At 38.8% G+C, this 72089-nt stretch overlaps 1 long non-coding RNA gene across 1 annotated transcript; it reads left to right on the top strand.

The window, feature by feature from the left end:
* Positions 1-16673: 16673 nt before the first annotated feature.
* On the top strand, positions 16674-66201 carry LOC140843404 (uncharacterized). Its single transcript, XR_012121132.1, has 3 exons — positions 16674-18718; positions 21096-21339; positions 65453-66201. It is a non-coding gene; the product is annotated as an uncharacterized lncRNA (long non-coding RNA).
* The last annotated feature ends 5888 nt before the right edge of the window (positions 66202-72089 follow it).

Raw genomic sequence — 72089 nt, 5'->3', positions numbered from 1 at the left:
TTTGCCCTCTTCTCTCCAGCCATCCTGGCCTCCCTGCTCTTCCTGGAGCACACCAAGCACTGCTGCCTCAGAAACTTTGCACGCGCTATTTCCTCTTCCTGGATCACCCTCTTCTCCCATGTCCATATGATGGTGTTTTCCAATCTTTGCTGAAATGTCAGAGAAGCATACCCTGACCACTCTATTTGATACTGCAATCAACTCTTGCACTACCCATGTCTCCTTCCTTGCGTTATTATTGCCATAGCATTTATCACCATCTAATATTCTATATAATCACTTGTTTTGCTTATTGTCTCTTTTGCCGCACTGGAATGTAAGGTTCATGGAAACAGGGATTTTTATCTGTTTTCCTTGTTGTGGTATTCTCATCACACAGAACAATGTGTGACACATGTTTGGTTTTCAACAAAGATTTCTTTATTGAAATCTGAATGAATGAGTAAATATAAGAAAGAAAGAGAACAGAAAAGAACAAAAGGAAAGAAGAAAGGGAAGGAAGAAACTTGGCCGAAGCAATGCAACAATTAATATGGTGGAACCAGATCCACCTGGCCTCAAAGCCCATATCATTCTATTATGGCACCAGTAAAGAAGCTTCTAGAGAAACAAAAAGCTCAATAAGCAGTAGCATAAAAGAGACAAAAAAAAAGTAAGAGGCAAGTCAACTATCTTTCGTGAAATACAATTAGGAAAGGATTCAAGTAGAACTATTTATTTAGAATTCAACTGTAAATAATATATTTTTCAAAACTACATAAGTATGTATAATTCTTACTTTTAAAAATAACTGAAATTAAAGATAATTTTGAATCAATTGGAGACCTGCTTTCAACAAAGATGGAGTAACAGGGGCCAGATTTACCCTCCTGCCTGAAACAAACCCCTCGCCAAACAAACAAAAAGCTGACAAAAAATATATGAGACACTGAACATCAGGCAAACAAGAAGAGTGATCCCTGAGAAACAGGAAAGAAATTATGTAAAACCTAGGAATGCCCTCAACTAATGCTTGGAGAGAGTGTCTAGGCTATAATATAGGGAAGGGAAACCCAGGCAGAGCCCAGCAAATTTCTTGAGTTGAGGAGACAGAGTTGTGAATCTAGGTAGACCAAGTCCTCTGTAGGCCACAAAATAGAGAAGAGAGAGCTACGTACAGAGAGAATTCCAAAGATGCAGAGAGGTCACCTTGAGTATTTAGGAGAGTACTGATTGGCACATATGTGTGAGAAAACTATCCAGGCCAGACAAAGAGCCATCTGAGAGTACTAGAGAGAACAGTGCCTGTTCCTGCTGGCCAGGCTAAAAAAAAGAAACTCCAGAAGTCATGGGGCATAGGGAGGACTACTACAAAAGGGAAATAATTAAACCTAGATGCAGCACTGCTCCAACCGTAAAAGGAAGACCCAGTATCTCAAACTATTCTCAAGTAATAGAACTGTCAACATGAGTTACAGGAATACAAAATGGAGTGGCAACCAACAAGCTAAAACAGACAATGTCTGTCACCCAAGGGCTGCTGGGCTTGTAAAGAATCAGGAAAATATGACCAAAAGCTGAAGAGAACCATCAACCATTCAAAACTGAACCAGCACTGAAAGAGGTGCCTGACTGAGGACACTAAAAGTTACTAAAATTGTATTACAGATGTTCAAAAAGCTAACAGAAGACATGGAAGGTATAATAAATAGAAAAAAAGGCCCTAGTTAAGCTCATAGAGCAGAAAATCAGCCACAGAAATAGCAACTACATAAAATGTAAAACAGAGAGAAAAAGGTTTTTTTGTTTTTTCCAATGGAAAAGAGCAGCAGTAAGCAGAAGCTGGGAAAACTTCAAACAGCATAATAAATGTGTAATTGGAGTCTCTGAAGAAGAGAGGGCATAGGTCAGAAATATTAAGAAAATAATGGCTCAAAATTTCCTGAATTTGATGAAAATTATGCATTCACAGGTCCTAGGAGCTCAATGGACACCAAACATAAGACTTACAAAGAAAGCCACACAAAGGCACATCATAATGTACTTTGCTGAAACCAACAGTAAATAGAAAACCTGAAAAATCAGCCAGAGAAAAAAGGCAATTCACATAGAAGAATAAAGAAAAAGAAGAATGACAGATTTCTTGTCAGAAACAATGTAAATGAGAAGACAGTGGAGCAACATCATGAAAGTACTGAAATAAGTCAACCTAGAATTATATACCCAACACAAATATCTTTCAAAACAAATAAAATAAAGATTATTTTAGACATACAAACACTGAAAGATTTCATCACCAACAGACCTGCTCTATAAGAAATGTTAAAGAAAATCCTTCAGGCAGAAGAAAAATTACACCAGGTGAAAATATGTATCTACCCAAAGGAATGAATGCATATACATATAGGAATGCAGCAATGTTAACTCCACTAGTAAATATGTAATAATAAAAAACTATATTGAAATCTCTTTAAAATATAATTGACTATTTAAACAAAATAATGATACTATATTTTATGTTTTATAAAATAGGTGTAAATAAAGTATATGACAAGAACATAAAGGCCAAGAAAGGCAAAACAAAAGTATGTTATTATAAGGTTCTTATATACTCTACATGAAGTGGTGAATATTACTTGAAAGGACGCTGTATGATAAAGACTTGTACAGGAATGTTCATAGCAATTAATGTGTAATAGCCAAAAACTGAAAGTAACCCAAACTTCTATAAACCCATGAATGGTTAAGCAAATTGGAGTATATTCATACAATAGGATACTACTTACAATAAAACTACAGTTGACTCCTGAACAACATGGGGGTCGAGGGTGCCAAATCCCTGCGTAACTGAAAATTCATGTAGAACTGTTGACTCCTCCAAAATGTAACTACTAATAGCCTACTGACTGGAAGCCTTACTAATAACCTAAGTAGTCAGTTAAAGTACAGTTTGTATGTTGTATGTATTATATATTGTATTCCTGCAATAAAGTTAGCTAGAGGAAAGAAAATGTTCCTCAAATGGCTGCAAATTTCCAGAAATTTTCCAATATATTTTAACAGAAAAAATCTACATATAAGTGCACCCATGCAGTTCAAAACTGCGTTGTCCAAGGGTCAACTGTAATTACAATAAGAGGAAATGACATGTGGTATACACAAGAAAATGGATGAATCTTGACATAATTATACTGAAAGAGAGAAAGAAACCAAACCAAAAAAAGAGTACATACTCTAATGACTACATTTATATAAAGCTCTAGGAGACACAAACTAATCTATAGTGACAGCAAACAGATCAGTGGTTGTCTGGTGATGAGGTGGAGCAATACAGATTAAAAAGGGGTACAAAGAAAGTTTTGAGAGTGATGGATATTTTAATTGTGATGGTTTATTTCACAAATGTGTATGTGTCTGAAAACCTGTAAGTTGTACACATTATATAGATGCAATTTATTATATGTTAATTATTCCTCAATAAAGCTGTTTAAAAAGCAATTTTGACTTAAATTCAGGTTAAAAGTCAAAAATATTTAAGACTAGTGACAATGTTATGGCTCCATAAAGTAAAAATAAAATAGATGAATGCTAGAAATAATAAAATGTTTGTAATTTTTTAAGGGTTAGCATGGATTACAGAGGACAATCAATCAAATACTTTCTCATTAGAGATAAGGGACTGAGTCTCAGAGAGATTTAGTGATGTTCCTTAGGTCTCACAGGTGTAGGTAATAGCTTACTGAACTGTAAGAACCACAATGGCAGAGGCTGTGTTATTTAGGTCACACCTGTATCCCCTAATACAATGCCTGAGAAACAGTAGGAGTTCAGTAAATGTTTGCTGACTGATCTTTATCCTGGAAAGAAAGGTAAAACTGAAGATACAAGGAAAGAAAATCTCTCTTGAATATTACTGAAATTTTCTCCCTATCGTTTATTCTCCAATCTCTTTAACACAGATGACAGAATTAAGCAGTAGCTTTAATATCATAAACACAAGAGAATAAATTGTATTCCAAAATTTAAGCTTACTGGATATTTTCTTATATTATAATGCTTAAGAATGTCTAATCCGCATTACTGATTCTTTTTTCTATTTAGTTGTTTATTTTCTTTCCTCCACCATAAAACATCAGCAGGGACCACATCTATTGGTTTCACTGCTATATCCTCAGTGACTGGAACAGTGAGTGCATCCAAATTGAAAGAGCTTTCCCTTTCACTCTTTTCCTAGCAGTAGTCGCCATTCAAAAAGCCTGTGATCACACATTAAATTTTGTTTTAGTTGTTCCATGTATGTATGTGTATCTGTGCTTTATTTATTTTTTTAAATTTTATTTTGGTATCATTAATCTACAATTACATGAAGGACATTATGTTTACTAGGCTTCCCCCTTCACCAAGTCCCCCCCACATGCCCGTTCACAGTCACTGTCCGTCAACATAGTAAGATTCTGTAAAATCTCTACTTGTCTTCTCTGTGTTGCAGAGCCCTCCCCGTGACCCCCACACACTATACATGCTAATTGTAATGCCCCCTTTCTTTTTTTCCCACCCTTATCCCTCCCTTCCCACCCATCCTCCCCAGTCCCTTTCCCTTTGGTAACTATTAGTCCATTCTTGGGTTCTGTGCTTCTGCTGCTGTTTTGTTCCTTCAGTTTTCTTTTGTTCTTATACTCCACATATGAGTGAAATCATTTGGTACTTGTCTTTCTCTGCTTGGCTTATTTCACTGAGCATAATACTCTCTAGCCCCATCCATGTTGTTGCGAATGGTAGCATTTGTTTTCTTCTTATGGCTGAGTAATATTCCATTGTGTACATGTACCACGTCTTCTTTATCCATTCATCTACTGATGGACATTTAGGTTGCTTCCATATCTTGGCTATTGTAAATAGTGCAGCGATAAACATAGGGGTGTATCTGTCTTTTTCAAACTGGAGTGCTGCATTCTTGGGGTAAATTCCTACAAGTGGAATTCCTGGGTCAAATGGTATTTCTATTTTGAGCATTTTGAGGAACCTCCATACTGCTTTCCACAATGGGTGAACGAATTTACATTCCCACCAGCAGTGTAGGAGGGTTCCCCTTTCTCCACAACCTTGCCAACATTTGTTGTTGTTTGTCTTTTGGATGGTAGCCATCCTTACTGGTGTGAGATGATATCTCATTGTGGTTTTAATTTGCATTTCTCTGATGACAAGCGATGTGGAGCATCTTTTCATGTGTCTGTTGGCAATCTGAATTTCTTCTTTAGAGAACTGTCTATTCAGCTCCTCTGCCCATTTTTAATTGGGTTATATGCTTTTTGTTTGTTGAGGTGTGTGAGCTCTTTATATATTTTGGATGTCAACCCTTAATCGGATCTGTCATTTATGAATATATTCTCCCATACTGTAGGATACCTTTTTGTTCTATTGATGGTGTCCTTTGCTGTACAGAAGCTTTTCAGCTTGATATAGTCCCATTTGCTCATTTTTGCTTTTGTTTCCCTTGCCCGGGAAGATATGTTCAAGAAGAGGTCACTCATGTTTATGTCTAAGACATTTTTGCCTATGTATTATTCTAAGAGTTTTATGGTTTCATGACTTACATTCAAATCTTTGATCCATTTGGAGTTTACTTTTGTGTATGGTGTTAGACAGTGATCCAGTTTCATTCTCTTACATGTAGCTGTCCAGTTTTGCCAGCACCATCTGTTGAAGAGACTGTCCTTTCCCCACTGTATGTCCATAGCCCCTTTATCGAACATTAATTGACCATATATGTTTGGGTTAATATTTGGAGTCTCTATAATGTTCCATTGGTCTGTGGCTCTGTTCTTGTGCCAGTACCAAATTGTATTGATTACTGTGGCTTTGTAGTAGAGCTTGAAGTTGGGTTGTGAGATCCCCCCGCCCCCACTTTATTCTTCCTTCCCAGGATTGCTTTAGCTATTCGGGGTCTTTGGTGTTTCCATATGAATTTTTGAACTATTTGTTCCAGTTCATTGAAGAATGCTGTTGGTAGTCTGATAGGGATTGCATCGAATCTGTATATTGCTTTGGGCAGGATGGCCATTTTGACGATATTAATTCTTCCTAGCCAGGAGCATGGGATGAGTTTCCATTTGTTAGTGACCTCTTTAATTTCTCTTCAGAGTGTCTTATAGTTTTCAGGGTATAGGTCTTTCACTTTCTTGGTTAGGTTTATTCCTAGGTATTTTATTATTTTTGATGCTATTGTGAATGGAATTGTCTTCCTGATTTCTCTTTCTATTAGTTTATTGTTAGTGTATAGGAAAGCCACAGATTTCTGTGTGTTAATTTTGTATCCTGCAGCTTTACTGTATTCCGATATCAGTTCTAGTAGTTTTGGAGTGTTAACTTCTTCTTTACCAATCTGGATTCCTTGTATTTCTTTGTTTTGTCTAATTGCTGTGGCTAGGATCTCCAGTACTATGTTGAATAACAGTGGGGAGAGTGGGCACCCCTGTCTTGTTCCCGATCGCAGAGGAAAAGCTTTCAGCTTCTCCCTGTTCAGTATGATGTTGGCTGTGGGTTTATCATATATGGCCTTTATTATGTTGAGCTACTTGCCCTCTATACCCATTTTGTTGAGAGTTTTTATCATGAATGGTTGTTGAATTTTGTCAAATGCTTTTTCAGCATCTATGGAGATGATCATGTGGTTTTTGTCTTTCTTTTTGTTGATGTGGTGGATGATGTTGATGCCATTTCGAATGTTGTACCATCCTTGCATCCCTGGGATGAATCCCACTTGGTCATGGTGTACGATCCTTTTGATGTATTTTTGAATTCGGTTTGCTAATATTTTGCTGAGTATTTTTGCATCTACGTTCATCAGGGATATTGGTCTGTAGCTTTCTTTTTTGGTGGGGTCTTTGCCTGGTTTTGGTATTAGGGTGATGTTGGCTTCATAGAATGAGTTTGGGAGTATTCCCTCCTCTTCTATTTTTTGGAAAACTTTAAGGAGAATGGGAATTATGTTTTCTCTGTATGTCTGATAAAATACTGACATAAATCCATCTGGCCCGGGTGTTTTGTTCTTGGGTAGTTTTTTGATTACTGCTTCAATTTCTTTGCTCATAATTGGTCAGTTTATATTTTCTGTTTCTTTCTGGGTCAGTCTTCGAAGGCTGTATTTTTCTAGGAAGTTGTCCATTTCCCCTAGGTTTCCCAGCTTGTTGGCATATAGGTTTTCATAGTATTCTCTAAGAATTCTTTGTATATCTGTGGGGTCCGTTGTGATTTTTCCTTTCTCGTTTCTGATTCTGTTGATTTGTGTTGACTCTCTTTTCCTCTTAATAAGTCTGGCTAGAGGCTTATCTATTTTGTTTATTTTCTCAAAGAACCAGCTCTTGGTTTCATTGATTTTTTTCTTTGTTTTATTCTTCTCAATTTTGTTTATTTCTTCTCTGATCTTTATTATGTCCCTCCTTCTGCTGACTTTAGGCCTCACTTGTTCTTTTTTTTCCATTTTTGATAATTGTGACCGTAGACTATTCATTTGGCTTTGTTCCTCCTTCTTTAAATATGCCTGGATTGCTATATACTTTCCTCTTAAGACTGCTTTCTCTGTGCCCACAGAAGTTGCGGCTTTGTGTTTTTGTTGTCATTTATTTCCACATATTGCTGTATCTCCATTTTAAGTTGATCGTTGATCCATTGACTATTTAGAAGCATTTTGTTAGGCCTCCATGTGTTTGTGAGCCTTTTTGCTTTCTTGGTACAATTTATTTCTGGTTTTATACCTTTGTGGTCTGAAAAGTTGTTTGGTAGGATTTCAATCTTTTGGAACTTACTGAGGCTCTTTTTGTGGCCTAGTATGTGGTCTATTCTGGAGAATGTTCCATGTGCACTTGAGAAGAAAGTGTATCCTGTTTCTTTTGGTTGTTGAGTTCTGTAGATGTCTATTAGGTCCATCTGTCCTAGTGTGTTGTTCAGTGCCTCTGTGTCCTTACTTATTTTCTGTCTGGTGGATCTGTCCTTTGGAGTGAGTGGTGTGTTGAAGTCTCCCAGAATGAATGCATTGCAGTCTATTTCCTCCTTTAATTCTGTTTGTATTTGTTTCACATATGTTGGTGCTCCTGTATTGGGTGCATATATATTTATAATGGTTATGTCCTCTTCTTGGACTGAGCCCTTTATCATTGTGTAATGTCCTTCTTTATCTCTTGTTACTTTCTTTGTTTTGAAGTTTATTTTGTCTGATACTAGTATTGCAACAACTGCTTTTTTCTGTCTGTTGTTTGCATGAGATATCTTTTTCTATCCCTAGACCTTATGTCTGTGCATATCTTTGAGTTTGAGGTGAGTCTCTTGTAAGGAGCATATAGATGGGTCTTGTTTTTTTTATCCATTCTTTTACTCTCTGTCTTTTGATTGGAGAATTCTGTCCATTTACATTTAGGGTGATTATCGATAGGTATGTACTTATTGCCATTTCAGGCTTTAGATTCGTGGTTACCAAAGGTTCCAGATTACTTTCCTTACCTTCTAAGAGTCTAACTTAACTCACTTAGTATGCTGTTACAAACACAATGTAAAGGTTTTTTTCTATTTCTCCTCTTTTTTCTTCCTCATTCATTCTTTATATATTAGGTATCAAATTCTGTACTTTTTATCTATCCCTTGATTGACATTTTGGATAGTCAATTTTATTTTGCATTTGCCTCACAATCAGCTGCTCTATCCTCCATACCATGATTCTACTACCTCTCGTGACAGCTATCCAACCCTAGGAACACCTCCATCTATAGCAGTCCCTCCAAAATAGACTGCAAAGATTGTTTGTGGGAGGTAAACTCTCTCAGCTTTTGCTTATCTGGAAATTGTTCAATCCCTCCTTCAAATTTAAGTGATAATCTCACCGGATAAAGTAATCTTGGTTCCAGGCCATTCTGCTTCATGGCATTTAATACATCATGCCACTCCTTTCTGGCCTGTAAGGTTTCTGCTGAGAAGTGTGATGTTAGTCTGATGGGCTTTCCTTTGTGTGTTATCTTATTTCTGCCTCTGGCTGCTCTTAACAGTCTGTCCTTATCCTTGATCTTTCCCATTTTAATTACTATGTGTCTTGCTGTTGTCTTCCTTGGGTTCCTTATGTTGGGGATCTGTGCATCTCTATGGCCTGTCACTCTATGTCCTTCCCCAGATTGGGGAATTTTTCAGCAATGACCTCCTCAAAGACACTTTCTATTCCTTTCTCTCTTCTTCTTCTGGTATCCCTATAATGTGAATATTGTTCCACTTGGATTGGTTACACAGATCTCTCAATATTCTTTCATTTTTAGAGATCCTTTTTTCTCTCTGTGCCTCAGCTTCTTTGCATTCCTCTTCTCTAGTTTCTATTTCATTTACTGTCTCCTCCACCATATCAAACCTGCTTTTAATACCCTCCATCGAGTTCTTTAATGATTGGATCTCTGACCTGAATTCTTTCCTGCGTTCTTGGATATCTTTCCATACCTCCATTAGGATGTTGATGATTTTTATTTTGAACTCCCTTTCAGGAAGAGTCATGATGTCCATATCATTTAAATCTTTCTTGGGAGTTGTATTAACAATTTTACTCTGGACAAGGTTCCTTTGGTGCTTCATGTTTGTATATGGCGCCCTCTAGTGTCCAGAAGCTCTATTCTGGAGCTGCTCATCCCCTGAAGCAATGTCAGGGGTCTCAGGGGAGTGGTACTGGTGCCTGAGGGTAAGAAAGAGCTGTTCCCCGCCTCCTGGCTGCTGTTCCTGTCTCCACTGCCTGAGCCAGTGGGCCGGTCACACAGGTATAAGTTTTTGTCCCAGAGCAGCCGGATATGGATCCCTGCTTTCCACAAGCAGCTGGAATCCCAGTCTCCCCAAGAACTCTGCCTGTATTAACTTTCCAACCCGGTAGTCATGCGAGTCTCATGAAAGCACCATGAAATGTAGGTTTGTGCTCCCAGTGCAGATCTCTGGAGCTAGGTATTCAGCAGTCACAAGCCTTTCAGTCCCTCCCTGGTCTGTTTGTCTTCCTCCCGCCAGTTAGCTGGGGTGGGGGAGGGGCTGGGGTCCCGTGGAGCCACAGCTCTGGTATGTTACCCCGTTCGCTGAGGTCTGCTCTTTTCTCCAGGTGTGTGCTGTCTGATGCCGTCCTCTTTCCTGTTGCTCTCTCAGGATTAGTGGTGCCAATTAAATTTTCTAATTGTATCCAGTTTTAGGAGGAAGCCTCTGTCTCTCCTCTCACACCGCCATCTTTAATCCCATCCTGTGTGGCTACTTTTTGATTTATGTCTGTTAATTATAAATCCTGATAAGTCATTTATGCCTCAAACTTCGTTTTCTGACTATTAAAGAAATATAGTCTTACTATATTTTGTAGAAAATGTAAAGAATGGTAGAGTACACAAAAAGTACTCATGTAATTCCTCCATCAAAAGAATAAATCATTCTTAATATTATGGCTTATTTCCCTCTAGTCTTTTTTAAGAGAATTTTTTCCATAGATGAGAGCACATGGTAGGTACACATATAAATGGTGTCCTTTTTCCCAGTTATCATTATAGCATACACATTTTGCTTATTATATATAAAATTTTAAACATTTTAAATAGCTGCGTAGTGTGCCTTATAGATGAATCCTGTTTTACTTCAGTATTTCCTAATTATTGAGCCTTATATAGTTTCCAGTTTCCACTTACAGTAAATAATTTTCAGTAGGCAATTGTGTATATAACTCTTTATCTGCATTTTAAATATTTTAGGGAGAAGGAAGAAAAAGAATACCTTCTCAGTTGGTTAATTCTTAGAAGGAAATTACCAGCTGAGAAGGTATTGTTTTTACAGTAAAGAATAATGTATTTTTATCAAATCTATCATGTTTATTATGAAAAATGAAAAGTATAAAAAAATTATCCGTAGTATCAACACCCAGAGATAACCATCATTAGTTATTATCAGACCTTCTCTGTGACAGGTATTTCACAGAGGTTCTGATTTATTAAAATGACATGTAGACATTGGGCTATTGGCTTAACCTTAAGAGAATCTGGAATACAAAGCTGTTCTCAAGGACATTCTGAAAACTGCTTCTGTTCACTGAAAAGCTTTGTGTGTGCATTTTAGGACTTTTATATTTAGGTATAATTCATTAACCATTGTCTTAAGTACTTTTGAAGCTTTCCAAATAGGTAAAATATCAAAACTGCATTTTTAGAGGAAGGATAGAAACAAGAGAAGAGCATATTATACCCTGATTACAATATTCCTTGAAGAAGAGAGCTTTTTAAAAAAATACATTTGAATTTTTCATTTTGTTTTAAAATTTTAAGAGTCCTATCAATAGACTTGGTATTAATCTTATGTTGTGAAATAGTGCAGATTCAAGAAACAGCTGTACTATATGCAACAGAAGGACTTGTTACCAAATAACTTAATCACTAATATTTGTATCTACACCTATGTGTGATTTTTAATTGTGTGTTGAAATAAAAATTATATTTGCATGGACTATGTATGATTTATTAGAAATCATTCCTTAGTTTCTTGGCACCCAGATAAGTAATCCCCAGACAAGGCAATAATTTGCCTTGCTTTTCCCAGTCAAGGCAAATTATTATGCTAAATATTATTTAGAACAATCTGTTCTTTGATGGGGGGCCAGGAGGCGACAGCAAATACAAAGTAAGAGTTGTGTAAAGTTTTTATATTCTGTAGAAATTTTTAACTTTAACAGAGTTTAATGTGTTCTGATTTTAATTCCAGTGGGAACTTCTATCTCAATATAAGGCAGATTTAAAAAAAACATGTATTTAGAAATAACTGAAACTGGCCTCTTGGATTCATATGACGACATTTGGTTTATGGCCCACTGCCAATGGCAGATTCATTTCCTTTGAGTGAAAGGGATTCTAAAGATTTATTAAGATATCTTTCTTTCTGCTTTAGTGTACCTAGTACCTCTTCTACCTTCCATGTCCATATTTTGAAATGAGTTATTTATGTAAAGATTTATCTATTCAAAACATTTATGGAGAACACTTTCCCATACTTCAGAGAGAAACAGCCCATACATCCAGTCTGAGAAAGGTATGCTTTTGGGAATTTCAAAAGAAACTTTTCATTTTAAAATACATTTAAAATATACTTTAAACAGTTTAAGAACAGAATCTTGGATGAACTAAAAAATTATGCTAACATTTGTTTCACTTAATATTCTTTAAAATAAACATAGTATTTATGTGTTTTTCCCCCAGTTATAAAAGGTATGCATATTCATTATAGGCATCTTTGAAAAGCTTAAATAAGAAAATAAACATCCTTAATTCCACCAGAGATCCACTGTTAATATTTGGTTCATATCCTCCCAGTTATTCACATATATCTTGTGCATAATAAAAATTGATGTCATCTGTACATATAATGTTTTTTACTGTATAATTAACATTTCCCCAAGTTAAAAAAAAGTGTCTGAAGCATGGTTACATAGTATCCTTACATATGACTGACCCTGTTTTACTTAATCCATTTCCTGTTATTGAATGTTTAGATTATTTCTCTTTTTAAATAATGTTTCAGAGGCCATTCCTGTATATACATACATATACACACATCTCTTTGTATACCTGATAATTTCCTCAGGGTAATCCCATAGTAATAGAATTCTCAGGTGATCTAAAAATGTAACAACATCTACCTTTCCTCCAATCTGTTTGCCTTACCCACCATTTTAAAAGTATGGTTGAATCTTCATAAGGATTTATTTTATTACATAAATTATTATGTTTTAAAAGTCAAATTTTAAATTGGAAAAATGTCTATTTATTCATAAAGGGTAACTTGAGAACTCCATATCAGTTTTACTACTAACTTTTACTGATTTTGGAAACCCTTTCATCTGTGGACCACTCAATCACACTCACTTTTCAATCAAATGGTAGGCTGGTATGTTATCATTCCACCGTAACTTGATGTCTAAGTTTGAAAAGTACATTTATTTTTAATTTCAAAGATCTAATTTTATGATAAGGATAATGCTGCTTGGTACTTGAGAAGGACAGTTGGAACTAGGGCATTATAGTAAATAGCACTGAAGCAAATATTACCTGAGACAGCAAACATAAATTAATGCCTTCTAATTTGTTACTAGAAGAATAGCTCTTATTGTGTAACTTCCTTATAAAGTTCCCCAAAGCCACTTTTGTATGTGTGGTTTCTTTAAGTACATGAGATTATTATTTCTTTTATGAGAAGTCAAATAATTTTTTTAATTATCAAAAAGACAGGGTAACATTAATGTTCAATTACGATTTGAAAAATGAAACAATTCCTTTTATCCATTAACCTAGTTTCATTTCTGATCTTACATTTAATCCGTTGTATTCTTTGCAAATTTGTATTTCACACATTTGCTACTTTTTTCAAATTTAAGTTTTATTTAGCTTTTAAAAATAGATAATATATTGAGATGTTCCAGAGTTCGAAAGTTCCGGAAGCATACAGAACTGTGTGGCCAATATGGAAGCCACTCATGCACATGGCTATTGGAATGAATTAGAATTACAGAAAATTAAAGGTGCGGGTCTCAGTGGTACTAGCCACTTTTCAAGAACGCTTCCATCGTTGCAGAGAGTTTGGTCAGCACAACGGCGGAGTTAAAAAGTCTTCCAGCCCTCCTCAAAGCGAAGCTGCTGTTAGTTTTATCTGATCCCCTCTCAGGTATAATCTATGCCTCCAATCAGCAAATAGGTGTGAATATACTTTCCCCTTACCTTTTTTTTTTGGTATCATTAATCTACAATTATATGAAGAACATTATGTTTACTAGGCTCCCCCCTTCACCAAGTCCCCCCCATGTACCCCTTCACAGTCACTGTCCATCAGCATAGTAAGATGCTGTAAAATCACTACTTGTCTTCTCTGTGTTGTAGAGCCCACTCCGCCCATACTCCCCCTCACATTATACATGCTAATCGTAATGCCCCCTTTCTTTTCCCTGCCCTTATCCCTCCCTTCCCATCCATCCTTTCCAGTCCCTTTCCCTTTGATAACTGTTAGTCCATTCATGGGTTCTGTGATTCTGCTGCTGTTTTGTTCCTTCAGTTTTTCTTTGCTCTTATACTCCACATGTGAGTGAAATCATTTGGTACTTGTCTTTCTCCACCTGGCTTATTTCACTGAGCATAATACCCTCTAGCTCCATCCATGTTGTTGCAAATGGTAAGATTTGTTTTCTTCTTATGGCTGAATAATATTCCATACACAGTTGCTACTTTTATGTGTACTTTTACTTAACATTGTTGGAAACATTTACATGTATATATCCTTATTTAATACTTAAATCTTATAAAACTAATAAAACTTTAGAAAATAGAGGATTTAGAAAATAAAATGATGAAAATGACTAATATTTCACAGATGGAAAAGCTGGCATATATGATAAATACAATAACTTTCATTTTTTATTAGAAAAGTAATTCATGCTTATTGAAGAAAAATTGCACATAAAAGTGTAACGCAGGAAAATAAAGTAATTCATGAGTTTTTCACCCACTGACAATATTTTGGTTACATTTTTATCTATTTTTTCCTACTCTGAATTATATATATGTTGTATTGAGACTGCACTGATCTCCTGATTTTTTCTTTAATATAAGAATTTCTCTATATTGAAATTGATTTGAATTGAATTGAAACTTTTCATAGTTGTATAATAGTCATAAATTTACCATAATTCATGTAATTATTTCTCAATTATGATTTGTTTTTTTGTATTATAAATAGTATTCTTTGAATATATTCACACATAAATCTTTTTCATAATTTCAGATTATTTCCTTCAAATAATTTCTCTGAAGTAGAATCTTTAGAATAAATGGGATGGATGATGTTTTAAGGTTCTTGATAAAGACTGCCAAATTACCTTCCAGAGTAATTATGACCTATTTTTCATTCCTGCTAGCAATGTATAAAATTGGCTATCTCACTGAACCTCAGCTCACAAGGTTGTTTACTTTTTAATCTTTGTAAACAATATGTGAAAATGGTTTGTTTGTTTTTTGAGATAATTGCCATATAACATATCAGGTATTTCATTGTTTTGGATTTATTCCTTATTTCTGAGATTGAATATTCAGTCTTGCTACTTTACATGGGATTTAGTTTAATAGAAACCATTCCAGTTTATCCAGTATACACTCCAGAGTTGTATAGAAAACCTTCCATTGTCCCCTAGCAGAAGGAATATTAATGTTTTTTATCTCCATAGAAAGTCACTGAAGGTTTATTTCTTTAAAGATATTGCATGCATAATTAGGAATTAGAGAGCTGAATAAGTAAGATGAATAAGAACAAAAGGGATTATCCAGTTTGTTACAAAGTCCCTTGCCTGACTTTATTGTGACCATCTGGATTTTCTCCTTGGTACTGTGTTCTGAACTATATAAAGAAAGGATATAGAGAGTAAATTTCCAGAAATCTAAGTTCATCGTTATCTTTAAAATAAACTATTGGAACACAGCCCTTTTGTAAGTTGGGATTTTTGTACACACACTGGTTGGGGAAATCTCCAAATGTAGATTTCTGTTGATAAAATCTGTTTCTGAAAATGTGTTTACTTTGTTCTCACAGACCTATTAAATTACCTGAGGGTAAGAATCCGATCTTGTTCATTTTTGTATCCTGAGCATAATTCCCGGTACACAACGGTGTTCACTAAATGTGTGAATAACAGAATCTTTGAAAGAGTGAAAAGATTGAACTTGAAATTAGAAGACCTGAGGTTTTTTTCCTATTAATTCTCTTGAGCTTTAGGAGTTTTGTAGATTATGTAACATCCTTTGAACCTCAATTTCATCAACTCATGGCTGTACTGCTTGTTCCATTTACTTCACAAAGTTGAGAAATAGAATAAAATATGTTGAAGTATCTCGTTAAATAAAAAAGTGCTGTGTAGTTGTGAAACTCATCATCATTATCATTATTACACTTCTGGGAAGTACTTGGTTAAGAGCCTCACTGCTAAGAAATTACTTAAAAGAGGATGGCAGAGACTGCTTGCTAGCTGATCACAAATCCACTGTTTCCTCTTCTTCCTGGACATACAATGGCACTGTTTCTTGGCCTCCCTTGCATTTAGGTATGCTCATGTGACCGAGTTCCCATTAATGGAGTATACAGAAACAATGTGTGCCACTTCCCAGGTATGGCCCATAAAAACCTCTCATGAGGGCTCCTCCAAATTTTTTGTCTTTCTGTGTGACTGGGATGGAGACAACATTCAGGGTAGCCATGGAAGCCATCCATTACAGGTAGTACAGTCTCCTTGAACATCATATGCTTGCATGGAGGAAGTCCACCTATAAATGTCTTCATCCATCCAGTTCTGCTACTTGAGCAAGAAGTAAACTGTTTTTGAATCATTACCCATTTGGGGACTACTTGTTACAGCAGTCAGACCAGCACTAGCTGTGATATGGAGCATGTTGACACAGGCTCTAATTTTTCTTCAGTGCTTTACTTTTACATAATCCTGTTTAGCAACCTTACAACAAGGGCTAACAGTGTAAAGATACAAATATACAGGCCTGTGGTCCTATATGCATATTCTGTGACCCAAGATAAAATTGAGGAGAGAATTATATTTTGTCACTTGAGAATTTTTTGGCTGAGAAAAGTTAAATAATGAGGTTTGTAACTAGTTATTACCAAAGTTTAATTAGGTAATTTATCTGTTTTTCACTTTTTCATTGAGACCAAGTTCCCAAAAGAGTATCAAAGAGATCGTAAGTTTTGGTAATACCACTTCAACTGATACTTAGTATCTAAACTTTTTCTTTAACATTAAATACGATATTCAAGATAACACATGTAATAAAAAAGTTTTCTTAGTGACAGTAATCATGCCAAAAATTTTTTAAAACATGATTCATTTCTGTCCAATTCTTTTTCTATTTATTAAATGTTGTAACCCATTTCATTATAAAATAAGATTTTTGTTTGGGAGGGGTACTGGTATTTAAACACACTCCAGGAATTGTAGGGCAAGATATTTACTTCAAAAAATGTATGCTTGTGAAAACTTCCATGTCATACTCCTAAGGAATATTGATGGAATTAAAATATATACTTATCTTTTTATTTGGCAGCTTTTAACCAAAGTAACTAATGCTGTATTCTAGCATGCTCTTATTTGGGGAAGGAAGATTGCTTTAGTCAGTTTACTTATTTAGCAAAGTTTAGCACATTTAATTTTCTAAAATATTTTGATTATGGAAATAAATACTACCAAGCATAGTGAAAACAGCTATGACAAAACCTATACACTTTGCTGCCTAGAGAAGGGACTTCCCCCTTTCTTCTTAGGCAATACATTTGATTTTATTCATTATATTTAATTATCTGATTTCCCTGGGAATCCCAAGGTCTTCTGTGAGTTACAATTAATGAGAATCAGAGAATAAGCTGTGGACATCAAGTTAAAAATAGCGAAAGGTAAGAAATAAACCTTACAGTGAAGCATTAGGAGGTAACAGCAAAGGACAGCGCAGCAGCCATAAGGAAAGAAGGAAAAGCTAATTGTATAAACAGGAGTCTGAAGGAATTAAGTGAATTGACAAGCTGAGTGCTACTTTCTTGGGTACCTTTTAGGAGTATTGAACTACTATAGTATATACAGTAATTGATACTAAATATTACCCTGAAATAATGTAAGTCTGAATTATGTTCAGAATACTTAAGGGTGGAATGCTAAGTACATTTTATAATTCCTTCAGAACTTACTGTAAGTTTGGGTGGTTCCCAATTATCTGAAAATTTTATCTAACTCAGAATGGCTTATTTCCTAACCAAGTATCTACTAATACATAATTTTTTAAACTAAAAAATGAGGTTTTTTTGGTTGAATGAGAAAATATATGTGATTGTTGATTTCGGAGTACCTAGTTATTCAGACTACCTTCAATGCAGTTCCTTCAAGATATTAACCTTGGAGTGGTTTGGGTTTATCTAGTTATGGGAGGAAGAGGCCATATTTTTTAAATCAAATTCCTTTGTCAAAGTTAAAATATAGTGTAATTATTTAACATTTCAGTTTTTGCACTTGGATTTTCAAAACAAAACCTAATCCAATTGGTATTTCTTCATGTAGATGGATTTTAATATTTTATATTTAGCTTTTTTCTACAAAGGCATGTCTATACTCTGAAACTTACCACTTGGCTTTTCTAGAAAAATTGTATTTCAGTATAATAGGAAGTGTCTTCTCCTTGGCTGATCATTTGTTTATATATGTATACCATTTGCAGTCAAATAATAACTAGTTGTAACCTCTGAGATTTTATTTCTTCAGTTTATAAATGGAGTTAAAAGGCATTACAATTTTACTGAAAGAATTTTATTTAAAAAGTAACTCTGCAGGGTTATTCTTCATAGCACACTAAAGGAAATCTCCAATGAAATCTACAACAGTGACTTAAACGTAGTATATGTGTATAAAATATTTGTTGAATTAATAAATGAGCATTGAATTTAAGCTTAGTATCACCATTGTCATAGGAACCTACAGTGAAGTCCCAGATGTCATGTATTAAATAAATTGTAATTTGGAAATGTTAATTGTTGTATACTAATTGTTTTTATTTGTGTCTGGAATGCAGGTGGCAATAAAAATGATAAATCTCAACTGGATGCAGTGAACTTTGAGAAAATCTACTGAGTACAAATAATGAAAATGTTAGACCACCCACACATAATTAAACTTTATCAGGTATGGCTTAGCCTTATATCTCTTAATGCTTTCACATTCATTTCTGTATTTTGCATCATCATTTTTCTCTTTTATGGTAGTTTTTCTAATCTATAAAAAAGATTTATTATATACTTTTCTTAAGCTGAGTACATCCATTTTTCTACATTTAAATAAAAATTAGGAAATCAAAAACTAGTAGCTTAATTTTCAGTTCTCTCTCACACTGAAAATTATTTATTTAAGAATGTCTTAGTCATACATTTTTGATACCCTGCTTAAACCCACAGGGTTTTGGTGGTGGCCCTATTAATGAGGGTATAGCATTTTTGCTTATTCAAAAAATACACTGTTTATGTTTCATGAAATATAAAAGTTAAAATAGTATATTACTTAGTGTCTTGTTTTGTAATACCTGGCACAAAATCTTATATTTTGTTTGGGTTATTTTATCAGATTAAAGTAAGAGACATTTTTAAAGAAATCAACTTGATTAAGATATAACTTTTGTAACCTAAACTGCACCCATCTCAAGTGAAAGCCATGTTTTGTAAAAGGAAGAATTTATCAAAATTTTAAAAAGAACTCATGTCAGAATAATAATAATAATACACAATTTTTGGAATATTTCCATTCATTACTATGTAGAATTTTTGTGTTAGAAAACTATCTTTAAGTAAAATGTCACATTATGTGAACCCATGACTTCAGTCTACAAAGTGTGATGTTTGCACCCAGGGTGTGCTGTGCTAAGCCCATATGGGCTTGTGAGAGCTGACTGTTAAATTTTAAAAAGTTCTGCAAGTTGATCAATACCATGTCAGTAGCTCCACATCAGAAAAAGTAGGAGCATTTATACCACAGACATTGGTTTACAAATCAGGGTCTTTTTTCCCCCTCAGTGTGTGCACATAAATGGGTTAGCACAGGTGTCCATTGGGGTACAATAAGGAAATATTAGAAATTCTATTTATGCTTATTTTTTTGTGGTTATCTTCTTGTGAGCACTTTGTAATGTATATAATATACTTACATAGTGGCACAAGTATATAATTTGTGTCTGTATATATTTATAAATACACACATATATAGGCATGTGTGTGTATATATATATATACACATGTACATACAGGTATGTATGTTTAGCTAAAAAACTTTGTTGATAGAAATTTGCAATTGAAAATATGTGGAGACCAATGGAGATCATTAGCATTATCCTTAGTCAAGAATGAGTCTGTGGTGTTCCACTCTAAACAATTCATAAAGTTGTAAACTACAGAGGTCCACTTAGGTCAAATTTAAACCAGAGTATTTCTCCTTTTAAGCTTTTTTTTCTCTTTTAATTACTAAAGAGGATGTTTTTAAGAAGCCAATCACATCCTTAGAAGTCTGATTAATCATAAGCCAAAGTGAGATTAAAACTACCATGAAACTCATGGTAATTTATCAGTTAAATTGATTTACTATTTGACTTATTTAGACCCAAACTGTAGGTAGCTCTTAGTTTTCTGGTGTGATAGGGAATAGTCCTAAACCTATGTATTAGAGAAAAAACTACCCTTCAGCCTTTCAGTAGACAGCAACTAAATTTTCACTCATTTTGATTCTATAAATTCATTTCCTTTTGGCTCAATATAATTTTAAAAAATCAGGTTTGGCATGCTGCTTTTCTGAACCTAGAAAAACCTAGAAAGCCTAATAAAAGTGTATTACAGGGGAGTTCTGAGGAAGCTTTTAAACAGTGTTTTAAAATAACAGTACTTTGTAGGAACATTAAAGTATTGTATGAGGAATATCATATTGTGCCAGATTAGCTAGGATACTGGCCAGATAAACTGAGCTTTTTTATTATTCTTTCCTTAACTAGAGTTTACCATATCACACAGGGCTAGAAAGTCAGTAAGGAGGTGGTAAAAAGTTGATGTTCAAAATTCCTTCATTTATATTAGCATTTCTCAAGCTTGGATGTCTATAATGGTCACCTGGGTATGTTGTTGAAGTGTGAATTCTGTGTCCATAGGTCTGGAGTAGGGTATGAGGTTCTGCATTTCTAACAGAAGCTTGGGCAGTGCTGCTGCTGGTACATGGACCTCACTTGGAAAAGTAAAGATCAAAATTTTTCACAAAAGCATTAACATAAGGTTATTGTCAGTCTTGTACACTTGGATAGCTTCTGAATTTCTCATAAGTTTGATACTTTGATTAAAAGTTTTAACTTAGGTAACTCCAAAGAATGTTGAATTGCAACAGACGAGGATTGGAATACTTTTCTGTCAGACTGATATGGAATTATTTATCATTAGGTAATGGAGACCAAAAATATGTTGTACCTTGTCACAGAATATGCAAAAAGTGGAGAAATTTTTGGTAAGCACTTCTTTTTTTATTTAATTTGAAGGTGTGACTAATCTCCATGGAGTATTTTTGTTAATACCTCTGCTTGTTTAAGAATCAGTAATGACATATACATGGAGGTCCTAGAAGATGGTGGCGTGAGTAGGACAGTGGGAATCTCCTCCCCAAAACATATATATTTTTGAAAATACAACAAATACAACTAATCCTAAAAGAGAGACCAGAAGACACAGGACAACAGCCAGACTACATCCACACCTGCGAGAACCCAGCGCCTGGTGAAAGGGGTAAGATACAAGCTGCAGGCAGGCAGGACCCGGGCGCCCCTCAACCCAGCTCCTGGCGGGAGGAGAGGAGTCAGAGCAGGGAGGGAGTGGGAGCCCAGGACTGCTAAACAACCCAGCCCTAGCCATCCACACCAGAGCGCAGACACAGTGCATGCATGGGGTGCTAGAAACTAGGGAAGCAGGACAGTAGGAGCTGTGAGTGGGTCCTGAAGCTGGCACCCCTGTGACAAAGAAAAGCGAGTGCTTTTTGAAGGTCTTAAAGGGACAGGGACCCCACAGCTGGATGGAAGCATACCAGGTCACAGTCCAGCAGCTGGAAATTCCAGGGAACTCCGGGCACAAGAAACCCCTGGGCAACAGCTCTTAGACCCCTCATGGAGGTAAACAGCCAAACAGCCCCCCATCCACTACCCCTCTGGGGCCCCACCATAGCAGAGCAGCAGCCTGAGGCCGTCCACGCCCTGAGAAAGGGAGCTTCCTCGATACCGGCCAGGCAAGATACAAAGACCCAGTCTACACACAATTGCCCAACACAAGCCACTAGGGGTTGCAGTTGTCCCAGTAAACAAAGGACAGGAGCCAAGTGGAAAGAGGCTTGACTCTCCCAGCTGATAGATGTGTCAATAGCACTCCACTGCACCTATCAACATGAAAAGGCAAAAAAATTTGATCCAGACCAGACTAACCCAGACAGCTTCAACATCTTCTACATCTTCTCCTGAGAAGGAACCTGGGGAGATAGATTTAACCAGTCTTCCTGAAAAATAATTCAAAACAAAAGTCATAACCATGCTGATGGACGTCCAGAAAAATATGCAAGAACTAAGGAAGGAGAATACAGAAATAAAACTAGCTCTGGAAGGACTTCAAAACAGAATGGACGAGATGCAAGAGATCATTAATGTACTAGAAAACAGAGAACAGGAATGCAGAGAAGCTGATGCAGAGAGAGATAAAAGGATCTCCAGGAATGAAAGAAATCTAAGAGAACTGTGTGACCAATCGAAATGGAACAATATCCGCATTATAGGGGTACCAGAAGAAGAAAAGAGAGAAAAAGGGATAGAAAGTGTCTCTGAAGAAATAATTGCTGAAAACTTCCCCAAACTAGGGAAGAAAATGGCCTCTCAGACCACAGAGGTACACAAAACTCCCATGAAAAGGGATTCAAGGAGGGCAACACCAAGACACATAATAATTAAAATGGCAAAGATGAGAGACAAGGACAAAGTATTAAAGGTAGCCAGAGAGAAAAAAAAGGTTACCTACAAAGGAAAACCCATCAGGCTATCATCAGACTTCTCAACAGAAACCCAACAGGCCAGAAGAGAATGGCATGATATACTGAATGCAATGAAACAGAAGGGCCTTGAACCAAGAATACTGTATACTGCACGATTATCATTTAAATATGAAGGAGGGGTTCAACAATTCCAAGACAAGCAAAAATTGAGGGAATTTGCCTCCCACAAACCACCTCTGCTGGGCATCTTACAGGGACTGCTCTAGACTGTAGCACTCCTAAAAAAAGCACAGAACAAAACACCCAACATATGAAGAAGGGAGGAGAAGGAATAAGAAGGGAGAGAAATAAAGAATCATCAGACCGTGTTTATAATAGCTTAATAAACGAGTTAAGTTACACAATAAGATAGTAAAGAAGCTAACCTTGAACCTTTGGTAACCACAAACTTAAAGCATGCAATGGCAATAAGTACATACATTTCAATAATCACCCTAAATGTAAATGGACTGAATGCACCAATCAAAAGACACAGAGTAATAGAATGGATAAAAAAGCAAGACCCATCCATATGCTCCTTATAAGAGACTCACCTCAAACTCAAAGATATGCACAGACATAAGGTCTAGGGATAGAAAAAGATATCTCATGCAAACAACAGACAGAAAAAAGCAGTTGTTGCAATACTAGTATCAGACAAAATAAACTTCAAAACAAAGAAAGTAACAAGAGATAAAGAAGGACATTACACAATGATAAAGGGCTCAGTCCAAGAAGAGGACATAACCATTATAAATATATATGCACCCAATACAGGAGCACCAACATATGTGAAACAAATACAAACAGAATTAAAGGAGGAAATAGACTGCAATGCATTCATTCTGGGAGACTTCAACACACCACTCACTCCAAAGGACAGATCCACCAGACAGAAAATAAGTAAGGACACAGAGGCACTGAACAACACACTAGGACAGATGGACCTAATAGACATCTACAGAACTCAACAACCAAAAGAAACAGGATACACTTTCTTCTCAAGTGCACATGGAACATTCTCCAGAATAGACCACATACTAGGCCACAAAAAGAGCCTCAGTAAGTTCCAAAAGATTGAAATCCTACCAAACAACTTTTCAGACCACAAAGGTATAAAACCAGAAATAAATTGTACCAAGAAAGCAAAAAGGCTCACAAACACATGGAGGCCTAACAAAATGCTTCTAAATAGTCAATGGATCAACGATCAACTTAAAATGGAGATACAGCAATATGTGGAAATAAATGACAACAAAAACACAAAGCCGCAACTTCTGTGGGCACAGAGAAAGCAGTCTTAAGAGGAAAGTATATAGCAATCCAGGCATATTTAAAGAAGGAGGAACAAAGCCAAATGAATAGTCTACGGTCACAATTATCAAAAATGGAAAAAAAAGAACAAGTGAGGCCTAAAGTCAGCAGAAGGAGGGACATAATAAAGATCAGAGAAGAAATAAACAAAATTGAGAAGAATAAAACAAAGAAAAAAATCAATGAAACCAAGAGCTGGTTCTTTGAGAAAATAAACAAAATAGATAAGCCTCTAGCCAGACTTATTAAGAGGAAAAGAGAGTCAACACAAATCAACAGAATCAGAAACGAGAAAGGAAAAATCACAACGGACCCCACAGATATACAAAGAATTCTTAGAGAATACTATGAAAACCTATATGCCAACAAGCTGGGAAACCTAGGGGAAATGGACAACTTCCTAGAAAAATACAGCCTTCGAAGACTGACCCAGAAAGAAACAGAAAATATAAACTGACCAATTATGAGCAAAGAAATTGAAGCAGTAATCAAAAAACTACCCAAGAACAAAACACCCGGGCCAGATGGATTTATGTCAGTATTTTATCAGACATACAGAGAAAACATAATTCCCATTCTCCTTAAAGTTTTCCAAAAAATAGAAGAGGAGGGAATACTCCCAAACTCATTCTATGAAGCCAACATCACCCTAATACCAAAACCAGGCAAAGACCCCACCAAAAAAGAAAGCTACAGACCAATATCCCTGATGAACGTAGATGCAAAAATACTCAGCAAAATATTAGCAAACCGAATTCAAAAATACATCAAAAGGATCGTACACCATGACCAAGTGGGATTCATCCCAGGGATGCAAGGATGGTACAACATTCGAAATGGCGTCAACATCATCCACCACATCAACAAAAAGAAAGACAAAAACCACATGATCATCTCCATAGATGCTGAAAAAGCATTTGACAAAATTCAACAACCATTCATGATAAAAACTCTCAACAAAATGGGTATAGAGGGCAAGTAGCTCAACATAATAAAGGCCATATATGATAAACCCACAGCCAACATCATACTGAACAGGGAGAAGCTGAAAGCTTTTCCTCTGCGATCGGGAACAAGACAGGGGTGCCCACTCTCCCCACTGTTATTCAACATAGTACTGGAGATCCTAGCCACAGCAATTAGACAAAACAAAGAAATACAAGGAATCCAGATTGGTAAAGAAGAAGTTAACACTCCAAAACTACTAGAACTGATATCGGAATACAGTAAAGCTGCAGGATACAAAATTAACACACAGAAATCTGTGGCTTTCCTATACACTAACAATAAACTAATAGAAAGAGAAATCAGGAAGACAATTCCATTCACAATAGCATCAAAAATAATAAAATACCTAGGAATAAACCTAACCAAGAAAGTGAAAGACCTATACCCTGAAAACTATAAGACACTCTGAAGAGAAATTAAAGAGGTCACTAACAAATGGAAACTCATCCCATGCTCCTGGCTAGGAAGAATTAATATCGTCAAAATGGCCATCCTGCCCAAAGCAATATACAGATTCGATGCAATCCCTATCAGACTACCAACAGCATTCTTCAATGAACTGGAACAAATAGTTCAAAAATTCATATGGAAACACCAAAGACCCCGAATAGCTAAAGCAATCCTGGGAAAGAAGAATAAAGTGGGGGGGGGGATCTCACAACCCAACTTCAAGCTCTACTACAAAGCCACAGTAATCAATACAATTTGGTACTGGCACAAGAACAGAGCCACAGACCAATGGAACATTATAGAGACTCCAAATATTAACCCAAACATATATGGTCAATTAATGTTCGATAAAGGGGCCATGGACATACAGTGGGGAAAGGACAGTCTCTTCAACAGATGGTGCTGGCAAAACTGGACAGCTACATGTAAGAGAATGAAACTGGATCACTGTCTAACACCATACACAAAAGTAAACTCCAAATGGTTCAAAGATTTGAATGTAAGTCATGAAACCATAAAACTCTTAGAATAATACATAGGCAAAAATGTCTTAGACATAAACATGAGTGACCTCTTCTTGAACATATCTTCCCGGGCAAGGGAAACAAAAGCAAAAATGAGCAAATGGGACTATATCAAGCTGAGAAGCTTCTGTACAGCAAAGGACACCATCAATAGAACAAAAAGGTATCCTACAGTATGGGAGAATATATTCATAAATGACAGATCCGATTAAGGGTTGACATCCAAAATATATAAAGAGCTCACACACCTCAACAAACAAAAAGCATATAACCCAATTAAAAATGGGCAGAGGAGCTGAATAGACAGTTCTCTAAAGAAGAAATTCAGATTGCCAACAGACACATGAAAAGATGCTCCACATCGCTTGTCATCAGAGAAATGCAAATTAAAACCACAATGAGATATCATCTCACACCAGTAAGGATGGCTACCATCCAAAAGACAAACAACAACAAATGTTGGCAAGGTTGTGGAGAAAGGGGAACCCTCCTACACTGCTGGTGGGAATGTAAATTCGTTCACCCATTGTGGAAAGCAGTATGGAGGTTCCTCAAAATGCTCAAAATAGAAATACCATTTGACCCAGGAATTCCACTTGTAGGAATTTACCCCAAGAATGCAGCACTCCAGTTTGAAAAAGACAGATACACCCCTATGTTTATCGCTGCACTATTTACAATAGCCAAGATATGGAAGCAACCTAAATGTCCATCAGTAGATGAATGGATAAAGAAGACGTGGTACATGTACACAATGGAATATTACTCAGCCATAAGAAGAAAACAAATGCTACCATTCGCAACAACATGGATGGGGCTAGAGAGTATTATGCTCAGTGAAATAAGCCAAGCAGAGAAAGACAAGTACCAAATGATTTCACTCATATGTGGAGTATAAGAACAAAAGAAAACTGAAGGAACAAAACAGCAGCAGAAGCACAGAACCCAAGAATGGACTAATAGTTACCAAAGGGAAAGGGACTGGGGAGGATGGGTGGGAAGGGAGGGATAAGGGTGGGAAAAAAAGAAAGGGGGCATTACAATTAGCATGTATAGTGTGTGGGGGTCACGGGGAGGGCTCTGCAACACAGAGAAGACAAGTAGAGATTTTACAGAATCTTACTATGTTGACGGACAGTGACTGTGAACGGGCATGTGGGGGGGACTTGGTGAAGGGGGAAGCCTAGTAAACATAATGTCCTTCATGTAATTGTAGATTAATGATACCAAAATAAAATTTAAAAAAATAAATAAAGCACAGATACACATACATACATGGAACAACTAAAACAAAATTTAATGTGTGATCACAGGCTTTTTGAATGGCGACTACTGCTAGGAAAAGAGTGAAAGGGAAAGCTCTTTCAATTTGGATGCACTCACTGTTCCAGTCACTGAGGATATAGCAGTGAAACCAATAGATGTGGTCCCTGCTGATGTTTTATGGTGGAGGAAAGAAAATAAACAACTAAATAGAAAAAAGAATCAGTAATGCGGATTAGACATTCTTAAGCATTATAATATAAGAAAATATCCAGTAAGCTTAAATTTTGGAATACAATTTATTCTCTTGTGTTTATGATATTAAAGCTACTGCTTAATTCTGTCATCTGTGTTAAAGAGATTGGAGAATAAACGATAGGGAGAAAATTTCAGTAATATTCAAGAGAGATTTTCTTTCCTTGTATCTTCAGTTTTACCTTTCTTTCCAGGATAAAGATCAGTCAGCAAACATTTACTGAACTCCTACTGTTTCTCAGGCATTGTATTAGGGGATACAGGTGTGACCTAAATAACACAGCCTCTGCCATTGTGGTTCTTACAGTTCAGTAAGCTATTACCTACACCTGTGAGACCTAAGGAACATCACTAAATCTCTCTGAGACTCAGTCCCTTATCTCTAATGAGAAAGTATTTGATTGATTGTCCTCTGTAATCCATGCTAACCCTTAAAAAATTACAAACATTTTATTATTTCTAGCATTCATCTATTTTATTTTTACTTTATGGAGCCATAACATTGTCACTAGTCTTAAATATTTTTGACTTTTAACCTGAATTTAAGTCAAAATTGCTTTTTAAACAGCTTTATTGAGGAATAATTAACATATAATAAATTGCATCTATATAATGTGTACAACTTACAGGTTTTCAGACACATACACATTTGTGAAATAAACCATCACAATTAAAATATCCATCACTCTCAAAACTTTCTTTGTACCCCTTTTTAATCTGTATTGCTCCACCTCATCACCAGACAACCACTGATCTGTTTGCTGTCACTATAGATTAGTTTGTGTCTCCTAGAGCTTTATATAAATGTAGTCATTAGAGTATGTACTCTTTTTTTGGTTTGGTTTCTTTCTCTCTTTCAGTATAATTATGTCAAGATTCATCCATTTTCTTGTGTATACCACATGTCATTTCCTCTTATTGTAATTACAGTTGACCCTTGGACAACGCAGTTTTGAACTGCATGGGTGCACTTATATGTAGATTTTTTCTGTTAAAATATATTGGAAAATTTCTGGAAATTTGCAGCCATTTGAGGAACATTTTCTTTCCTCTAGCTAACTTTATTGCAGGAATACAATATATAATACATACAACATACAAACTGTACTTTAACTGACTACTTAGGTTATTAGTAAGGCTTCCAGTCAGTAGGCTATTAGTAGTTACATTTTGGAGGAGTCAACAGTTCTACATGAATTTTCAGTTACGCAGGGATTTGGCACCCTCGACCCCCATGTTGTTCAGGAGTCAACTGTAGTTTTATTGTAAGTAGTATCCTATTGTATGAATATACTCCAATTTGCTTAACCATTCATGGGTTTATAGAAGTTTGGGTTACTTTCAGTTTTTGGCTATTACACATTAATTGCTATGAACATTCCTGTACAAGTCTTTATCATACAGCGTCCTTTCAAGTAATATTCACCACTTCATGTAGAGTATATAAGAACCTTATAATAACATACTTTTGTTTTGCCTTTCTTGGCCTTTATGTTCTTGTCATATACTTTATTTACACCTATTTTATAAAACATAAAATATAGTATCATTATTTTGTTTAAATAGTCAATTATGTTTTAAAGAGATTTCAATATAGTTTTTTATTATTACATATTTACTAGTGGAGTTAACATTGCTGCATTCCTATATGTATATGCATTCATTCCTTTGGGTAGATACATATTTTCACCTGGTGTAATTTTTCTTCTGCCTGAAGGATTTTCTTTAACATTTCTTATAGAGCAGGTCTGTTGGTGATGAAATCTTTCAGTGTTTGTATGTCTAAAATAATCTTTATTTTATTTGTTTTGAAAGATATTTGTGTTGGGTATATAATTCTAGGTTGACTTATTTCAGTACTTTCATGATGTTGCTCCACTGTCTTCTCATTTACATTGTTTCTGACAAGAAATCTGTCATTCTTCTTTTTCTTTATTCTTCTATGTGAATTGCCTTTTTTCTCTGGCTGATTTTTCAGGTTTTCTATTTACTGTTGGTTTCAGCAAAGTACATTATGATGTGCCTTTGTGTGGCTTTCTTTGTAAGTCTTATGTTTGGTGTCCATTGAGCTCCTAGGACCTGTGAATGCATAATTTCCATCAAATTCAGGAAATTTTGAGCCATTATTTTCTTAATATTTCTGACCTATGTCCTCTCTTCTTCAGAGACTCCAATTACACATTTATTATGCTGTTTGAAGTTTTCCCAGCTTCTGCTTACTGCTGCTCTTTTCCATTGGAAAAAACAAAAAAACCTTTTTCTCTCTGTTTTACATTTTATGTAGTTGCTATTTCTGTGGCTGATTTTCTGTTCTATGAGCTTAACTAGGGCCTTTTTTTCTATTTATTATACCTTCCATGTCTTCTGTTAGCTTTTTGAACATCTGTAATACAATTTTAGTAACTTTTAGTGTCCTCAGTCAGGCACCTCTTTCAGTGCTGGTTCAGTTTTGAATGGTTGATGGTTCTCTTCAGCTTTTGGTCATATTTTCCTGATTCTTTACAAGCCCAGCAGCCCTTGGGTGGCAGACATTGTCTGTTTTAGCTTGTTGGTTGCCACTCCATTTTGTATTCCTGTAACTCATGTTGACAGTTCTATTACTTGAGAATAGTTTGAGATACTGGGTCTTCCTTTTACGGTTGGAGCAGTGCTGCATCTAGGTTTAATTATTTCCCTTTTGTAGTAGTCCTCCCTATGCCCCATGACTTCTGGAGTTTCTTTTTTTTAGCCTGGCCAGCAGGAACAGGCACTGTTCTCTCTAGTACTCTCAGATGGCTCTTTGTCTGGCCTGGATAGTTTTCTCACACATATGTGCCAATCAGTACTCTCCTAAATACTCAAGGTGACCTCTCTGCATCTTTGGAATTCTCTCTGTACGTAGCTCTCTCTTCTCTATTTTGTGGCCTACAGAGGACTTGGTCTACCTAGATTCACAACTCTGTCTCCTCAACTCAAGAAATTTGCTGGGCTCTGCCTGGGTTTCCCTTCCCTATATTATAGCCTAGACACTCTCTCCAAGCATTAGTTGAGGGCATTCCTAGGTTTTACATAATTTCTTTCCTGTTTCTCAGGGATCACTCTTCTTGTTTGCCTGATGTTCAGTGTCTCATATATTTTTTGTCAGCTTTTTGTTTGTTTGGCGAGGGGTTTGTTTCAGGCAGGAGGGTAAATCTGGCCCCTGTTACTCCATCTTTGTTGAAAGCAGGTCTCCAATTGATTCAAAATTATCTTTAATTTCAGTTATTTTTAAAAGTAAGAATTATACATACTTATGTAGTTTTGAAAAATATATTATTTACAGTTGAATTCTAAATAAATAGTTCTACTTGAATCCTTTCCTAATTGTATTTCACGAAAGATAGTTGACTTGCCTCTTACTTTTTTTTTGTCTCTTTTATGCTACTGCTTATTGAGCTTTTTGTTTCTCTAGAAGCTTCTTTACTGGTGCCATAATAGAATGATATGGGCTTTGAGGCCAGGTGGATCTGGTTCCACCATATTAATTGTTGCATTGCTTCGGCCAAGTTTCTTCCTTCCCTTTCTTCTTTCCTTTTGTTCTTTTCTGTTCTCTTTCTTTCTTATATTTACTCATTCATTCAGATTTCAATAAAGAAATCTTTGTTGAAAACCAAACATGTGTCACACATTGTTCTGTGTGATGAGAATACCACAACAAGGAAAACAGATAAAAATCCCTGTTTCCATGAACCTTACATTCCAGTGCGGCAAAAGAGACAATAAGCAAAACAAGTGATTATATAGAATATTAGATGGTGATAAATGCTATGGCAATAATAACGCAAGGAAGGAGACATGGGTAGTGCAAGAGTTGATTGCAGTATCAAATAGAGTGGTCAGGGTATGCTTCTCTGACATTTCAGCAAAGATTGGAAAACACCATCATATGGACATGGGAGAAGAGGGTGATCCGGGAAGAGGAAATAGCGCGTGCAAAGTTTCTGAGGCAGCAGTGCTTGGTGTGCTCCAGGAAGAGCAGGGAGGCCAGGATGGCTGGAGAGAAGAGGGCAAAAGGGAAGAACAGGAGTGAATAAGGAGGAAGAACTATAGGAAATGAGGTCAGAACAGAAATTGGGAAAATAGTGGGGCAGATATGAGGGTTTTGTAGGGCATTATAAGGAATTTGGCTCTTATGTTGAATAAAATTAGGGAACCATTAGAGAGTTTTGGGCAAAGAAGTGATTGCATCTAATCGAACATTTTAAAAGCACCATTCTGGCTGCTATGTTGAGCATAGATGGAAGTGAGTAAGAGCGGAAAGAGGGAGACCAGCTAGGAGGCTGCCACAGTCCGAGTGAGCATGGTAATGGCTCAGACTAGGGTAGCAGCGGGACCCACAGTGTTAGTGCTCAGACTGGCTGTATGTTTTGCAAGTACAGTCACCAGCACTTCTTGACAGATGGAGACCACCTATGTAGTGAGTAGGAATAGGAATGAGACCAATGTCTGATCCCTGTAAAGGGATTTGTTCCTTACGTGATCTATGGATTATCCATCAGTGTGGACAGGCAAACTACACATCATGCTCTCCACTTCAGTTAAGAATCAGTCTTTCTTTCTTTCCTCCTGTCTGTCTCTCTTGACGTGTATCTTCCTATCCCCCAAGTTCATATTTCTACAGAAGTTGAATATGTACTAGTATGAGAAGTCAAATAATCCTCCAAGGTTTGTTTAAAAAAATATCAGTTTCCCATCTTCCTCTCCACCCCCATTTCCCTTCCTCAGAGGCAACCACTTTTCACTTCTTTTAGCTGATTAGATTTACCTCCATATCCCTAGGTAATATGCTTATATTGCTGCTTCTGGGTTTTTCTCTTTTAGGCATAATTTTTGTAATTCCCTTTGAATTCCTTCCCTACTCCTGTATTAAGAGGCACATGTTAGAGAGGTTTGTAAAGACAAGTTGTCAGAGACCTTGAGTGTCTGGATAAAGAGTTAGGATTATTTGTTAGATTGGACATGTGTGAACCAAAAATGTGATGATGTGTATAAAGACTTTTTTAGGAAGATAAATCCATCAGGATGTGCAGTCTCAATTAGAGGAGGAGAAAAGATGCCATTTAAGAGACTATTTGAATTGTGTAGAGGTAACAGGCTGAAGGCCTAGAATAAGATACTAGTTGTGAGAATCATGAGAAAAGGTTTAAAGCTAAAGGTGTTTCCAGTTCTAAAAATAACAAGTAACATTTATTGAGCACTCCCTTTTTGTTGGGTACTATTTAAATACTTTACACGATTTATTTGTTTAAACCTCACAAAAACTTTGTGAGATGGTCACCGAAAGATTCAGTGATTTGTGTAAAGTCTCACAACAAATAACTGGCAGAACTTGAACCATGCAGTTCCAGAGCCTGTATGTTAATAATTATACTCTACTACCTCTCAAGAATTCATATTGACTGTCAAGAGGAAAGCATTTAGTTCAGATTTCAAGTAAATATGATTGAAGAATATTTGTGGTGTGGTTGACAGCACTAGAGAGGTCTTGTTCCCCACTAAAAAATTATAAATTAGGTTTTAAATGTGCTGTTGGAGATAACATAAGGACACTTAGTTTGATATGAGCTGTTGGCAGTTGCAGTTTCAGAAGCAAATGACATTTAAAAGAGAACTTAAATTCTACAGCAAAAAGACAAACAACCCAATTTAACAATGAGCAAGAGACTAGAACCAGACACTTCACAAAAGAAGATCTATAAATGGCCAATAAAAATGGCCAGTAAGTATATGAAAAATGACTCAACATTATTAGTCATCAGAGAAATTAAAAACCAGAGTGATTACATTATCAACTGGAATGATTAAAATTTAAAAGGTTGATAATACTAGATGTTAGTGAGGATATGAAACAACTAGTATACTCTAATACATTACAGGTGGGAGCATAACATGGTACAGTCACTTAGGAGAACTGTTTTACAGTTTCTTACAAAGTTAAACATCTACCCAGCATTCCATTCCTAGGTTTACCTAAGAAAAATGAAAACAAAATGTCCATTAAATGACTTGTACAATTGGCATAGCAACCTTTTTTCTCTAGCAGGAGGAACCCAAATGCCCATCAGTAAGATACTGTATCCAAAACAAATTGTAGTATAGTAATACAGTGGACAAGGAAGGACACAGCAACAGAGAGGAATGAGTACTTATATGTGCAACAACATGAACAAATATAGCAGACATATGCTAAGCAAAAGAAGCTAGACACACAAGAGCATATAATGTATGGTTCTGTTTGCATGGAGCTCTATTTACATGCCTAGAACAGGCAACACTAATAATAATAGGAGTTGAAAAGTGATCGGCTCTTTTCATTCTTTCTGGGGAGAAGGGACAATTGACTGGATAAAGAACTACCTTGGTGAATGTTTTATATCTGGTTTAAGTGGTAGTTATACTCAGTATACAATTATCAGATATCATAAGTAACCAGCTAAAAATTTGCATTTTATTTTATGTAAGTTATACTCGATAAATCCTTTTCTCTATAAAAAGGGGAGCTTATTATTAGCAGTATAGATGGGAGAATTATTTGCATAGAAGTTTTGAGTGAAACTATAATTAATAATGAGATCTTAAAAGAAGGCTGAGGAGTTCTGATTATGCTTTTGTTAGCAGGCAGGTGAGGAGACGAGTTGGTGAAGTAAAAGAGTCTTGGAAAGTAAGCACAGTCTCTGTCCTGATTAGCCTGAGGGGAGAGAGCTCAGAGTAAGGGTGACTCAGATATCACCAATGACTTTAAGGAGAGTACTTTTCAATCAATGGGGATATAAAGCCAGATTTCAAGAGGTTATGGACACATGGATGGTGAGGAGAGGGAGAAAGGTATTACAAAACTATTTTGAGGTAGTCAGGGTAGAAGGAAGGAGAAAAGGAAAGACCAGAGGGATAATCAGGGTTCCTTGAACTCAGTATTGTGTCACAGTTTCGTTAGTGGTGGTGATCTTAGTGTTAGAAAAGAAAAGAGTATAAGCAGGAAAAGAAGGAGTGATGAAACTAGGTCCCAGGGTAAACAAGGGATGATGAGGTCAAGGGCACAGAGGGAATGGTTAACCTAGAAGAGAGGAATTTCTCCTTTCCTGAGAAAGGCATGCATAGAAGCAGTCATGGTGCAAAGGAGAGCTCGTGCTGAGGATGTGGTGACACAGTGCTTTGGGCTGAAATAGAAGGAAGATGGGTTGGTTAATGTAGAGTAGATTTAAGTCAATCTGTAATGTAGTGGTTGAATATCAGGGAAGACCAATACATTACACTCTATAGTGTGGGAAAGGTTTGGAGCAGCTGGTGGTGCTATATGATAGTCAAGGGATGAATAGAAGCATTAATAATTAGCAGTGAGGGAGTTCATGGCAGACTCACAGTCAGCAGTGCTTCCCAACCCAGGAGGAGAAAAAGTAGACAGTATGAATGACCCAGGCTGATGATTGGAATGGTAGAAGGTAAAAGGTGTGTAGGAAGTTGCTGTGCCCAGAGGCCTCAGAGTTGAAATGGCTTGACCAGGAAGTCCAGGCTCAGAAGGGAGATAAGGGAAACATTCAAGGGGTCCCATGAGCTGAGAACACAGAACAGCGGAGCAACTGAAGGCTATGAAGAGGGTGAAGTACTTTCAGGAAAACATTTGTATACAAAAACTAAAAACTTTGAACTTGAGCCTGTGTGTAACTTAGCGGCAGTATGTCACTTTCAGGCCCCCTTCTGCTCCCAGGCAGAATCATCCGAACTGTCCTGCTACTCAGGAGGCCTCAGTCCTTTGCACTCTCCTCACCTGCTGCCCCTGTGCATAAAGAGAGGTTTCCTGGGCCATCTGATTTTCTTGCTCCATCTGACTAGGTTTACCCCAAAAGAGTGATTTTGGTGGCATGCTGTGAACGCATCTGTGGTGCGTGATTCATGCATTATGAGGCTGTGGTGCGTATGTCCTTTGTTTTTGTTTGTACCCTCATAGATCATAGCTTTAAAGAGGAATAATAGAAAAATAACTCTAAAATATAAATAAGAATAAAGAACTTCATAGATGTGAGAAGTGACTAGTGGTTATCGGGTGGTTGCGGATAAAGGGGCACAATAATTCTCAATCATGATATAAGTTGATCACTGGGACTGTTGAACCAATGTGATGTACATTGAAAACATCATAAGGTCGTATATTAACAACACTTCAATGAAAAACAATTTAATGAAGAATAAATAACTGAATCAGAAAATACCTTTAAGAGTAGGAAGCAATTATGGGAGGTAGGGGAAGGGAGCACGACTGTGCAGGCAGCAAGGGCCTGAGAGCTTCAGATTTGGCCCAAAGCTTTGTGGTTGTCAAAGTGAGAAGAAGGAATAACCATTTACAGAATTTCATCTAAGAGAGAGAAAGGTACCTACTCATCAAAAATAGCTAAACTTTTCTTGGTAGTAAATTCTAGAATACATCTTCCCTTTGTGATTTCTTAAAAGAAGTACTAAGTAAGCTATCTTTTTAAAACAAAAATCCTATTAAAACTGTGACAAAATTTTCAGGGGCTTCCATTGGAATAATGTCCAGGATCCTTAATCAGCCAACAACTTCACACAACCCAGCCTAAAATCAGTAACAATAAAGATTATCACTTCTCGAACACCTACTATGTGGTAGGCATGGTGCTAAGCCCTGTATATATGTTATGCCATTTCATCATCAAAAACCTTGTATGATAGGGACTATTAATATTTCCACTTTATAATCGAGGAAACCAAGGAACAGAGAGGTTAAACAGTTTGCTGAAGGCATAGAGTAAATAAATAAATAAGGCTTTAAGAGTTGAAGCCTTAGTCTGACTTCAGACTAAGAGCTTTTAACAACTTCACTGTACTAACTGGTTATGTGCCTTCTTAAAGTTCTTTAAAATTAACAAGCCTTCTTCTCTTTCAGTGACTTTGCAAATGAGTGTTTCTTCTGCCTGAGGGATTCTCTGTCCTCCCCTCATCCTCTTAAACATGCCACTAAATTGAATTGAATCTTGATAGATATAATTAATTTAATACTGTGTCCATTATGGTGGATACAACTAATCTTGATAGAACTTCTTATGTCACTATAGTCCTATATATCCCTAATTTTCCCTCCTTGATGGAAGTAGGAGACATTTGAGCCCTGTCTCCAGTATTTTGGGAACTGGGCATTGAACTGCTTACCAAATCTAATCTGATGCCCACAAAGCCCACAACTAGGCTGATTTCCCTGCTGAAGATGACCATCTAAATTTCTGATACCAAATCTGCTCATGTTGCGCTGGAGCCCTAGAAAGCCCCTTGCTCTCTACATATTCAGATCTTGCCTTTTTTAAAGGCGTAGCTGAAATTCCATCTCTTGCATGAAGTCCTTCTCAATTAATTCTATCCACAATGATTTCCTCATATGAAAGCATTACAGTTCTCTTGCCTGCACAGCTCATTTTACCATCTAGCTATATACTGCCTTTCATTGTTATTTAAAATCTCTGTGTCTTCTAATCTCAACTAGATTGTAAGCTTCTGCTGAAAACTTAGCACAATACACAGCATTTTATAAACGCCTGTTGAATGAATGGTGTGATAGTCTCCTTTGGCCTTTTACAGCTTATTTACCCAGTGAAGCAGGTAGAACACTGCCAGGTTAAGTAGTCTGAGGTCCTTCTTTGTTCAATGTTTGAAAGAAGTGTTTTGTTGGGTTAGTCTTTATGAGGTAAACATGAATGAGGAAATACTAACTGAAGCAAGGGAAAATTTGGCTTCCTCTAGTGTACTGCACAGTTTTTGATCACTTACTGGTAGTTACCACCCTACAGTTACATTCTTTCTTCCCACTCCTGCATCTCCCCAAAGTAACTTTTCCAGAGTAGAATGATAAATGAGAACATATAAATTTGATCTCAGAAGTTTTTGTTTTCCAGTTCTTATATAGAAATTGGTGCTCATCTCTGAAGGATATTATTTTCTTAATCTGGCAGCAGAGAATAGACAGTGAAAATGTCGAATGAATTTGCCAAAAAGAGCCTTCAGTCATTTACAAATATAAGGTTTTGACTCTTTATCATTTTCCTTTGAAATCATAGGTGTGATTAATGAAAGTTATTCAAGATTCCTACATTCTTTAGAACTATTTCTCACATTTATCCATGTGGTCACATGCAGGAAATGGCATAAAAATTGTAGGGTAGCCACCTCATAAGACAGTTCAGGCACTGCTCAAACGATTAAACCAGCAGTCAGCAGATTCCGGCCTGGTAATTAAATTACCCAGTGCTTCTGTTTTCAGATTTCTGCTTCTTTATATGTTCTGTCTCTCCTGGCCAAGCATGTGCCCGAGGTTTACTGATTCATTTCCTGTCTTTCTGTTTCAGTGGTAAAATACTAGGATGCAGGCTGTGGTTATTAAAAAGGGGCTTTGTTTCAGCCAAAATACCTTTAGGTACTTGGTTACTCAGAGAAACTATGGGACAATTTCTGTGGCCTTGGTTAACATCTTAATAGCAAGGAGGTAATGTTAGAAAATCTGTTAATTTTCCTTTTATTATGAGTTTAAATAAAATTTGAAGACTTTGCTTACTTTATAACACCAGAGTGACTCATATTTAAGTTTTATTTCTTTAGGTTTTTAAGTAGTTACTCAGGGTCCTAGTTGCAGCACTCTTAAGTCTGTCCTCACCTGTCCAGTTTCTTCCATCCTTAGTTTGGACCATCATAATTTTTCATCTCTACTTCAGCAGCCTTATGTCTCTGCCTCCAGGGACGTCCCTCTTCTAGTCGACCTTCCATTACTATCAAAATGATCTTTGTGAAATACAGATATGATTCTTTTCAGTTTCTACTTAAAATGTATCTGTGGATTGGACTAAAGATGGCGGCATGAGAGGAGAGACAGAGGCTTCCTCCTAAAACTGGATACAATTAGAAAATACACTTGGCAAAACTAATCCTGAGACAGCAACAGGAAACAGGACGGTGCCAGACTGCACACACCTGGAGAAAAGAGCAGGCCTTACCGAATGGGGCACCAGTACTGCTCCCCTGTGATCCCCTACATTGCTTCATGGGCTGAGCAGCTCCAGAGACTACAGCTTCTGGACACTAGAGGGCACCATATACAAACATGAAACACCAAAGGAACCTCATCAAGAGTAAAATTATTAATACAACTCCTGAAAAAGATTTAAATTATATGGACCTCATGACTCTTCCTGAAAGGGAGTTCAATATAAAAATCATCAACATTCTAACAGAGGTACAGAAAGACATCTAAGAACTCAGGAATGAATTCAGGTCGGAGATCCAGTCATTGAAGAGCACGATGGAGGGTATTAAAAGGAGGTTGGATACGGTGGAGACAACAATAAATGAAATAGAAACTAGAGAAGAGGAATGCAAAGAAGCTGAGGCACAGAGAGAAGAAAGGATCTCTAAGAATGAAAGAATATTGAGAGAACTGTCTGACCAATCCAAGGACAACAATGTTCACATTATAGGGATACCAGAAGAAGAGAGAGAGAAAGGGATAGAAAGTGTCTTTGAGGAGGTAGTTGCTGAAAAATTCCCCAAGCTAGGGAAGGACATAGACTCTCAGCCCACGGAGATCCATAGATCTCCCAACACAAGGGACCCAAGGAAGACAAAACCAAGACACATAGTAATTAAAATGGGAAAGATCAAGGGTAAGGACATACTGCTAAAAGCAGCCAGAGAGAGAAATAGGATCACATACAAAGGAAAGCCCATCAGGCTAACTTCAGATTTCTCAGCAGAAACCTTACAGGCCAGAAGGGAGTGGCATGTTGCATTTAATGCCATGAAGCAGAAGGGCCTGGAACCAAGATTACTTTATCCCGCAGGATTATCATTTAAATTTGAAGGAGGGATGAAACAATTTCCAGATAAGCAAAAGCCGAGATAATTTAGCCCCCACAAACCATCTCTACAGTCAATTTTGGAGGGACTGCTATAGATGGAAGTGTTTCTAAGGTTGAATAGCTGTCACCAGAGGAAATAAAACCACAGTAAAGAAAGTAGAACAGCTAATTATGAAGGAAATGCAAAATTAAATTAACGATCCTCAAAGTCAATCAAGGGATAGACAAAAAGTACAGAATTTGATACCTAATATATAAAGAATGAAGGAGGAAGAAAAAGGAGGAGAAACAGAAAAAAAACGTTAGATTGTGTTTGTAACAGCATACTAGGTGAGTTAAGTTAGACTCTTAGATAGTAAGGAAAGTAACCTGGAAACTTTGGTAACCACGAATCTAAAGCCTGAAATGGCAGTAAGTACATACCTATCGATAATCACCCTAAATGTAAATGGACTGCACCAATCAAAAGACAAGACCCATCAATATGCTGCTTACAAGGGACTCACCTTAAACCCAAAGACATGCACAGACTAAAAGTCAAGGGATGGAAAAAGATATTTCATGCAAACAATAGGGAGAGAAAAGCAGGTGTTGCAGTACTAATGTCAGACAAAATAGACTTCAAAACAAAGAAAGTAACAAGAGATAAAGAAGGACATTACATAGTGATGAAGAGCTCAGTACAACAAGAGGATATAACCATTATAAATATATATGCACCCAACACAGGAGCACCAGCATATGTGAAACAAATACTAACAGAACTAAAGGAGGAAATAGAATGCAGTGCATTAATTTTAGGACACTTCAATACACCATTTACTCCAAAGGACAGATCCACCAGACAGAAAATAAGGAAGTACACAGAGGCACTGAACAACACCATAGAACAGATGGACCTTATAGACATCTACAGAACTCTACACTCAAAAACAACAGGATGCACATTCTTCTCAAGTGCACATGGAACATCCTCCAGAATAGACCACATACTAGGCCAGAAAAAGAGCCTCGGTAAATTCAAAAAGATTGAAATTCTACCAACCAACTTCTCAAACCACAAAGGTATAAAACTAGAAATAAATTGTACAATGAAAGCAAAAAAGGCTCACAAACACATGGAGGCCTAACAACATGTTCCTAAATAGTCAGTGCATCAACGACCAAATTAAAATGGAGATACAGCAATATATATAAATGAGTGACAACAACAACAACACAAAGCCCCAACCTCTGTGGGATGCAGTGAAAGCAGTCCTAAGAGGAAAGTATATAGCAATCCAGGCATATTTAAAGAAGGAGGAACAAACCCAAATGAATAGTCTACGGTCACAATTATCAAAAATGGAAAAAGAAGAACAAATGAGGCCTGAAGTCAGCAGAAGGAGGGACATAATAAAGATCAGAGAAGAAATAAACAAAATTGAGAAGAATAACACAAAGAAAAAATCAATGAAACCAAGAGCTGGTTCTTTGAGAAAATAAACAAAATAGATAAGCCTCTAGCCAGACTTATTAAGAGGAAAAGAGAGTCAACACAAATCAACAGAATCAGAAAGGAGAAAGGAAACATCACGACGGTCCCCACAGAAATACAAAGAATTCTTAGAGAATACTATGAAAACCTATATGCCAACAAGCTGGGAAACCTAGGGGAAATGGACAACTTCCTAGAAAAATACAGCCTTCGAAGACTAACCCAGAAAGAAACAGAAAATCTAAACAGACCAATTACGAACAAAGAAATTGAAGCAGTAATCAAAAAACTACCCAAGAAAAAAACACCCGGGCCAGATGGATTTACCTCGGAATTTTATCAGACATACAGAGAAGACATAATACCCATTCTCCTTAAAGTTTTCCAAAAAATAGAAGAGGAGGGAATACTCCCAAACTCATTCTATGAAGCCAACATCACCCTAATACCAAAACCAGGCAAAGACCCCACCAAAAAAGAAAACTACAGACCAATATCCCTGATGAACGTAGATGCAAAAATACTCAGCAAAATATTAGCAAACTGAATTCAACAAAAAATCAAAAAGCTCATACACCATGACCAAGTGGGATTCATCCCAGGGATGCAAGGATGGTACAACATTCGAAAGTCCATCAACATTATCCACCACATCAACAAAAAGAAAGACAAAAACCACATGATCATGTCCATAGATGATGACAAAGCATTCAACAATATTCAACATCCATTCATGATAAAAACCCTCAGCAAAATGGGAATAGAGGGCAAGTACCTCAACATAATAAAGGCCATTTATGATAAACCCACAGACAACATCATACTGAACAGCGAGAAGCTGAAAGCTTTTCCTCTGCGATCCAGAACAAGACAGGGATGCCCAATCTCCCCACCATTATTCAACATAGTACTGGAGGTCCTACCCACAGCAATCAGTCAAAAAAATGAAATACAAGGAATCCAGATTGGTAAAGAAGTTAAACTGTCACTATTTGCAGATGACATGATATTGTACCTACAGACTCCACTCCAAAACTACTGGAACTGATATTGGAATACAGTAAAGTTGCAGGATACAAAATTAACACACAGAAATCTGTGGCTTTCCTGCACACTAACAATGAGTCAATAGAAAGAGAAATCAGGAAAACAATTCCATTCACAATTGCATCAAAAAGAATAAAATACCTAGGAATAAACCTAACCGAAGAAGTGAAAGACCTGTACCCTGAAAACTATAAGACACTCTTAAGAGAAATTAAAGAGGACACTAACAAATGGAAACTCATCCCATGCTCTTGGCTAGGAAGAATTAATATCGTCAAAATGGCCATCCTGCCCAAAGCAATATACAGATTTGATGCAATCCCTATCAAATTACCAACAACATTCTTCAATGAACTGGAACAAATAGTTCAAAAATTCATATGGAAACACCAAAGACCCCAAATAGCCAAAGCAACCCTGAGAAATAAGAATAAAGTGGCGGGGATCTCTCTCCCCAACTTCAAGCTCTACTACAAAGCCATAGTAATCCAGACAGTTTGGTACTGGCACAAGAACAGAGCCACAGACAAGTGGAACAGATTTAGAGACTACAGACATTAACCCAAACATACATGGTCAATTGATATTCGATAAAGGATCCATGGACATGCAATGGGGAAAGGATAGTCTCTTCAACAGATGGTGCTGGCAAAACTGGACAGCTACATGTAAGAGAATGAAACTGGATCACCGTCTAACCCCATACACAAAACTAAATTCAAAATGGATCAAAGACCTGAGTGTAAGTCATGAAACCATAAAACTCTTAGAAAAAAACATAGGCAAAAATCTCTTGGACATAAACATGAGTGACTTCTTCATGAATATATCTCCCCGGGCAAGGAAAACAAAAGCAAAAATGAACAAGTGGGACTATATCAAGCTGAAAAAGCTTCTGTACAGCAAAGGACACCATCAGTAGAACAAAAAGGTACCCTACAGTATGGGAGAATCTATTCGTAAATGACAGATCCGATAAAGGCTTGACATCCAAAATATATAAAGAGCTCACACACCTCAACAAACAAAAAGCAAATAATCCAATTAAAAAATGGTCAGAGGAGATGAACAGACAATTCTCCAAAGAAGAAATTCAGATGGCCAACAGACACATGAAAAGATGCTCCACATCGCTAGTTATCAGAGAAATGCAAATTAAAACCACAATGAGATATCACCTCACACTAGTAAGGATGGCTACCATCCAAAAGACAAACAACAACAAATGTTGGCGAGGCTGTGGAGAAAGGGGAACCCTCCTAAACTGCTGGTGGGAATGTAAATTAGTTCAACCATTGCAGAAAGCAATATGGAGGTTCCTCAAAATGCTCAAAATAGACTTACCATTTGACCCAGGAATTCCACTTCTTGTAATTTACCCTAAGGATGTAACACTCCAGTTTGAAAAAGACAGATGCACCCCTATGTTTATCACAGCATTATTTACAGTAGCCAAGAAATGGAAGCCACCTAAGTGTCCATCAGTAGATGAATGAATAAAGAAGATGTGTTACATATACGCAATGGAATATTATTCAGCCATAAGAAGAAAACAAATCCTACCATTTGCAACAACATGGATGGAGCTAGAGGGTATTATGCTCAGTGAAATAAGCCAAGTGGAGAAAGACAAATACCAAACGATTTCACTCATCTGTGGAGTATAAGAACAAAAGAAAAACTGAAGGAACAAAACAGCAGCAGAATCACAGAACCCAAGAATGGACTAACAGGTACCAAAGGTAAAGAGACTGGGGAGAATGGGAGGGTAGGGAGGGATAAAGGCGGGGAAGAAGAAAGGGGGTATTATGATTAGCGTGTATAATGTGGGGGGTGGGGGAAAGGGGAGGGCTTTGCAACACAGAGAAGACAAGTAGTGATTCTACAACATCTTACTATGCCGATGTACAGTGACTGTAATCGGGTTTGTGGGGGGGACTTGGGGTAGGGGAGAGCCTAGTAAACATAATGTTCTTCATGTAATTGTAGATCAATGATAACAAAATAACAAAATAAAAAATAAAATAAAGTAGCCACACAATTAGTTGGAAGTGAAAAGTGTTTTTGCTAGTATAGTATTAATAAAATAAAACACTGTTCAAGGACACTCACAGCACAGTAAACTAGCAACCACTACTGCTTAAAGTAGTTTAACAGTCTAAATGCTTATATTCATTTCCATTATGCTAATTTTATAAAATTAGCTACTCTAATTCAGAAACCACAAACCAATACTACAGAGCCTTTATGAAATATTAGGAAGCTGGATTCTACCACCACCTGCCTTCCCTTTTGTTTGCAGAATTTACATAGAGATCGAATAGGGGACTACTGCTTCAGTTGATTACATAATTATATTTCTTAAACAATGTTATTTGATAGACTAGACCAAACTGAAGATTTATTTTGTCTACTAATTTATTTTTCCTAAAAGACAGTCATGGATCTTCCAAGTTCTGTAGAAAATATACCATTTTTTAGTTATACAGAACAAGAAGAACCAATTAAAAACAAAAAGTTCCAATTGTTCATTGCGCAGATGTTTAAACAAAGTCCTAAAATTTGTCTCACATTTAAGTTTTTGGGGAAAAAAATCCTGTAAGTTTTAAAATACACAACTTATATTGCTGTTAAGGCATACTATACTGAGGAAACTTTCATAAGTGTGACTATAATAGTATTTTCCTGATACTGTTCCTTATAACATGGTAATTTTTTCTCATGTAATTACTGTAGTATGTTCTGCAAGAGAACCTAAAAATGTTAAGTAAAATTTTATGAAGTTCCCACATTTTATTTATAGTACTTGAGGTAACTGTATTTGTTAAAGACACAAACATTTATCCATGAATAAATGCAGATGACAAATACTGCTTTAAAAAACCTCACTAACAAATAGTTAAGAAAGAATTGTATCTGTTCAGTTACTAAATCATTACTAATGAAAATTACCACAAATGTTCACAGAACAACTGTACAAAACTTGAGATCAGCAGGAATTTTTCACTAATTACCTTGCTATTTACCTCATCCCTCTAAGTATCTCTAAAGACACCAAACAACCACACTCAGTCACCCACCTTAAATTCACACTAGTTCTTTTCATATGTTAAGGTCATCTTTTTTAGGAGAGAAGGTTTCTGTGGAGTAAAAGGTTGGCTCTTATGGCTCACACACCTCAACAAACAAAAAGCAAATAATCCAATTAAAAAATGGGCAGAGGAGATGAACAGACAATTCTCTAAAGAAGAAACTCAGATGGCCTAAAGACACATGAAAAGATGCTCCACATCTCTTGTCATCAGAGAAATGAAAATTAAAACCACAATGAAGTATCACCTCACACCAGTAAGGATCGCCATCATTGAAAAGACAAACAACAAATGTTGGCGAGGTTGTGGAGAAAGGGGAACCCTCCTACACTGCTACTGGGAATGTAAATTAGTTCAACCATTGTGGAAAGCAGTATGGAGGTTCCTCAAAATGCTCAAAATAGAAATACCATTTGACCCAGGAATTCCACTTCTAGGAATTTACCCTAAGGATGCAGCACTCCAGTTTGAAAAAGACAGATGCACCCCTATGTTTATCGCTGCACTATTTACAATAGCCAAGATATGGAAGCAACCTAAATGTCCATCAGTAGATGAATGGATAAAGAAGATGTGGTACACATACACAATGGAATATTACTCAGCCATATGAAAAAAACAGATCCTACTATTTGCAACAACGTGGATGGAGCTAGAGAGTATTATGCTCAGTGAAATAAGCCAGGCAGAGAAAGACAAGTAACAAATGATTTCACTCATATGTGGAGTATAAGAACAAAGGAAAACTGAAGGAACAAAACAGTAGAATCACAGAACCCAGGAATAGACTAATAGTTACCAAAGGGAAAGGGACTGAGGAGGATGGGTGGGAAGGGAGGGATAAGGGTGGGGAAAAAGAAAGGGGGAATTACAATTAGCATGTATAGTGTCTGGGGGGGGGGCACAGGGAGGGCTGTGCCACACAGAGAAGACAAATAGGATTTTACAGCATCTTACTACGCAGATGGACAGTGACTGTGAAGGGGTATGTGGGGGGGGGGGACTTGGTGAATGGCGGAGCCTAGGAAACATAATGTTCTTCATGTAATTGTAGATTAATGATACCAAAAAAATTGGCCCCTAACTTCAATAATTTTGCACGCATATACTATACACACAATCCAGGTTCTGAGTGGTCTTTGACCATCTCAACCGTGCCTTCAACTGTGTAAATGCACTGATCTCACTCTAATAGCCAAACCATATTACTCCACATTGCCCCCTAAGCTCTACAAGATATATCAGTTTAAAAGGGACACCCTTTGAACTGTCAACCTCGAGAAATGTCAGTCACTATCAGCTCCACTCGGCAGTTCTTAAGTAGATACTGTATTACCAAAATTTGACCTAATAAGTAAGAGCTGACTTAATTAAATATTGCAACTTAAACTGATTAAGAGCTGATGAGAAAAAATATTGTAAATTGGTAGGTTTGGAATTCAATCACCCAACAACATAGTTCAAAAGTTCTGTAGAAGCTTTCTGTAAGATGCAATTTGTTCCATTTTTAGGCAGTCATTAAGCAGGGGCTCAAATACAAAATACATATTAAAAATGCCCTCTTTTCGTGTAATTTAAGGGGAAACAGCATGACATTGGGCCATGGTTCACTAGAGGAACGGAATTAATTTCTTCATTTTTAAAAACGCTGGATCAGATGAAGTAATCTTACCAGAGTCACATTATTTATCATTACAAACTTATTCTAAATTGCTGACACTAGTTAATTTGTGAGAATAAAGTTTCTGGCCTTGGTCCTATGCTAAAAAGAAAAGTCATATTTGGGCTTCTTCAGGATTAGTAGGGGAGGGCGAACCAGTGAGGATGAGAGAACACACACCCCTTCTCTTTGGAAGTGGACCTCCTCACATGAAGCAAAACTTCTAAGAGCAGCTACAAAAATCACTCAAATTTTCAAATGACCCTCACCTTACACAGCCACTCTTGACAAAAAAAAGCCCTACGTTATTCCGTATTCAAATTCTAGTATACTCACACTAATAAGGGGGAAACTGAACAGGATGAAAACTGGGGGGTGGGGATGGGGGACTGAAAAGGGATTAAAGTCCAGAATAACTACGAGACAGTCTGGAGTATGTCAAAACCACAAGGTTTTGTCCTAAAGAATGGTTTTGTTTCCACTGTATTTCTAATCTGCAGGTATTTTAATCTGCACGTCTTAAAACAGAGACCCTGAGGAGAGCAGCTTGAGGCATTGAAAGAAAGGAGGCAGGCAGGTTAGGTAAGAAGAGAGCCTTGTGCAGTGCGTTAGAATGTGCAAGGCAGGGGGATGCTGGCTTCACCTTGGGGAAGCATTCGAGGGCTTCACGCGCGCACAGGCAGAATTGCTCGGCTTAAGCAGCTCGTATGCATGGCCACAATGCACACCTAGGAAAGGCACAACCTAGGATACGAACGACCACCCACCAACTGTGCAGATGTGGCCAAGACCCTTTCAACCAGTTCTATTGTCTGGGGTACTCGATGGAAATGCCTCAGGCGCGAGATCAAGCGAGGCTGCCACGAGATCAGAGACACTACCGGGTACAAGGAAGGAGAGAAACGGACAATGGCCGTCCGGGCTCCCTGCCCGGGGACCCTTCCTCGCGGGGCCGCGCCATGCCCCGTGTGGGAGGCCGAATGCAGGCGGTCCTCTCCTCGCGGCTGGCGACGTCTCTGGCTGCGCAGCCCAGGGGAACCGAGACTTCCCCTCTGCCCCTCCCCCAGCGACAGCAGAGAAGACACGGAACTTGGGCTGCGAAGTGGAGGCCACAGACCATGTCACAGCCCGGGTGGGAGGCCCGAGGAGAAATTCGGTGGAGCCGCCAGGGCGCCAAAGCCTGGGCCGGTCGGGCTGCCAATCGGACGACACTTGGGTCCGGACCCGGGCCCGACCCCACTGGCGCACACGGGCCCCCGGCGCCTCCTGGGTCCTCAGTCCCAGGCCCTCTCGCATCCGCCAGTACCCGGCCTGTCGGGCCGCCCCGGACCCCTGCAACCGCCCCCCCTCGGGTAACAGCTCCTCTCCCGAGCCGAGCCTCGGACGCTCCCGCGAGCCCGGGGCGCACCTCCGTCTTGGTGATCCGGTGCCGCCCCAGCTTCACCACGGCGAAATTGCCCTTGCCCAGCGTGCCCTCGATGTCGTAGAACCCCACCCAGACCGGCCCGCGCTGCAAGTGCTTCGGGACATCCGCCATGATCATGCTGGGCCCTCTGCTAGACACGGCGGGCTGGAGCGCGCGCGGGCGGCGGGCGGGCGAGCGGCTCTGGTGGCGGCCGCTCAGTTCGCGCCGCCGCCGACGCGCACCGACGTCAGGGGCCCGGGCGGGGGCGGGGCTGGCGCGGGCCTCCGCTGGTCACCATGGCGACCGGAGCTGCGCCGCGTCGGTGGCTGGAGGGGGGAACGGGCGGGGCCCGGACGCGCGTTCTTTCCGGGCTCAGGCGCCCTGGGCTCTTGCCGCCGTCTCGCGGCCCGCCAGAGTCCCTCGGCTCCCAGCCGAAGCGCAGGGGCAAGTCCTGGTGGCGGAGCGGAGGGGTGCAGCGGCCAGGACGGCCCTGCAGCCTCCATTCTCCCAGGCATCCATTGACCGCCCTGGCACCTTCCCGCCAAAACCTCCGGCCGGTGGCTACGTGCGCCTGTGTTGGCACCCGCAGGGACAGTGCCTCGCTCACAGGCTCCCCTGTATCTGTTTTTCGTGTTTGTGCATCAATCCCTCCACATTTTGATGTCTCTGAGGAATCAACCTGACAGCAGCACGGTCTCTTAGAGACTCACAGAGCTCAGCGTTGAAGATGGAGGTCACTTAATCTAGGGATTTGGAGCGTCAGATGGGCTTCGCAACCTCGAGCCCCTTAAATTGTACGAAAATTTTTGCTTATTTGAGCTTGTCTCTGGTGAGATGGGACTATAGCTTTTATAAGATTCCCAAATGTTTTGGAGACCCTGAAAAGGTTAAGAAATATGCATCTAATCCAATTTCTGTTTGGATGAGGAGTCAGTTCCCCAATGAAGGGAATTGCTGAGGTCACACAGGTTATGCTAGTTAGGATTGCAAATCAGACACCAGTCTTCCTTATGGTGACCCAAAGAAACAGGTACAATGTTATTTCGAATTTTGAATAACATTGCATGCCTGCAGATCTTGGCTTCTAAATGCCAGTCTCCACTTCTCTAGGGATAAAGTGGCTGATTCCAGGGCAGAGAGAAGGAAAGCATAAAATGCCCTTGAAAAACCTTGTGTCAGAAAGCAATATTCTCAAAAAAGATGAGGACATGTCAAAAGGAAATAGGAGCCCACTTGAAGGTACCTGCACTTACCAAATCTGGGACAATTCGAGCATCATTAATGCATAATGACAGAAATGGATTATAACGCAATGAATTTAAAAACAAGAATTCACAAGGGCATACTTATTCTGAAAAAGTTAAGTAAATAAATATAAAGAGGGAAGAAATGACAGTTCTGGACAGTGGAATACCAATTGATACACCAGAGGAAATTATGACATCACCATTTTGCAACGTACTTGTATATTAGATAATAACATTTAATGTGAAGCCTATTGAATTTTGTAATTGTGTTGTGGTTATGAGAGAAAGTATCCTTCTGAAGGGTACACACTGAAGTGTGTAAGTGTGGATAAAAGGTATTGATATATGCAACTTATTCTCAAATGGTTTAGCAAAGATAGATGAGGCAAATATGGAAAAATGTTAAATCAATACATCAAGGTAAAGGGTATATAGTAGTTTACTGTGCTGATCTTGCAACCTTTCTGTAGTTTTAATTTTTTAAATGGAAACTAATATGTGCATATGCATATATTTTATTTTGACATTTATTTTATGTCATACTCTGTATGGTCAACTGGCTCTGGGGTCCTGCACTTGCTCACTGTGCTTCTGCCCCTCACTCTCCTCAAGCAATACCTTACCTCCTTTGAGTTATGTAACCTGCAACAGTGAGAAGGGGAGTGGGGGAGGCTATAAGACTGATGAGATTTCTGGATTGATGGGAATAATATATAAGCATGCATCTAACTCTACCAGGAGCCCTCATATGTACCTCATTTAAAATATAATTCCCATATACATTTTTCCAGTTAGATTAATGTATTTTAATTGCTCTGCAGGTAGGTTCCTTTGGGAATCTGATGAAAAAGTACCTACTCAAGAATGAGAAAATGCAAATAGAGACCCACTAAAGTTAACAACATCTTTTTTTTTTTAGATAATTATTTTTTATTGAAGGGTAGTTGACACACAGTATTACATTAGTTTCAGGAGTACAACACAGTGATAGAACATTTGTATACATGATAATTCTAGGTACCAGCTATCACCATACCAAGTTGTTACAATATTTTGACTGTATTCCTTATCCTATACATTACATCCCGGTTACTTATTTATTTTACAATTGGAGGTGTGTACTTTTCTTTTTTTTTTTTCTTTTTGAGGGCATCTCTCCTATTTTTTGGGATCAAATGGTTGTTAACAACAATAAAATTCTGTATAGGGGACTCAATGCTCAATGTATAATCATTAATCCACCCCAAGCCTAATTTTTGTCAGTCTCCAATCTTCTGAAGCATAACGAACAAGTTCTTACATGGAGAACAAATTCTTACATAGTGAATAAGTTACATGGTGAATAGTACAAGGGCAGTCATCACAGAAACTTTCGGTTTTGATCATGCATTATGAACTATAAACAGTTCATATATGAATATTCGTTTGATTTTTATACTTGATTTATATGTGGATACCACATTTCTCTCTTTATTATTATTATTTTTAATAAAATGCTGAAGTGGTAGGTAGATGCAAGATAAAGATAGAAAACATAGTTTAGTGTTGTAAGAGAACAAATTTAGATGATCAGGTGTGTGCCTGTAGACTATGTGTTAATCCAAGCTAGACAAGGGCAATAAAACATCCACAGATGCAGCAGATTTCCCTCAGAACAGGGGGGGGCGGAGGAGGTTCTAAGCCTCACCTCTGTTGATCCCCAATTTCTCACCTGATGGCCCCCCTGTGACTGTGCCTGTCTTAGGTTGTTCCTCCCTTGAGGAATCTTACCCGTCTCTGGCTAACCAGTCATCTTCCGGGGCCATACAGGGAAATGTAAAGTGGATAAGTGAGAGAGAAGCCTTATTGTTTGAAAAGGTTAATTTTTTACTTCTTTGCATATTTATGCCCTGTGGCTTCTATGCCCAGCATTTGTCTTGAGGTATCTTTACCACTTGGAAGAATTATGATACACGGTAAATTCGATATGAGGCACGAATTCTATTTATGGGTTGTAATTAGGAAGGAAGAAGAAAAGCTATAGAAGTAGCAGGCGGAAGAAAACATGGGAAGATTGATTATTTCTTTGACATATCTTCTTGTATAGTAACTTCAGCATGTATAGGTTTTAAACTACTAATTAAATTGCACACACACATTAACGTAATAGGAATACAGTTACATAACCAAAGCATACTTATAATTACCAGCCATCTCCAGTGAAACCAAGAAAACCAGTTAGGCACCTTAGGCATTTGTGAAAACTTATCTATGATATGGTGGATATTGTCCAACTGAACTTGAACAGTCTGAGAGAAATCAGACAAATTAGAACACCCCATTCCTGGGGACTGTTCACATCCCATATGTTCTTTTAACAGTAAATAGTCTGTAGTTGTAAGATTTTGGAGCACTACAATTTGCACTTCTCCTAATTCTTGGTTGAGTTCCAACAGTGTAGATCCAGTCAAATTTGTTGTTTTACTGTGTGCACAGGCCAGCTTAGATATCTCCTTCTTCATTCCCATGGCAAGTCCAGGAACCAGTGGGATGAGTGCATCTACTCCTGTAGCAGCACGTGGATCTTTGTTGGGGTTTTTTGATGATCATCTTCTGGCATGAGTCTTCCAGAGAGTGGTGATGTTGGAAGTTCTTTTTCATATCGTATCTTAGTTCATTTTCGGGGTAGCCAAATTAGGCTTTGATCCTCTGTATAAGCAGAAACAAACCCTTTGCCTACACTTTTATATGCCCTTTATACTATTGTGTAGAACTCATGGGAGGTGACCACACAGGAACTGCTTTTTTTTTCCTTGTTATCTTAATCTACACTTACATGATGAATATTGTTTACTAGGCTCTCCCCTATATCAGGTCCCCCTATAAACCCCTTTACAGTCACTGTCCATCAGCATAGCAAAGTGTTGTAGAGTCACTACTTGTCTTCTCTGTGTTGTACAGCCCTGCCCTTTCTCCCACCCCCCATGCATGCTAATCTTAATACCACCCTTCTTCTTCAACCCCCTTATCCCTCCCTACCCACCCATCCTCCCCAGTCCCTTTCCCTTTGGTACCTGTTAGTCCATTCATGAGTTCTGTGATTCTGCTGCTGTTTGGTTCCTTCAGTTTCTCCATTGTTCTTATACTCCACAGATGAGTGAAATCATTTGGTATTTCTCTTTCTCCGCTTGGATTATTTCGCTGAGCACAATACCCTCCAGCTCCATCCCTGTTGCTGCAAATGGTAGGATTTGCCCTTTTCTTATGGCTGAGTAGTATTCCATTGTGTATATGTACCACATCTTCTTTATCCATTCATCTATGGATGGACATTTAGGTTGCTTCCAATTCTTGGCTATTGTAAATAGTGCTGCGATAATCATAGGGGTGCATCTGTCGTTCTCAAACTTGATTGCTGCATTCTTAGGGTAAATTCCTAGGAGTGGAATTCCTGGGTCAAATGGTAGGTCTGTTTTGAGCATTTTGATGTACCTCCATACTGCTTTCCACAATGGTTGAACTTATTTACATTCCCACCAGCAGTGTAGGAGGGTTCCCCTTTCTCCACAGCCTCGCCAACATTTGTTGTTGTTTGTCTCTTGGATGGCAGCCATCCTTACTGGTGTGAGGTGATACCTCATTGTGGTTTTAATTTGCATTTCTCTGATAATTAGCGATGTGGAGCATCTTTTCATGTGTCTGTTGGCCATCTGTATTTCTTTTTTAGAGAACTGTCTGTTCAGTTCGTCTGCCCATTTTTTAATTTTGTTATTTGTTTTTTGTTTGTTGAGGCGTGTGAGCTCTTTATATATATTCTGGACGTCAAGCCTTTATCGGATCTGTCATTTTCAAATATATTCTCCCATACTGTAGGGTTCCTTTCTGTTCTATTGATGGTGTCTTTTGCTGTACAGAAGCTTTTCAGCTTAATATACTCCCACTTGTTCATTTTTGCTGTTGTTTTCCTTGCCCGGGGAGATATGTTCAAGAAGAGGTCACTCATGTTTATGTCTAAGAGGTTTTTGCCTATGTTTTTTTCCAAGAGCTTAATGGTTTCATGACTTACATTCAGGCCTTTGATCCATTTTGAGTTTACTTTTGTATATGGGGTTAGGCAATGATCCAGTTTCATTCTCCTACATGTAGCTGTCCAGTTTTGCCAGCACCATCAGTTGAAGAGACTGTCATTTCGCCATTGTATGTCGATGGCTCCTTTATCAAATATTAATTGACCATATATGTCTGGGTTAATGTCTGGATTCTCTAGTCTGTTCCATTGGTCTGTGGCTATGTTCTTGTGTCAGTACCAAATTGTGTTGATTACTATGGCTTTAGAGTAGAGCTTGAAGTTGGGGAGTGAGATCCCCCCTACTTTATTCTTCTTTCTCAGGATTGCTTTGGCTATTCGGGGTCTTTGGTGTTTCCACATGAATTTTTGAACTATTTGTTCCAGTTCATTGAAGAATGTTGCTGGTAGTTTCATAGGGATTGCATCAAGTCTGTATATTGCTTTGGACAGGATGGCCATTTTGACGATATTAATTCTTCCTAGCCACGAGCATGGGATGAGTTTCCATCTGTTAGTGTCCCCTTTAATTTCTCTTAAGAGTGACTTGTAGTTTTCAGAGTATTAAGTCTTTCACTTCTTTGGTTAGGTTTATTCCTAGGTATTTTATTTTTTTTGATGCAATTGTGAATGGAGTTGTCTTCCTGATTTCTCTTTCTATTAGTTTATTGTTAGTGTATAGGAAAGCCACAGATTTCTGTGTGTTGATTTTTGTATCCTGCAACTTTGCTGTATTCCGATATCAGTTCTAGTAGTTTTGGGGTGGAGTCTTTAGGGTTTTTTATGTATAGTATCATGTCATCTGCAAATAGTGACAGTTTAACTTCTTCTTTACCAATCTAGATTCCTTTTATTTCTTTGTTTGGTCTAATTGCCATGGCTAGGACCTCCAGTACTATGTTAAATAACAGTGGGGAGAGTGGGCATCCCTGTCTAGTTCCCGATCTCAGAGGAAAAGCTCTCAGCTTCTCGCTGTTCAGTATGATGTTGGCTGTGGGTTTATCATAGATGGCCTTTATTATGTTGAGGTACTTGCACTCTATTCCCATTTTGCTGAGAGTTTTTATCATGAATGGATGTTGAACTTTGTCAAATGCTTTTTCAGCATCTATGGAGATGATCATGTGATTTTTGTCTTTCTTTTTGTTGATGCGGTGGATGATGTTGATGGACTTTTGAATGTTGTACCATCCTTGCATCCCTGGGATGAATCCCACTTGGTCATGGTGTACGATCCTTTTGATGTATTTTTGAATTCGGTTTGCTAATATTTTGTTGAGTATTTTTGCATCTACGTTCATCAGGGATATTGGTCTGTAGTTTTCTTTTTTGGTGGGGTCTTTGGCTGGTTTTGGTATTAGGGTGATGTTGGCTTCATAGAATGAGTTTGGGAGTATTCCCTCCTCTTCCATTTTTTTGGAAAACTTTAAGGAGAATGGGTATTATGTCTTCCCTGTATGTCTGATAAAATTCTGAGGTGAATCCATCTGGCCCGGGGGGTTTGTTCTTTGGTAGTTTTTTGATTACCGCTTCAATTTCGTTGCTGGTAATTGGTCTGTTCAGATTTTCTGTTTCTTTCTGGGTCAGTCTTGGAAGGTTGTATTTTTCTAGGAAGTTGTCCATTTCTCCTAGGTTTCCAAGCTTGTTAGCATATAGGTTTTCATAGTACTCACTAATAATTCTTTGTACTTCTGTGGGGTCTGTCGTGATTTGTTCTTTCTCGTTTCTGATACTGTTGATTTGTGTTGACTCTCTTTTCCTCTTAATAAGTCTGGCTAGAGGCTTATCTATTTTGTTTATTTTCTCGAAGAACCAGCTCTTGGTTTCATTGATTTTTGCTATTGTTTTATTCTTCTCAATTTTATTTATTTCTTCTCTGATCTTTATTATGTCCCTCCTTCTGCTGACCTTAGGCCTCATTTGTTCTTCTTTTTCCAATTTCGATAATTGTGATGTTAGACCTTTTATTTGGGATTGTTCTTCCTTTTTTAAATATGCCTGGATTGCTATATACTTTCCTCTTAAGACTGCTTTTGCTGTGTCCCACAGTAGTTGGGGCTTAGTGTTGCTGTTGTCGTTTGTTTCCATATATTGCTGGATCTCCATTTTGATTTGGTCATTGATCCATTGATTATTTAGGAGCGTGTTCTTAAGCCTCCATGTGTTTGTGAGCCTTTTTGCTTTCTTTGTACAGTTTATTTCTAGTTTTATGCCTTTGTGGTCTGAAAAGTTGTTTGGTAGGATTTCAATCTTTAGGAATTTACTGATGCTCTTTTTGTGGCCTAGTATGTGGTCTATTCTGGAGAATGTTCCATGTGCACTTGAGAAGAATGTGTACCCTGTTGCTTTTGGATGTAGACTTCTGTAGATGTCTATTAGATCCATCTGTTCTATTGTGTTGTTCAGTGCCTGTGTGTCCTTACTTATTTTCTGTCTGGTGGATCTGTCCTTTGGAGTGATTGGTGTGTTGAAGTCTCCTATAATGAATGCATTGCATTCTATTTCCTCCTTTAGTTCTGTTGGTATTTGTTGCAGGTATGTTGGTGCTCCTGTATTGGGTGCATATATGTTTATAATGGTTATATCCTCTTGTTGGACTGAGCCCTTTATCATTATGTAATGTCCTTCTTTGTCTTTTGTTACTTTCTTTATTTTGAAGTCTGTTTTTTCTCATACCAGAATTGCAACACCTGCTTTCTTCTCTCTGTTGTTTGCATGAAATATCTTTTTCCATCCCTTAACTTTAAGTCTGTGCATGTCTTTGGGTTTGAGGTGAGTCTCTTGTAAGCAGCATATGGATGGATCTTGCTTTTTTACCCATTCTATTACTCTGTGTCTTTTGCTAGGTGCATTCAGTCCATTTACATTTTGGGTGATTATTGAGAGGTATGAACTTATTGCCATTGCAGGCTTTAAGTTTGTGGTTACCGAAGGTTCTGGGTTAGCTTCTTTACTATCTTACTGTCTAACCTAACTCGCTTGTTGAGCTGTTATAAACGCAGTCTGATGATTCTTTATTTCTCTCCCTTCTTATTCCTCCTCCTCCCTTCTTCATATGTTGAGTGTTCTGTTCTGTGCTCTTTTCAGGAGTGCTCCCATCTAGAGTAGTCCCTGTAGGATTCCCTGTAAAGGTGGTTTGTGGGAGGCAAATTCCCTCAACTTTTGCTTGTCTTGGAATTGTTTAACCCCTCCTTCATATTTAAATGATATTCATGCTGGATACAGTAGTCTTGGTTCGAGGCCCTTCTGTTACATTGCATTAAGTATATCATGCCATTATCTTCTGGCCTGTAGGGTTTCTGTTGAGAAGTCTGATGATACCCTGATGGGTTTTCCTCTGTAGGTAACCTTTTATTTCTCTCTGGCTGCCTTCAATACTTTGTCCTTGTCTTTGATCTTTGCCATTTTATTTATTATGTGTCTTGGTGTTGCCCTCCCTGGATCCCTTGTCATGGGAGTTCTGTGTACCTCTGTGGTCTGAGAGGCCATTTCTTCCCCTAGTTTGGGGAAGTTTTCGGCAATTATTTCTTCAAAGACACTTTCTATCCCTTTTTTCTCTCTCTTCTTCTTCTGGTACCCCTATAATGCGAATATTGTTCCTTTTCGGTTGGTCACTCAGCTCTCTTAGAATTCTTTCATTCCTGGAGATCCTTTCAGCTCTCTCTGCATCAGCTTCTCTGCGTTCCTGGTCTCTGTTTTCTAGTCCATTAAAGGTCTCTTGCTTCTCATCCATTCTGTTTTGAAGTCCTTCCAGAGCTAGTTTTGTTTCTGTATTCTCCTTCCTTAGTTCTTGCATATTTCTCTGCAAGTCCATCAGCATGGTTATGACTTTTGTTTTGAATTATTTTTCAGGAAGACTGGCTAAATCTATCTCCCCAGTTTCCTTCTCAGGGGAAGATGTAGCAGATGCCGAAGCTGTCTGGGTTAGTCTTGTTTGGATCATACTTTTTTGCCTTTTCATGTTGACAGGTGCTATTGACTGTCAGCTGGGAGGGCCAAACTTTTCACTTGCTACTGGCCTTTCTTTACTGGGACAACTGCGACCCCTAGTGGCTTGTGTTGGGTAATTGCGTGTAGACTGGGTCTTTGTGTCTTCCCCGGCCGATATGGAGAAAACGACCCTTTCTGAGGGGGCGGGGCCTGCCTTAGGCTGCTTCCCTGCTTTCGCAGTGCCCGGAGGGGTAATGGACGGGGGCGTTGTTTGGCTGTTTACCTCCGTGAGGGTTCTCAGAGCTGTTGACCACGGGGTTAGTGCACCCGGTTTTCCCTGTAATTTCCAGCCACTGGACTGTGACCTTTGTTGTTTCCATCCAGCTGTTATGTCCCTGTCCCTTTAAGACTTTCAAAAAGCACTTGCTTTTCTTTGTCACAGGGGCATCAGCTTCGGAACCCACTCAGAGACCTTGCTGCCCTATTTCCCTAGTTTCCAGCCCTCCATGCATGCACTGTGTCTGCGCTCTGGTGCAGGTGGCTGGGGCTGGGTGTTTAGCAGTCCTGGGCTCCCTCTCCCTCCCGCCAGGAGCTGGGGGGAGGTGTGCTCGGGTCCTGCTGGGCCGGGGCTTGTATCTTACCCCTTTCACCAAGCGCTGGGCTCTCGCATGAGCGGATGTAGTCTGGCTGTTGTCCTGTGTCTTCTGGTCTCTCTTTTAGGATTAGTTGTATTTATTCTTTTTTCAAAAATATGTATGTTTTTGGGAGGAGATTCCCACTGTCCTACTCATGCCGCCATGTTGGCTCCACCCCTCTAACAACATCTTTTAAACTACACTTTTTGTTGTAGTTGAAGTTAACACTCATTTCTGTCAGCTTATTTTAATCAGATCACTGGCCAACTACCTCCTTGCACAATGTGGGAATAAGGCTTGATTTGGGACGGGAAAGAAGAGAAAGAGATGGCTGGGGTACCAAAAGGTTTTTGGCGGGTCAGAATTCCGTGTGAGTTCCGCTGAGTCTACAGGTTAGAGAAAGAAAGGCCAAGGATGGGGGAGAAGTAGGAGGGGCTGTGCCAAAAGCAAACCTTACCTACTTGGAAATGCAGCATGTGTGCCCCTGAAAATTACTGGTAGGTGGTAAATGTAACCCTGAAGAAATACCTGTTGACTAAAATTATTGCGAGCTTGGAAATGGTGAATGGGCTCGGGTTCCCCTTTCCAAGAGATCCGCTTCTCCTTCTCCAGTTCCAATCCTGTATGTGTCTTACGTGCTCTTGCTTCAGTAAAATGATAGCTATATACATTTTAGCAATTATTTATAGTATTAAACTCTGGCTTTCCTCTCCTCTTCCTCTCTGTTTTTTCTTCTCTCTCCTTTTTCTTTCTTCCTAGGCACACACACACACATGCACACACACACACATACACACCACTACTATCACCACTGGCACGCCCCTCAGGAAAAAGAATAAAAGATAAGAGGGAGAAAGAGAAGATAAGAGAGGCTTCATACAATTCCCATCTTTTCCATCTCCAGTTTTAGGTTCAGTGAGGTAGAGCAATTCAGTCACCTTCCTATTTCCTTGACTTTTAAAATGTAACATGCCCACCTGATGCTGAGTCCTCTGTATTTGCCATTGAATGTGTTTAAAATGTTAAGATAACACTTCATAAGGCCAAAGGACATACATGAACAAAGAATGAGAAAGACGATGAGAGTCCGATGAAAGAATTAGTTATATAACATTCTTAGTTTAGAATAAAATGGACTTAGAATGAAAATTCAGAATGAGGGGAGTTAGCAAAGAGGTGATAAAAGAGTAATTTGAAATGTGAGGGAAAAAACTTCATGATCACATGTACATATTTTGCTGAAGCAGATAGCCCATGAACTTGAAAAGCAAGATATATACCATGTTCCCTTGATCATGAGGACCTTCTGCATTTTTACCCTTTTATCACTTCAGGACTGAATGAAAGTCAATATGCCTGTAACCTCAGGCCTGAATTTTGATTGAGTTCAAATTAAAGACTGGTGAAATCATGATTAAATAACTTTGCTTAGAAAATATAGATTATAAAGCTAGAATGAATCCCTTGCTTTTCATGTTACAAACAGCAGGAAGCACATGAGAAAATGCAAATCACTGCCCTATGCCAATTACAAGAGCTGCTTATTATTATAAAAGACAGGCATTTCTGAAATATGCTTCAGTCTGTCAGGTTTTTGAACACGTGGGCACCACTATGTTGAAGGTACTATTATGGAAATAAACTGGATGATCAATGTTATTTAAAGAAAACTTTATTTGGCTCTTTTGATGGATGGGTTACCATGGTCCAGTTTTAATTTTTTAAGTTTAGTTTTAGCTGTGATGGATCTTCTCCAAATGAAGAATGTGTGATTCTCTCTGAACTTTGAAAATCATCTCAAAATTTTTGTGGCATCTCAGATGAGAGACATCTTAGATGAGAGACTTAGACATCTCAGAGAGAGATTTCTTAAATGAAAGGGATCTTAGAGAGCATCATATGAGCCTATCTTCCCATGTCAGTAAAGGAATCTATAGAAAGTTGACAGATGGCATCAAGCCCTGGTTTACTGCTTCCTGCCTCAGTACATGTCTCACATGTAATCTATGTGAGACAGTTCATATCTGTTCATATCATAGAAAAACTTCCTCATATTGGCTTCCTGGCTGCTACTTTCTGACTTCTGTCCACAGTTTTAGTTCTTTTCCCTGGCACAAGATATTGCAAACAGACACTCATCTGTTACTGTATACTTTCTCCAGTTCTCCAGGCAAAACATTCCAAAGTTCACTGTCTGGCTGATTATGCTTCTAGCCCTCAACCCTCTCTTCTGCTTCTATGGACTCTGATTTGTCAATGTCTCTCTTAAAATATTGTTCCCACTAGTGAATGAAGTAGCTTAGGTGTAGTCTAAGCAGTGTAGAACACTGGCCAGTAACCAGTTTCTCCTTTATCTAGGCGGTCTATTTTACAAATTCACACCAAAATTATGCTAGTTTCCTTTTTAGCAGCCATAATCCACAGGTAAGATTATGCCAACTAAATTCTTGGTCTTTTAAAGTACAATTATTGTTACCATTTTCTTGGGAAATTGATTTAAAAAAAATAGAAATTCTGATGGTTAAAAATGCCATCTTGTTGATTTTGCTCATAGTTCCAGATAACCCATTTTCCCATCTATCATATTACCCAATGTTAGTTATCTGAGCCATCCTCAGATTTCAGCACGCCTTCTATATCTTTATTGCATTAATTATTCTTTGTATCAACACCCCTATTACAATTGTGTGGCTCATAGTGGGCTCAGGATTGGTATATAGTACACTGGTAAATAGGGCAAAGGCTGGGCCAGCATGTTAGAGTTTGTCACTAGACATCTTCCAGTTTGGATTGCAATAATTCACTGGTCATGAGTCATTGGATTTGGTTTTTCATGCAACCATGGGTTCCAGGGAGATTCTATGTGCTACTGTGATGAGATTTTAAATAGGATCCTCAACATTCTAATACAGCCTGTCAAAGTGTAAACTGCTGAACTCTGTTTCTTTTCTTTTAGTTCATTCCTTTCCATTATTGGAATCTTTTACTAATTCTCCCTAACGCTAATAGGGCACAGATTTCTTTGAGAGTAAGAATCATGTCTTAGTCATTTTTGATATTCCTAAACTTTTTAGCAGAATTCAGCAAATGCAGTTTAGTTTGACTTATATTGCATTTATGTGCTAGGTTCCCTGGTAGACCCTGGGAATGCAAAGATACATAAAGCACTGTCTCTGCCCTTGAGAATTTTGAGTCTAGAGTGGGAATGCTAAAATCTGACTGCTTAGGTGTGAATTCTGGCTCTACTACTTACTAGCTGGTGACCTTGGGAAAATTGCTTGACCTTTCTCCGATTTAGTTTCTCATCTGTTACGTAGTGCTAATCATAGCACCTACCTCAGAGAATTAATGTGAGGAGAGTACAAACATAAACTAATACCTATAATTTAAAGTCGTAATGGCTAAGTATATAGTTGCTGAATCACAGTGTTGTACACCTGACACCATTTGGTATGTATTTCAATATTTCAATAAAAAATAGGCAAAAAGAAATTATGTGAGGGACGTAAGACTAACAAAATGGCAACATACTTTCTGAGTTTGAAAAGAAGCCAATAGAAAAAGTAAAGAAATGAGCATGAAAGCATCTGTTATGACGGGGAAGAGGCACAGAAAGAAGAGAAGGAGACCGGAAACATGACCACGTCATCTTTGAAAGTGAGATGCAAAATTAAACCAAGTGCCCTCGTATTTTCTACTTGCAACCAGAGAAAATCTATTTTCCATAAATACATCTGATTTAGGAAAGGGAGATAATGGTTTGGCTCTTCAATATTAAGGTAATTTCAGTTCTGAAACTAGTTCATCCTGCATGAATTTAAGCAGTATGCAATAAAATTGGTAATAATCTTCCCCAAATCAGCATCATCTTTTCATCATCTAACCCAGATTTAGGAATTAGGTTACTCTAATCATATGACACATTAGGACTTACCCTTCATTCACTTACCTTGTTTCTGAGGAGTCTTATTTTGAGACTCCCAGAGTTAATGAAACCTTCAATAGTTAGGCTTTAGAGGTATTATTTCATAGTCTCCAGTACAGTGATCATCTTTTCTTTACAGTCTTAGCTTTGGTCACTAGCTGACATAGTGTGTCTCAGGTTTCTCCACTCTGAGGTTATTTTTTCCCATGTCCATTCTGTTTCTTTTTTTAGGAAGAAAACAGTATGTGGAGCCTGGGCTAGGAGCGGGGAGTTAGATCCACCGCCATGATGGACGCTGAGGGTCTACATCATTTGGAAATCTTCTGCATAGGACATTTCTGTTCAACCCCATTCATAAACAATATGTATAGTATTTTATTTTTACTGGTGTGGGTGCCAGACAGTTGTGCCAGGCTTTTGGTGATGCTGCAGCACCGCGGTGTTTGGTGCTCAGGTCATGCCTGCCTGGCAGCGGTGAGCTCCTTCCACCGGCTCCTGTTCCCTCTGACATATTCCATCTTTGTGGGTCTTCGTTCTTGGTGTTACTTCCTTACTTTGTGATCCTTGAATAGTGTCCTGAGTCCTTTATTTATTGTCTCATTTTTAGTATCAGCCATTTCTTCAAAGATCCCTGGTTCCCTTCATTTGAGAATGGTATTAAAAATCTACATGTGCTCAGAGGAGAATGCAGGGAAATATATGCAACTCCTCCAACCTATGTATACATTCCTAAGCATAAAGATTTCTATGTGGAACTTTATGTATGCATATTAAGCTAAAGATGAGTTTATTCTGATGTCTCCATTATCATATGGATATTGTCACATACTCCTTGCTCATCTGTAACTGCACTGCAATATGGAGAAACCTGGCTCTCATCAGCTGCCGTTTATTAAATTCAGTGATTGCCCCATTCCAGTTTACAGGTATAGTGGTTCCAGCATTCTTAGCTAATACCCCCTTTTGATTGAAGACAAATCAAAAACAGTGGAAACCAACAGATGTCTGAAATAAAAGGGTTTATTGAGACTTTACAGATGTTAGCCAGAAAAGGGATTCATTTCTGAGACAGGAAGTTTCTGGTTCACCAGCAGCCAGACCAGTGAGCAGAAACAACTTGTCTGCCAGACTCAAGAAACAGGGATCATTCATAAGGGGTCTGAGGGAAAGAAAGTTCTTTAAGTTTATACTGGTGTTAGATAAAGGTGGTGGGCAAACGTGAAGTGAGAAAGTCCAGGGATAAGTGGATAGTCCGTAAGGAAGGACCCTGGATTGGTTGTCGATGATGGTCAGACATTGTTCATGCTCAAGAGGAATGCTGTGCTTCTAGGACCTTCTAGCTAACAGCTGAAATGATTTCACCCAGTCACATGGACTTTCTGGCTAGCTATGGCCCTGGCTATTGGATGAGCACCTTCCCTTGTCTCTTCCCCTGGTCCTGCAGCCCTTACGGCACTTAATTTTAGAACATCAGAATTTTTCCTTATCCTGAGAAGGAATTTTCTAAACTGGAGTCCACTGTTTATTTACATCATTAGTCTACATTGCCAAAGTTATTTAGGTGAGCATGTTTTGCCCCAACACTGACTGATTTTTTTTCATATATATTTTTTATTAAGGTAACATTGATATGCAATCTTATGAAGGTTTCACATGAAAAACATGTGATTACTAGATTCAAATATATTATCAAGTCCCCTCCCCACATACCCCATTACAGTCACTGTCCATCGGTGTAGTAAGATGCCACAGAGTCACTACTTGTCTTCTCTGTGCTACACTGTCTTCCCCGTGACACCCCCCACACATCATGTGTACCAATCATAATACTTCTCAATCTGCTTCTTCCTCCCTCCCCACCCACCCTCCCCTCACCCTCCCCTTTGGTCACCGCTCGTCCCTTCTTGGAGTCTGTGAGTCTGCTGCTGTTTTGTTCCATCAGTTTTGCTTTGTTGTTATACTCCACAAATGAGTGGTCATTTGGTTCTCTGCCTGACTTATTTCACTGAGCATAATGCCCTCGAGTAGTTCCATCCATGTTGTTGCAAATGGAAGGATTTTTTTCCTTCTTAGGGCTGAATAGTATTCCATTGTGTATATGTACCACATCTTCTTTATCCATTCATCTACTGATGGACACTTAGGTTGCTTCCATATCTTGGCTATTGTACAAAGGGCTATGATAAACATAGGGGTGCATATGTCTTTTTGAATCTGAGATCTTGTTTTCTTTGGATAAATTCCTAGGAGTGGAATTCCTGGGTCAACTGGTATTTGGTTTCATTCTCTTAAATGTAGCTGTCCAGTTTTGCCAACACCAGTTGTTGCACAGACTCCTTTAATGTATATTAATTGACCATAAATGCTTGGGTTTATATCTAGGCTGTCTTTTCTCTCCCATTGATTTATGGGTCTGTTGTTGTGCCAGTACCAAGTTGTCTTGATTACTGTTGCTTTTTAGTAGAGCTTAAAGTCAGGGAATGTAATCCCCCCAGCTTTATTATTCCTTCTCAGGATTACTTTGGCTATTCGGGGGGGTCTTTTGTTGTTCCATGTGAATTTTAGAACTATTTGCTCTAATTTGTTGAAGAATGCCATTGGAATTTTGATAGGGATTTCATTCCTTTAGGCAGGATGGCTGTTTTGACAATATTAATTCTTCCTATCTATGAGCACAGGATGGGTTTCCATTTATTGGTATCTTCTTTAATTTCTTTCATGAGTGTCTTGTAGTTTTCAGAGTATAGTTCTTTCACTTCCTTGGTTAGGTTTATTCCCAGGTATTTTATTCTTTTTGATGCAATTGTGAATGGAATTGTTTTCCTGATTTCTCTTTTTGTTAGTTCATTATTAGTATATAGGAATGCAACAGATTTATTTGTATAAATTTTGTATCCTGCAACTTTTCTGAATGCAGATGTTACTTCTAGTAGTTTTGGAGTGGATTATTAGGGCTTTTTATGTACAATATCATATCGTCTGCAAACAGGGACCATTTAACTTCTTCCTTGCCAATCTGGATGCTTTTCATTTCTTTGTGTTACCTGAGTGCTGTGGCTAGGACCTCTAGAACTATGTTGAATAAAAGTGGGGAGAGTGGGCATCCTTGTCTTGTTCCCTATCTTAAAGGAAATGCTTTCAGCTTCTCCCTGTTAAGTATGATGTTGTCTGTGGGTTTGTCCTTTAATGTAGTTATATTCTTTGTCACATTTTGTTTTTCATCCTGTGATACTTTCACTGTCTACATAATAAAATTTGAATTGGTTTTTATTTCCTCTTACAATGTAAAAACCTTTGGGTTTGGAGAAATGCATAGTAGCACGTGTCATCCACTAAAGTGTCCCATGGAATTCTCCAAGCCCCACCTCATGATCTATTCACCATCTGTGTAATTTTGCCTTGTCCATAATGTTCTGGAAATGGGGTCCCACAGTGTAAAGGAAATGCGGTCCTATAGTTTAAAATTCTTTTAGTTTTCAATATTCACATCAGATTCATCCACGTATCTCAATGGGCTGATGCTGATTTCTAGTGCTGGATAATATTCAATTACATGAGTGGGGAGGAAAGATAATTTTCCCTCTATCCTCCTGTGTATGTGGCTGAGACCTTTCTGGTAATAAAAGATAGATTAACATGAGAAAACAAACAGAAAGTTAATAATATGTGTCTCTCTCGTTGCAGAGAAAATGGAGTTCCCACGGCCAGGCTGCTTGCCTGACCCTCACCTACTCACCCACTTGGCATGCCCTGTGCTGTCTCCTGACTCCTCAAAATGTGTGTGCATTGTGATCTCATGACTGCCTACTGAGCTTGTGCAGGCTTGCATACTGGTTGGCAGGAGGTCACTGATGTCTGTGCTGCTATATAAGGATCTTTGCCTGGTGCTCTATTGCAGAGTGTGGATCAGAGACTTGCTGCATGCAGATACAGGAGGTGTAATCTCAGCACTGAACTGGCCACCGGGAGAATAAAGCTTGGTTTGAACCGTGTAGCCTTGTCCTGTTTTGGGCTCGTGGAATCCACTGCGAACTTGCCAGGAGCTGAGCTCCTACGCTTCACCCATATATGTTAGACTCCTAGTAAAACTTAGTAAGTCCCACAAAAGACACAAACCATCACTGTAAATGACATCTTCATGTAAGAATGAAAGAAAAGATGTTGGCTGTGGGGGAGGCCAGTTATGGGAGGTTTTCAGGCAAAGCACCATAAAAGGCATCTGGTTTTTATTCACATTTATGTCTTTGCCTGTGCTAAGATTTCTAGATTCAGTCATTCACCTCTTCCTGATTCAGAGGGGAAGACACCCTCACAAATGGAGATTTCCCTTGCACAGGTAAATCTCATACAAAAGGCCAACTTCCAGTGGGTTTTCAGAGTTTCTCTTGTGTTTGCAGTTTCCGAATAATAACCAGTGTAGAATAATCACTCTAACAAAGAGGTGTATCCTGGGGTGACAAAACAGGTGCCCCTTCAGGTCCTTAACCATAGAGAAGTTGTGGGGATATTTGGCTCTCTTTCAGTCTGAATTTCCAAAATTTAATAGATTCAGCCTGACCGCGGCGAGATGGACCCGCCTGCCCTGGGCCGAGAGCACATCCAGCCTGTAGGTGTGCAGAGAGCCCTTGGGCAGCCGCTCACCCACCTGCCCCCTGAGAGCGCGTCTTGGGCCTCCGCCTGGCTCCCCGCGGTCGGACAGGAGCGCGGCTTTCTGTGTCCAGGGAGGCGCGGTGACCCACGGAAAGGTGAGTGGAAACCGGGAGAAGCCTCCTGGGCACCGGTTGCAGGGGGCTCAGCTATGGGATGTCCCGGGAGGAAGGGCTTGCTGTGGAGACCGGGGTTTAGTGATTTCTGTGTGAGGTGTGAGTGGGGCCTGGTTTTCCCAGCTGTCTTCGTTGGAAAGACTGTGCTTTCCCCACCATGTGTCCTTGATTCCTTGGTCCTAGACCAGCAGCCGTCTGCTCTGCGACAGCCCCACTGCTCCACGGCTCCAGAACCCAGGTTCTAGCCGGGACTGAAGCCTCCACTCCGAGCTCCTTGGGGGTGGTCTGTTGTGCAGGGTCCCGCGTGGTTTCACACATGTGTGGAGATAAAACTGCAGACATAACTCATGCAGAAATCTGAGTTCTGTGAGATTGGGTAATACAGAGATGGATGCAGAACTCAGAATACCAGCTATGCTTATATAAAGGATACACAGGGATTTTGAAAACCCTCACAGCCATCTACGTAGATGACACTGCTAAACTTTTTGTATTCAAATGCCAAAGTTAACTGGCTTAAAAGTTGACTTACTTTTTACTAAATTCTCTAGAGCTGTGGAACTATTTGTGTTTTGATTTGTTTTGGATTTAGCTTGGTGTCTCTATTTTCCTTCCACATAGTGTTTCTGCATTCATGTATTCTTAAATCGAAGACCACATAATTTACTTATTATAAAGTCTTATGTGTAAAACCAAGACATGTATCCAGCAATAAAACATTCTGTGAATGTAGGTCATGATATCAGGGCTTTTTTTCTCCCCAAAAGTGGAATATACACTTCTATAGAGGAAAATTAAAATATGTTAATTTTTTAAAATAAAGATTTAATATTATTTTGATGCCGTCCAAATAGTAAATCAAAGTACATAATTGTATTTTAAATAATTAAATTAAGATGTCAACTTATTAAATATATTGTTTCCTCTTAAACTGCTCAATGGCTAAAGGGCAATGAATCAGCTTGCAGCTGCACAACTTTAAAAGAAACTACAAATTACCAATTTTAAGTGTTGCCAGCTACAATAACATTTATTAACTGATATTTGTGTTTGTTCTTCTCATATAATTATTATGTTCTGTATCTCCAAAAAGTTTTCCCACATCTGTAGAAAATGTTTAGCTGTCACCGCAGGATGCTTACTACATGAAACCACTACTTCTAAGACCAGGAGCTATAGCTGATGTATCTAATACATAGAAACAAACACAGGGAACCAGACAGAGGAGGAGCCAGAGGAATATGTTCCAAGCAAAAAGAACAAGGCAAAACATCACAAAAAGTGCTAAATGAAATGGAGATAGGCAATCTATCTGAGAAAGAACACAAAACAATGGTCATAATGGTGCTCACTGAACTGGGGAAAAGAACAGATAATCTCAAGGAGGATTTCAACAAAGGGACAGAAAATATAAAAATGAACCAGTTAGAGCTGAAGAATACAACAGGAAATGAAAACACAACAGAGGGCATAAGTAGGCTGGAGGATGCAGAGGAAAGAATCAGTGAGCTGGAAGACAGGGTGGTGGAGAGTGACCAAGCTGAGGAACAGAGAGAAAAAAAATTTCTAAAATGAGAATACATGAAAAATCTCTGTGACACAGTCGGATATCACCTCACACCAGTTAGGATGGCCAACATAGAAAAGACTAAGAACAAAAATTGCTGGCAAGGAGGTGGACAAACGGGAACCCTCCTACACTGCTGGTGGGAATGTAAACTAGTTCAACCATTGTGGAAATCAATAAGCAGGTTCCTCAAAAAACTAAAAATAGAAATACCATTTGACCCAGGAATTCCACTCCTAGGAATTTACCCAAAGAAAACAACTTCTCAGATTCAAAAAGACATATGCACGCCTATGTTTAATCTCAGCACTATTTACAACAGCCAAGATATGGAAACAACCTAAGTGTCCATCAGTAGGTGAATGGATACAGAAGATGTATATATACACAATGGAATACTATTCAACTATAAGAAAGAAACAAATCCTACCATTTGCAACAACCTGGATGGAACTAGAGGGTATTATGCTCAGTGAAATAAGTCAGGCAGAGAAAGACAAATACCACATGATTTCCCTCATTTGTGGAGTATAACAATGAAGCAAAACTGAAGGAACAAAATAGCAGCAGACTCACAGACTCCAAGAAGTGGAGGGGTAGGGGAGGGTGAGTGGGGACAGAGGGAGAACAGGATTGTGGGGTATCATGATTGGTGCACATGGTGTGTGTGGGGTCATGGGGAAGACAGTGTCACTAAGGGAAGACAAATAGGGACTCTGTGTCATCTTAGTACACTGATGGACAGTGACTGCAATGGGGTATGGGGCAGACTCGATAATAAGGGTGAATGTAGTAACCACATTGTTTTTCTTGTTAAACCTTCATAAGAGTGTATATCAATGACACCTTAGTAAAAAAAAAAAAAAGACAGCATCTCTGTGACACCTCCAAACCAAACAATATTCTCATAATAGGGGTGGGTTCTGGAAGCACAGAGAACCCTTAACAAGATGAACCCAGGGAGGTCCACACCAAGACACATAGTAATTAAAATGGCAGAGATCAGCGATAAAGAGAGAATCTTAAGAGCAGCAAGAGAAAAGCAGACAGTTACCAGTATCTACAAGGGAAACTCCATAAGGCTATCAGATTTCTCAGCAGAAAGTTTACAGGCCATAAGGAAGGGGCATGGAATATTCAAATTACTGAGAGGAAAAAAAAAACCCTACAACCGAGAATATTCTCCCAAGCAATGTTAGCATTCAGAATTGAAGGAGAGAGGAAAAAGTTTTCCATAGATATCAAGGCTAAAAGATTAATCACCACTAGACTGACCTTACAGGATATGTTAAAGGGACTTCTTTTGATGGAATTGTTTTTAAATTGAGATGTTTTTCCTCAGTGAAATGTAGCTACACATCACTTACAAAGTGACTGTGAAGTACCAAAGGCAAAAGTAGTAAAATCAGTAATACACAAATTATTAAGTGATATGCAAATTTAAAAGATGTAGATTATGACATTGTATACATAAAACATGTAGGGTAATAATAATTAAGATGAGGGAGTTTGGTGTAGATTTAGGGCATTAGGGTTTGGTTTAACTGGCATTAGGCACAAGCAGTGCATTTCCCCTGCCCCTCTATCTCTATTGAGGCCTCCAGGATGGAAGGGACATGCCCATGGTCACACATGAGACAGGGTTAGGCTGGACTGGTGGTTTTCTCTCCTTCCCCCATCTCAGTCCTGGGCTCTGAAAGGAGGATAATGAAACATTCACTCTGGTGCTTTCAAGTCCACCTCCCTCACATGTTTTGGTGGTCCCAGTGATTACATTTCCTCCTGCCCCACCTGGGCTGGGTGTTGATGGCCATACTCCTGGGCAGCCTGAGTGCTTGTCACACAGGGCCCTTGGTAGGCATGTGTGGATTTATACAGGGCTGGGTGCAGTGACCTGCCAGCTCCCAAATGTTGCCTTCTTTAGGGCTGGCAGGGCCCTCTTGGGACTGGATGGATCCCTTGTCCTTTCCGGTGGGCAGCCACAGACAATCACATGTAGACAGGACAGCCCTTGGCTTCTGTCCACCAGGCAGGCAGCCATGGTCCTCCTACTAAGGCCAGTCTGGGCCCTGTCAAGCCCCCTTGGCCAGTTACTGAGCTGACCCTGCTGCTGGGCAAGTGAACGGCTACCTGGGCAGTATAGACAGCCCTTTGGGATGTTTCAGTTCCTACCACCAGTGTGGCTGACACAGGTGTCTCCTGCCTCACAGCCTTAGTCTGCCATGAGAGGTAGTAACTTTCTGAGCATTGAATGTGGTCCTGACCACAACAGCCATACAGCAGAGTTACATACATACAGCCCTGCATTCCTTCAGCATTCCAGCTGTAACAAGCCTTTGACATTCATACTCATTGAAAATCAGAGACCTGAGAGCAACTGTCTCCCAGAGGGCAGGGAGATGCCTGTTACATTTACCACCAGCATTAATACTGCTTTTTCTGTCAGTGGATTAGCTTCTTGTGGCCATGGCAGGGCCCCAGGTGCAGCAGATGGGCAGATGCCACCCCCGACCCTACGTGAGCTCCCTCCTTCCTTGGGCTTTGGACTCACTGCTGTGCACCGGGCCAGCAGTGATGTGGAGTGTGCTGCTTTCCCTGCCCGGCACCTGTTCTCATGTCCAAATCTGCGCCTCAGCTTTCCTTTCAGTCACCTGCCTCCATTCCAATCAGCTCCAGAAGGCAGACCCTATGTTCCACCCACCTTGAAGATGGGTGTGTGATCCCAGCCCAGCCAACCCCGCGTTCCATCCTCTGGGTGTTCTGATGGGGTCAAGGATGCAAATGCAACTGGAGCCAGGCCAAAGGCATTGAACGACATGACTTTTCATGGAACCTGAGGGAAGGAGAAACACTGCCTTAGAATGGTCGGTGAGTGGGTGTCCACCTGGAGCTGCTGGAGGCCCCAGATGCAGCGAGAGAGAGTGCTCATGAGTGGGGCCACCCCACAGGCACTCAGGTCGGAGGGATGGAGACCGACCATGTCCTACTGGGAGTGCCCTTGGATCTGGCAGGCTCAGGCACCATCTTAAAATTGCCTCTTGCAGTCACAAACTTATTTCTATCATTTATAAAGTAATTAGTTTATTTTACTTCTCTAAGTGTGTCTGGTCCCCTGCAACCAGAAAAGTCCCAGCTGACACATCATTACCAATAATTCCTGAGACTCCCTCTGCCTGGCGTCCTCCCTGGGTGGGGCATGGCTGGGGGGCGGGGGTTGAGGAGTACATGGGGTCAGATCTGAGGGGCTGCAAACAGCTCTGTCCCTGTTCCTTCTCTGTTCTGGGGTAGAGAATCCCCAGAACAGTGAGAGGAGAAGTTAGGGAAGAGGTCCCTGCATGTTGTGCTTGTATTTTCCTTGTTTTAGGGCTCATTCTGTTAGTGTGTGTTTTTTTTTTTACTAGGAAATCACCCAATTCCTCTAGGCTTCCAGGTTGATGCAGCTTATTTCTAAACATGCTCTCAAGGCAACGTATTGCTGTTCACATTATCTGTGGCCACTGGTTTAGGTTGTGTTCATCGGGTCTCCCCACTGGGAAGGTACTTTCCCCCATGTCCATCCTGTGTGTCTTCTTGAGGAGGAAGACCTCCTCTGAAGAGGGGAGTTGGCCACACCTCCACGATGGATGTCTGAGTGCCAACATCAATTATTCAGAATTCTTCTGCAATATATCTCTGTCCAACCCCATGCATAAAAATCACTTAATAACTTATTTTTACCAGTGTGAATGTCTGGATCACTGTTTTAAGCTTTTGGTGACAGTCCAGCACTAGCATCTGGTTGCTCCAGTCATGGTTGCTGTGGCTCTGGAGAACTACGTCCGTCGGCTCCTGTTCCCCTTTGATATATTCAGTCTTTTTCAGCCTTTATTTGGAGGGGGGTACTTCCCTATTTTGTGATACTTCATTATTGTCCTGGCTTCTTTATTTACTGTTTCAGTCCTGGTGTTAGCCATTTATTCAGACAGCCCTGCCACCTTAGGGAATGGTATTA

The sequence above is a fragment of the Manis javanica genome, chromosome 9 (assembly GCF_040802235.1).
Source record: "Manis javanica isolate MJ-LG chromosome 9, MJ_LKY, whole genome shotgun sequence".
Taxonomy (NCBI): domain Eukaryota; kingdom Metazoa; phylum Chordata; class Mammalia; order Pholidota; family Manidae; genus Manis; species Manis javanica.
This window is presented reverse-complemented; position numbering and strand designations above follow the sequence as displayed.